Genomic DNA, 71,850 nt, shown 5'->3' on the forward strand with positions numbered 1-71,850 from the left:
GATCTGCCAGGCAGCCCACTGACTGAACTAATTTGGAACCCACCAGCTGATAGGAAATCAAGCTCCATGGAGACCATCAAGAGTGGCCACACTTGCCTGGGACTCCAGCCCCACCACTCCTTTGTGATAAAGCATTGGGAGCCACTTGACCATCACTTCAGAGAATATCAGAACTTGATGTAACTACATTGGGCATTGAGCCCTCTCCAAATGCACATTTAAATACTCCAATCCAATTATATGCATGCTGCTAGACAAATAAAGCCAGACCCTGCATTTCTTGGACAACTTGGTCTCCAAATGCCACTTCACCTGGGAAGAAACTGCTGGATCTGTGTTCCTGGAGATAAAAGTGTCTGAGTAAGACTTCAGAAGAGACTGTACCATATTTCCTAAATTGTGTGTTTTATATTTATAGAAGATTTAAAGGATTTTTAAGGGATTCATTGACAATGCAGGAGTTTCGTATGACACGCTCTTTTGATATAAAATGCTATTCTGCATATAGAACTTTTGTTTACAAATGTACTTACTCATTTATTATTTTATTTGATCCACACATCCACTCTATGGGCAAACACGGCAACTCTGGGTATCCCATTTTGTAATGGGGATGCTGAAACACAGAGCTAATGAGAGGGCCAGGACTAGGATAAGCAAATGAGGAGGGTCATTGTACATGCAAAGTGGGATTCTGTCTTCCTTTAAAATGATGATATTTTGTTCATCACAGAATTTTTGCATTAACTTTGATTTTTTAAATATATTGCACTAAAATATTATTTATCTTGATTATTGAATCTTTTGTACTCAAGGCTAGTGAATTATTTGCTTCATCCTAATCCCTGAGTCTCAGGCCCTGCAAGGTGAATGGATTAGCTTGAATCATATAAAGTATCCATTTATTGCATATGAAAAACAGATAAATATCTGTCATTCCATATGATTCAACCTAATGGATCCTCCTAGGATGGAGTCAGGAGGCCACACTGCACATGAGTGCCTCGATTATACCACTCGGTGGTCCTAAGCCTGGTGCACATTAGAGCTCCTTCTGAAATTTTTATTAAAACCATAGCCTCAGGTTTGGGATGGGAAACTGGCATTCCTCTACTGCAAACCTCTGGATTGGAACCCCTGGATTAAACCAGAATTAAATCAGTCTATAGATTGAGGCAGAGGGTCTGGATTCAAATTCTGGTGTAGCTCTTTATAACCACACAATTTAAGGCAAGTTGCAAGTTATGAGTGTTGAGCAATGTATGCAAATGTTTAGCACATTGTCTGGCATAACAGTAAATCCTGGATAAGAATTAATGCTTGCACAAGCCATTACTCTGTGTGGAAGTTCAGAGAAGTAAGTCAACCAAGGTCACAGAGCAAGTTAATGAAAGAGTTGAATTTGGGACCCAAGTCTCTCTGGTCTCTAGCCAGAGGTGAAGTGACTACACTTGACATCCACTAAGTGCTTCCTTTAAGAACAGGGATCCTCAATAATTAGCCCATGACATTTTCTAATAAGTCCCCTCCCCACACCCATGAGAATCAAAGATGAGCTGACCAGGCAGAGGCAGAGGGAGAGCAGGGAGCTCTGCCAGGCTAAGTGAGCAGGTTCCTTTGCCTAGGGGATTGCCCTCCAGTGGGCAAATCCCCTGTGTCCTCAATTATCTGGTCCTGTCTACCCCCCAGACTCTAGCTGGAGCCATCACTTCCTCATTTCCAATTTTCCTCTTTAAATTTTTCTGTCCTGGCTTCTGCTGCTTGTCCTCTGGCGGAACCAGTGACTTCCTGAATGTTGAAATTGTGGGCGCCACGGGGGACCTCTGCTTTTCAGGGCACTGCTAGGAGCTCACTTTCCTGAGTTTCATCCCCTTTCACTTTCTGACATACCACAGGCCAAAGAAAGTGACTTCGCCTGGCACAGCTTCACTTCCTGCCACCTGTCTTCCTCACCTCTTACATTTCAAATGGGCCAAAAGTCTACGGCTCCCCTGTTCCAGGCTGTCCCACCTCTGAGAGGCTGCACCTGCCCTCCTTCCTCCCTGGAGGGCCTTTGCCTCATCTTGATCTGGATCAATCCCCCATTATCCTTTTAAGCCCAGCTCTGGTATCTAGTATCTCTTGATTCAGATGATAAAGCTATTTGTCATATTTCTGCCCTGTCTCCCCTGCCTCCAGGCACTTCTGTCTTCTCAGGGACATCAACCTTTGCCGCACTTCACAGCAATTTTCTGGAATGTAGTTGTAGCCGCAACCATCTTGCATGGTAGACTGTGAATATCTTTCATGAAAAAAGGCCATTTCTTCATCTCCTCGGTGCCCAGCAGGCTCACAATGTCTCTAATGATAATAACAACAACAGGACCATAGTGTTTATTACCTAATACTTCCATCCTAGCCACCTTATATGATTTAATTCATTTAAGGCTCACGAAATTCATATCTTCCTTATTTATACAAACAGAAGAGTGAGATGCTCAAAGCTCAAGTGACTTGCCTACTGCCAGACAGCCCCTATGTGGAAGAGGTGGAATTTGAAGCCAGGCATTCTAGCTCTTAGTGTCTGTGTCTTAACCACCATGCTATACAGCATCCCTGGTAGAGATGCCTGACAGGAGGGAGAGAGGGGAGAAGCTACTTTCCTTAAGGAGCTCAGATCTCACTGAGGCCTGGACAAGGACACCTGTAACACATGTACACATGTGCACACATGTGTGCACACACACAGAGAGAACATGGGAAAACTACAAGAAGAAATACTAAGTGCTAAAATGTGTGGTTCAGAGCAGTGCTTCTCAAACTGTAATGTGTATATAAATCACCTGGGGATCTAGTTAAACTGTAGATTTGGATTTGATCTGATGGGGTGGGACCAGAGACTCATTGTTAGAACAAGTGAACTTGCATTTCTAACAAGTTCTCAGGTGATATTGATACTGCTGGTCCATGAACCACACTTTGAGCAGCAAGGAGGAACTCTAAAGGTTGAGGCAGGTCAGAGAAGGGAGATTTCACTGTGGGCTGGAGAGGTCCTGGGACAGTGAGCTGAGTCTGGGCCCATGGCAGGGCTTGGTTGGCCCTCTCTGGAGCCATCCAGCTTTTGGGTCTCAGGGACCTGGGAGTGAGGGGTGCTTTCAGAGGCCCGTAACTTGTGTCCCAAAACCTCCTCGATCCCCCTTAACAAGCAGCAGCACTGTGTGGGAGATCCACATGTGAATAGCCCGTGTTTGAGAAATGTCCAATCCTGATCATGTCAGGAAACATCCTGCAAATTCTGAAATCAGAGCCAAAGGGAAGTGCTGCGAGGTTTACAACCAGCTGCAGTGGTTTGATGGGAAGGATCTTTCTCCAAGTGGTTCCTCTTGAGGGGAGCATTTCTGCTGGCTCCAGGACTTTGGCCATCTATAAAGCTTGGCAATGAGAAATAAGAAAATTCTCAAGGAGGACGAGCTCTTGAGTGAGACCCAACAAGCAGCTTTTCACCAAATTGCAATGGAGCCTTTCGAAATCAATGGTAAAGTACGATTCCCCAATAATGGAACTGACCAGAAATGTAGTCTGTCTGCTAGCGAGATACGAAAATAGACAAGTCAATAGAAAGTCTAGGTTTGGCTTATTGCTGCATTTTGCACGTAACCATCACTAATACTGTCTGGAGTGCTTCAATTTGGAATTTCTGGAATGCTAATAATAGATGCTGTATTTTTAGCATATAGTCAGGTTTTTCTTAGCTTCACTATTGTTTTAATCATATTTAAATATTTTCCCTTGAAAAATTGCCAGTGCTTATTAAATGTCCCCTTTTTTTAATGAATGTCTTATTCTGACACACAGGTTGGGTGATACAATGAAAACACAAAACAGGGGCACTGAAAGGGGACCACAAAACTGAAGCCAAGCATGACAGTTTTCAAAACACAGCTTCTTTAAAATTCTTTAAGGGGATTTCTGTTATAACTGATGTGCTGGTCAGGAAACATATTCTGTATTTCATGTTGACTGAAATATGTTCATAGCTTCATAATTAGTTTGTCTTAGGTTAAGCTCAGGTCTGTAATATTCAGTCAACTCTGTTGTCTTTATTTTCTCACTCAGCATTCAACAGGTGATGCATTTTTAAAATCTTCTAGAATTTGTAGCATTTGAAGTCATGGATGGGCTTGCGTTCCACAAATGAGCTCTGATTTCCTAGTCTAGAACGTTCTCTTGGGATCATCTTCCAGGTTGATCAGTCATTTCCACTCCCAGGCTTTGCTGGAAGTTGTCTATGCAGGAAAATTGGTGGCTTTATCTCCTGGCCAGAGTGTCCTTCTCATCCCATACCTGTCTATCCAGGTCCCTGCCTGGAATTTTTAGCGTACAAAGAAGAAGCGTCTGGGGCTCTGCCTCTAGGAATTTACAGTGTAATAACAGAGAAAGGTGTGAGTGCTAATGGCTATAATAATCATTGGCTATTTAGAACTTCTCAGAATGCAACATTCTGGATACATAACTGTTTAAGAGACTGAAGATGTTCAAGCAAAGTCAGCTGATCAAGCATACTCAGCACCTATTTCCAGCAGGGCACTGCACTCAGCACTGAGGAAACAGGCTTGAATAAACATAGCCTCTGGCCTCTGGCTTCTGGCACGAGGGGACAGGGGACAGGGTGAGCTGCCCATGAACTGACAATTTCCATGTTGTGACTGAGACTTCCACAGGACATGATGGACAGATCTAACCAGGTGTAGAGCCCTGGAGGGCAGAGCTGACACCTCTTCCAAAGTTTAAAGGATAAAGGGAGTCCGTTAGAGAAAGAAGTTAGTGCCTGGGGCGGGGTAGGCGCCACATGTTTGTATTGTATTCACAAGAAATATTCAGAGAAATATAAATAATTCCATACTGTTTGGCCAAAATTGGGACGGAAAGACCAGTGGGGACTGAGGCTGGAACCAAAATATTTGACTTCATCCTGAGGTCAGTGGGGAAGCAGGAAGGGGCCGATGTGGGGCTGAAAGGCACTAATGTGCATGTGAGGTTGCTCTTTGTCCTACATAGGGATGGCTGGAGAGAGAAGCTGAGGACAGAGAGGAACTTGGCAGCAAGAGATGATGAGGGGCAGTGGATGGAAGGCAGGAAAATAAAGGAATGCTCTGGAGAAACACCGGAAATCAGATCAATTGGACTGCAATGGCAGGACAGGGCTGGGGAGGAAGACGCAGGAGTTAATAGTGAACCCTAGATTTCTGACCTGGGTAGTGTGTGTCACCAATTAAAAATATAACTAAGCCAGTGCAGGAGGATTCCTTGAGCCCAGGAATTTGAGACCAACCTGGGCAACATAGTGAGATCCTATCTCCACCAATAAATAAATAAATAAAAATTTTAAAGTATCTCACCAAAAAAACCAAAACTACTCCAATTTGGATGAAAGAAACATTTTCTTATATGCATTCACAACATCCTGCCTTCTAATACAAAGACTGTGGAACATATGAAACTTTCTAGAAGAGTGCCATTATGCAGGTAATCACTGTGAGGCTCTGGTAACACAGTGGCCCCTCAGGGCCGGCTCTGCACCTTACTTATTTTTTGTCTGCTGAAGATTTATTTATTTAGGCCATATATAGTTTTATTTTCTTTTGAAAATACATTATCTTAAAATTCCCACATATGGTTCATGAAAAACAGCACTGAAAAATATTTCTAATGTCATTTTCCTCATTTATTTTTCTCTATTGTTGGTACTGAAATATAAAATGCTGTTTTTCCCTGATTATAAGGTATTAAACTAGTTTTTTTTTTTTTTATTACCCAAGGATATTGGACTAGGAAAGTTTTCACCACATGCTGAAGAAAATTTTAGAAGTGAGTTTGGGAAACTTTTGGAATATAACCTTCATTTTTTCTAAAATTAATCTAAAAAAAAGGATGAGGAGTGTAAATTTCACAGTGTACTCTCTAGAAGCACAGTGCACCTTGCATCCCTCTTTCGTACCATCACCTCCAGCCTCCCTCATTAGAACAAGCCTCCTTCATTCCATTATCTGCACTAGAATTAAGGTACTCTTTCTTTTCTTTATTTTTTATTCTAGCTTTTTAGGAGTGTGATTAACAATACAAACTGTATACATTTATGATGTACACGTGATGATTTGATATATGTATCCGTGGATGATTAACCACCACAAAGACTACTTTAGTTTCCTGAGGGGACTTGACGTAGGGTTGGCTCCTGTGGCCCTCAGGGTCTCACAGAATCCCAGGTCTCTCCTCAGAGCCATAGAAACTGCTCTTTTGCCCCATCATCCACCTCAACAATGGAACATTTGGGCTTGAACGAGAGGATTTACCTGTTGGCAATATCTTTCTGGGATGTGTCTGTTTCTACCTTTTTGAAAATTAGCAATCTGTGTCTGGCTTTAGGTTTCCTGTCACACTCCTGGCCGTCTGGTTTCTCAAGGAAGACTACTGTTACCACAGCCTAACAAGACAAGCACTTGTTAGGCTGTGCAATGTGATCTGTCGGAACCTCTCGTTTCTTTTTTTTTTTTTCTTTTTTGAGATGGAGTCTCGCTCTGTCACCCATGCTGGAGTGCAGGGGAGCGATCTCGGCTCAGTGCAACCTCCATCTCCCGGGTTCAAGTGATTCTCTTGATTCAGTCTCCCTAGTAGCTGGGATTACAGGTGCCCACCACCATGCCCGGCTAACTTTTATATTTTTAGTAGAGACGGGGTTTCACCATGTTGGCCAAGCTGGTGTCCAACTCCTGACCTCAAGTGATCCGCCCCCCTTGGCCTCCCAAAGTGCTGGAATTACAGGCATGAGCCACCTACCTGGCCCTGTTGGGACCTCTTACTCCAATCTCTCAACTACTTCAGGCTTCCCACCAACTTCAGTCTGAAGAACATTCTTCTTGAGAGAGAAGTTTGAAACAAAATACAGGTAGAAAAGTTAAGGTTTTTATTGTTGTTTGTTTTAATTAACACTAACTATTGTCTCTCAGTAGTGAGCCTAACCATCCTTTCTTCCCACCCTTAACATACTCTAGAGAAACCTTCAACAAAACCCAAACCCTCAAGTCCGTTCAGGCTCAGTCTTGCAACACGACTGCTATTATTTCATGTCATTGTTCTGACTTTGCTCTTCATCATGCCAGTATTTCTCAACATCTTTTAAACATCTGGCTTTATTGCAGAGTTTAGTCTTAACTTTTTATGGTGAAGTAGTTATAGAGTCAGAGAAAATTGCAAAAAATGTACAGAGAAGCTTTTCTGACTCTTGTCTCATTCTCCCCCAGTGGTAACATCTTACACTGCATTAACACAAAATTACAACCAGGAAACTGATATTGGTGCAATCCATAGAGCTTATTCATTAGTTTTACATGCACTCGTCTCTGTGTATGTATATAGTTGTACCAATTCTATGCTTAAATAACCCCACATACCCCTCACTCCCCCACCAGCAGTCATCAACACCTGGCAACCACTAATCTGCTTCCCATCTCTATAATTTTGCCATTTTGGGAATGTTACATAAAGAAATTACACAGTATGTCACTTCTTTAAGATTGATTTTTTTTCACATAGTGTAATTCCTTTGAAACCCATCCAAGTTGTATCCATCCATAGTTGGCTCTTCTTATTGAGTAGCATTCCATGATATGAATATATCAAAGATTGTTTAACATTCACCCGCTGAAGGACATTTGGGTTGTTTTCAGTTTGGGGGCTATTACAAATAAAGTTGCCATGACCATTTCTGTAAGTGCTTTTGTGTGACTTTAAGTTCTCATTTCTCCAAGGTAAATGTCCAAAAGTGTAATTGCTGCATTCTAAGTGTGTTTGGTTTTACAAGAAGTAGTCAATATATTTTCCAGTGTGACTATACCATTTTACATTCCCAGCAGCAATGTACAACTGATCCAGTTTTCTGCAACCTCGTCAACATTTGACATTATCACTATTTTTAAATGTAGCCATTCTCGTAGATGTATGCTGATATTTCATTGTAGATTTAATTTACATTTTCCTAATGGCCAGTAATGTTGACTATCTTCTCATGTGCTTAAATACCATATGTATAGCCTCTTCAGTGAAATGTCTCTTTGTGTCTTTTGCCCATGTTTTAATTAGATCTTTTATTTTTTATGGTTTGGTTTTAAGAGTTCTTTATATATTCTATATATAAGTCCTTTGCTATATATGTGGTTTGCACATATTTTCTCCGAGTCTGTAACTTGTATTGTTATGTTCATATCACCATCTTTTACAATGCAAAAGTTTTTAATTCTGACAAGGTCCAACCTAACAATTTTTCCATGTATGTATTATGCTTTCGGTGTCAAATCTAAGAGTTCTTTAGCCCTTGGTGGTGAAGATTTTCTTCTCTATCTTATTCTAAAATTTTTGTAGTTTTACATTTTACAGTTAAGTACATGCTCTATTTTATTTTTATTTTTATATGTTAGAGACAAGTTCTCACTATGTTGCCCAAGTTGGAGTGTGCAGTGGCTATTCACAGGTGTGATCATAGTGCATTGCAGCCTCAAACTCATGGGCTCATGTGATCTTCCCACTTCAGCCTCCCAAGTAGCTGGGACTAGAGGCTCATACCACCATGCCTGCCCGTGATCCATTTTGAATTGATTTTCGTATAAGGTATAATGTGTAGGCCAAGGTTTTCATATGTTTCATTTTGTTGACCATGGATATATAGTCATTCCAGCACGATTTGTTGAAAGGCTATCCTTTCCCTGTTGAATTGCTTTTACACCTTTGTCAAAAACAACTTGGGTAAATTTGTGTGCATCTCATTCTGCATTCTTTATTCTATTCCAGTGATCTATGTGACTATCCCTCTACCAATATCACAGTGCTTTGATTACTATAGTTATATTGTAAGCGTTATTATCAGATAGAGTTATTCCTCGAATTTTAGTCTTCTTTTCAAAACTGCTTTAGCTATTCTAGGGTTTTTGCCTTTCCATATAAATTTAAGTGTCAGCTTGTCTACGGTTACAAAAAGATCTTGCTGAAATTTCGATAGGCATTGTGTTACACCTATAGATAAATGTAGAGAGAATTGATATCTTTATCATATGCAGACTTACAATCCATGCACATCTCTCCATTTACTTAGGTCTTTGGTTCTTTTAACTAAATTTTTAAAAAAATTTCAGCATACAGATCCTGTACATGTTTTATTAGATTTATATCTAAATATTCCATTTTCTTTGGTGTTAGAAATACCAAAATTGTTAGAAATAGATAATTGGTGCCAGGAAGAAAAGTTAGCACAGAGACAAAAGATCTCTCAGCAAGGCCATCTTTACTTTCTGCAGAAAGGGTGCTCAATTACAGATGGAACAATGGCGAGACCACACTTGAACAAAAGAAAAGCAGACATATTTATCCCTTACACATTTGGGTTATCCTTACTGCTGTGTCCTGCATCTATTGGCTGGAGCAGGACCTCACAATCTTAAACTGATACCCGATTTGCTAATTGCCTACAACTTTCCTAATAGTTAAGTACAGAGAAGAACAAAGAAATTGCTTACAAAAGATTTAAGGAAGCAATAACATTTCCAAATAAGGAAGGGGCATAGGGTGTGAGCTGGAACGTGCCTGTGAGCATGTTCAGCAGTTACATAGGCTAGGGCTTAACAAAGAGTTATTAACGCAAAGCAAGAGGCTTGAAGAAAGTTATTCCTCAAAAGAAACCATCATTTCCAACACTCACAATTTATTCTTCAACAAGAAGGAAAACTTTGAAGAGGAAATTTTTACTTTCTACAATCCCTCCTCTTTTACATTTTAATTTTCCTCTTCAAACTTGCTTAACATGTCTTGGCTTAGTTGTTTTGATTAACTCCTGGGTGTATGGTACAACATAATACCTAAGAAGAAGGAGTATACTTATTATAGTTGTTGAAGAGGTAAGAATTGAAGCTATGTTTGTTTGTTTGTTTGTTTCTGGTTGACGAAATACCAGAGTAAAAGGGATAGGCAATTGAACTAGAGTAAAAGTATTGCTCCAATTATTTGGCAGAGTGTCCAGTAATGGTCCTCCATAATACCACCGTACATCCGCTAAGGGCAGGTGTATGAATAAGGGTGGACTGATGGGTCAGCTCTTGGAAGTGCCTGACTTCACTGCATCCTGTTAAGTCTCCAAGGAATGTCAGATTTTTCCCCTTGTCATTGGATATATGAGGTAAAATTGGTTTTGGAAGATGGAGGCTGGATGGCCCTCGCGGGCTGATCCGCGGGGTGTTGAACTTCAGGAAATAGCAGAAAAAGAGCTTGGCACAATTCTTTATTCCAGGGGGTGGAATCTTGATCCTCAATAAATTTAAGAAAATTGAAATTATATCAAGCATTCTCTCAGACCACAGTGGAATAAAACTGGAAATCAATTCCAAAAGGAACCTTCAAAACCATGCAAATACATGGAAATTAAATAACCTGCTACTGAATGAGGATTGGGTCAAAAATGAAATCAAGATGGAAATTTAAAAATTATTTGAACTGAATGACAATAATGACACAACCTATCAAAACCTCTGGGATACAGCTAAGGTGTTGCTAAGAGGAAAGTTCATACTCCTAAAGACCTACATCAAAAAGTCTGAAAGAGCACAGACAATCTAAGGTCACACCTCAAGGAACTAGAGAAACAAGAACAAACCAAATGCAAACCCAGCAGAAGAAAGGAAGTAACCAAGATCAGAGCAGAACTAAATAAAATTGAAACAAAAAAATACAAAAGATAAATGAAACAAAAAGCTGGTTCTTTAAAATATAAACAAAATTGATAGACCATTAACAAGATAAACGAAGGAAAGAAGAGAGAAAAACCAAATAACCTCACTAAGAAACAAAACAGGATATATTACAACTGACACCATTGAAATACAAAAGATCATTCAAGACTACTATGAACACCTTTACTCACAAAAACTAGAAAACCTAGAACAGATGGATAAATTCCTGGAAAAATACAACATTCCTAGCTTAAATCAGGAAGAATTAGATACCCTGAACAGACCAATAGCAAGCAGCGAGATTGTTTGGTAATTTAAAAATTGCCCCCCAAAAACAAACAAACAAACAGTCCAGGACCAGACAGATTCACAGCAGAATTCTATCAGACATTAAAAGAAGAATACTAAGGTACCAATCCTTTTGACACTATTCCACAAGACAGAGAAAGAAGGAACCCTCCCTAATTCATTCTATGAAGCCTTCATTACCCTAACACCAAAACCAGGAAAAGACACAACCAAAAAAGAAAACTACAGACCAATATCCTTGATGAACATAGATGTGAAAATCCTTAACAAAATACTAGTTATGGTGGATATCATAAAGATAATCCACCATGGATCAAGTGGGTTTCATAGCAGGGGTGCAGGGATGGTTTAACATTCCCAGGTCAATAAATGTGATACACCACATAAACAGAATTAAAAACAAAAATCACATGATCATTTCAATAGATGCAGAAAAAGCATTCAATAAAATCCAGCATCCCTTTATGATTAAAACCCTCAGTAAAATCAGCATACAAGGGATATACCTTAATGTAATAAAGGCCATCTATGACAAACCCACAGACACCATAATACTGAATGGGGAAAAATTGAAAGCATTCCCTCTGAGAACGGGAACAAGATAAGGATGCTCACTCTCACCACTCCTCTTCAACATAGTGCTGAAAGTCCTAGCCAGAGCAATCAGATAAGATTTAAAAAAAAGGGCATCCAAATCAGTAAAGAGGAAATCAAACTGTCTCTTTTTGCTGATGATATGACTGCTTACTTTGAAAACCCTAAGGGCTCCTCCAGAAAGCTCCTAGAACTGATAAAAGAATTCAGCAAAGTTTCTGGATACAAGATTAATGTACACAAATCAATAGCTCTTCCTTACACCAACAGTGACCAATCAGAGAATCAAATCAAGAACTCAATCACTTTTGCAATAGCTGCAAAAAAAAATACAATACTTAGGAAGATACCTAACAAAGGAGTCAAAAAACCTCTTCAAAGAAAATTACAAAACACTGCTGAAAGAATCATAGATGACACAAACAAATGGAAACACATCCCATGCTCATGGATGGGTAGAAACAATAATGTGAAAATAATCATACTGCCAAAAGCAATCTACAAATTCAATGCAATCCCCATCAAAATACCACCATCATTCTTCACAGAGTTAGAAAAAACAATTCTAAAATTCATATGGAACCAAAAAAGAGCAGGCATAGCCAAAACAAGACTAGGCAAAAAGAACAAATCTGGAGGCATCACACAATCTGATTTCAAACTATACTATAAGGCCACAGTCACCAAAACAGTGTGGTACCAGTATAAAAAATAGGCATATAAACCAATGGAAAAGAACAGAGAACCCAGAAATAAACCCAAATACTTAAAGCAAACAAAAATATAAAGTGGGGAAAGGACACCCTTTTCAACAAATGGTGCTGGAATAATTGGCTAGCCACATATAGGAGAATGAAACTTGATCCTCCTCTCTCACCTTATACAAAAATCAACTCAAGATGGATTAAGGACTTAAACCAAAGACCTGAAACTGTAAACATTATAGAAGATAACATTGGGAAAACCCTTCTAGACATTGGCTTAAGCAAAGATTTCATGACCAAGAACCCAAAAGTAAATGCAATAAAACCAAAGATAAATAGCTGGGACCTAATTAAACTAAAGAGCTTTTGCACGGCAAAAGGAACAGTCAGCAGAGTAAACAGACAACCCACAGAGTGGGAGAAAATCTTCACAAATCTATACATCTGACAAAGGATTAATGTCCAGAATCTACAACAAACTCAAACAAATCAGTAAGAAAAAAAATTCCATCAAAAAGTGGGCTAAGGATATGAAAAAACAATTCTCAAAAGAAGATGTACAAATGGCCAAGTGACATGTGAAAAAATGCTCAACATCACTAATGATCAGGGAAATGCAAATCAAAACCACAGTGTGATACTACCTTACTCCCGCAAGAATGACCATAATAAAAAAATCAAAAAACCATAGATGTTGGCATGGATGTGGTGATCAGGGAACACTTCTACACTGCTGGTAGGAATGTAAACTAGGACAGCTGCTATGGAAAACAGTGTGGAGATTCCTTAAAGAAGTAAAAGTAGAAATACCATTTGATCCAGCAATCCTACTACTGGGTATCTACCCAGAGGAAAGGAAGTCACTATTTGAAAAAGATACTTGCACATGCATGTTTATAGCAGCACAATTCACAATTGCAAAATCATGGAACCCCAACAAGTGGATAAAGAAACTGTGGTGTATATATGATGGAATACTACTCAGCCATAAAAAGGAATGAATTAACAGCATTTTTAGTGACCTGGATGAGATTGGAGACTATTATTCTAAGTGAAGTAACTTAGGAATGGAAAACCAAACATTGTATGTTATCACTGATATGAGGGAGCTAAGCCATGAAGGCATAAGAATGATATAGTGGACTTTGGGGACTTGGAGGGAAGAGTGGGAGGGTGGTGAAGGATAAAAGACTACAAATACAGTGCAATGTATACTGCTTGGGTGATGGGTGCACCAAAATCTCACATATCACCACTAAAGAACTTCCTCATGTAACCAAATACAACCTATACCCCAATAACTTATGGAAAAATAAAATAAAATAATAATAATAACAACAAATAAAAATAAAACTTTTTTTGTAGATTTTGTGGAATGGTTTATGTAGATGGTCATGTACTCTACAAATAAGAACATTTTAATTTCTTTCTTTCCAAACTGTATGCCTTTTATCTCTTTTTCTTGCCTTACTGCTCTGGCTAGAACTTTCCAGTGCTATGTTGAATAAGAAGGCAAGAACATATATCCTTGCCTTGTTTCGAATCTTAAGGGAAAAGTGTCCTGTCTTTCACCATTAAGTATGATGTTAGCTTTAGATAGTTTGTAGATGCAATTTTTTAAGTTGAGGAAGTTCTCCTCTATTTCTAGTTTGCTGAGAATTTTTATTGTGAGTTTATTATTTGTTATGAGTCACAGTTATGAATTATAATGATGAGAGTTTTACTATGAATTGGATTTTGGCAGGTGCTTTTTCTGCACTAATTTTATGGTTTTTCTTCTTTAGCTTGCTGATCTGGTGGAATATACTGATTAATTTTAAAATATTGAACCATCCTTGCATATCTGGAATAAATCCCACTTTGTTGTGGCATATAATTTTTTAAATATATTGCTTGATATTATTTACTAACTTTTTTATGGAAGTTTTTTTTGAAATTTTTATTTCTATTTTAAGTTCCAGGGTACATGTGCAGAATGTGCAGGTTTGTTACACAGGTAAATGTATGCCATCGTGGTTTGCTGCACCCGTCAACCCATCACCTAGATATTAAGCACAGAATGCATGAACTATTATTCCTAATGCTCTCCCCATACCCCCACCCCCTGACTGGCCCCAGTGTGTGTTGTTCCCTGCCTTGTGTCCACGTGTTCTCATTGTTCAGCTCCCACTTATAAGTGAGAACATGCAGTGTTTGGTTTTCTGTTCCTACATTAGTTTTCTGAGGATAATGGCTTCCAGCTCCATCCATGTCCCTGCAAAGGACATGATCTCATTCCTTTTCATGGCTGCACAGTATTCCCTGGAGTAAATGTACCACATTTTCTTTATCCAGTCTATCACTGATGGACGTTTGGGTTGATTCCATGTCTTTGTTATTGTGAAGAGTGCTACAATGAACATACATGTGCCATATATCTTTATAATAGAATGGTTTGTAATGGGATTGCTGGGTCAAATGGTATTTCTGGTTCTAGATCTTTGAGGAAACACCACACTGTCTTCCACAATGGTTGAACTAATTTACATTCCCACCAACAGTGTAAAAGTGTTCCTATTTCTCTGGAACCTCACCAGCATCTGCTGTTTCTTGACTTTTTAATAATCCCCATTCTGACTGATGTGAGATGGTATCTCATTGTGGTTTTGATTTTCATTTCTCTAATGATGAGTGATGTTGAACTTTCTTTTCTTATGTATGTTGGCTACATGAATGTCTTCTTTTGAGAAGTGTCTGTTCATGTCCCTTATTCACTTTTTAATAAGGTTTTTTTTCTTGTAAATTTGTTCAAGTTCCTTGTAGATTCTCAATATTAGACCTTTGTCAGATGGACAGATTGCAAAAATTTTCTCTCACTCTGTAGGTTGCCTGTTCACTCTGATGATAGTGTCTTTTGCTGTGCAAAAGCTCTTTAGTTTAATTAGATCCCATTTGTCAATTTTTGCTTTTGTTGCAGTTGCTTTTGGCAATTTCCTCATGAAATCTTTGTCCATGCCTATGTCCTGAACGGTATTGCCTAGATTTTCTTCCAGGGTTTTTATAGTTTTGGGTTTTACATTTAAGTCTTTAATTCATCTTGAGTTAATTTTTGTATAAGATGTAAGAAAGGGATCCAGTTTCAGTTTTCTGCATATGGCTAGCCAGTTTTAACAGCACCATTTATTGAATAGGAGATCCTTTCCCCATTGCTTGTTTTTGTCAGGTTTGTTGAAGATCAGATGGTCATAGATGTGCGGTCTTATTTCTGAGTTGTCTATTCTGTTCCATTAGTCTATGTGTCTGTTTTTGTACCAGTACTATGCTGTTTTGGTTACTGTAGACTTGTAGAATAGTTTGAAGTCCAGTAGTGTGATGCCTCCAGCTCTGTTCTTTTTGCTTAGGATTTTCTTGGATATACAAGCTCTTTTTTGGTTCTGTATAATTTTGAGATAGTTTCTTCTAATTCTGTGAAGAATGTCAGTGGTAGTTTAATGGGAAATGTGTTGAATCTATAAATTACTTTGTGCAGTATGGTCATTTTCATGATATTGATTCTTCCTATTTATGAGTATGAAATGTTTTTCCATTTGTTCACGTCCTCTCTGATTTCCTTGAGCAGCAGTTTGTAGTTCTCCTTGAAGAGGTCCTTCACGTCCTCTATTAACTGTATTCCTAGGTATTTTATTCTCTTTGTAGCAATTGTGAATGGAAGTTCATTCACAATTTTGTTCTCTGCTTGCCTTTTACTGAAGATTTTTGTGTCAAAGTTCATGAAATAGTTTTGTTTGTTTCTTTCTTTCTTTTTACTGGACTATCTTTGATTTTCATATTAGGATCATTCTGACCTCATAAAATGAGTTAGAAAGTGTTTCTTCCTTTTCTGTAAGAGGTTGTGTAAAACTGATGCTAACTCTTCTTTAAATGTTTATTACAATATGCTGGTAAAACTATCTGGGCCTGAATATTTCTTTTCTGGGAGCTTTTAAACTAAAATTTAGATTTATTTAATGATTATAGTTATTCAGATTATCTATTTCACCTTGGCTGAGTTTTGGTAGTTTGTGGCTTTTCAGGAACTAGCCTATTTCCTTTAAATTGTGAGCATAAAGTTAGTGATAGTATTTTCTTATTTTCTTTTTAATGACTGTAGTATCTGTAGTGATAGCACCTGTTTCATTTCTGATATTGGCTATCCGTGTCTTCTTTCATTTTTATTTTTGTCAGTCTTGCTAGACATTTGCCAATTTTATTGACTTTGTTCAAAGAGCTAGCTTTTGTTTCATTGATTTTTCTCTATCTTCCTATTTTAAATTTTATTTATTTATATTCTTATCTTTATTATTTCCTTTTCTGGTGATTAGGAATTATTTTGTTCTTTTCTAATTTCTTGAGGAAAAAACTTAGTGTGTTGATTGGAGGCCTTTTTTATTTTTGGCGTAAGCAGTTCGTGCTATAAATTTTCTTTTCAGAGCTGCTTTTTTTTAATCCCATAAATTTTAATATATTGTATTTTCATTTCCTTTCATTTGTATTTTTAAAATTTTTTTGTTGCTTTCTTAATGACCCATGCATTATATAGAAGTCCTTTTTTAAATGTTCCAAATGTTTGGAGATTTTTCTGTTGCCTATCCATTGTTGATTTTTATTTTTATTGCATTATTGGCAAATAAGGTATTCTGTATGACCTTGGTTTTTTTTCATTTTGTTGAAATTTGTTTTATGACCTAGGATATGGTCTATTTTGGTGAATGTTCCACGTGTCCTTGAAAAGGATGTAAATTCTGCTGTTGCTACCTGGAGTATTCTGTGTGTTCATTAGATACTATCAGTCAGTCGTGCTAGTGTTCAGTTCTTCTGTAACTTTGCAGAGTTTCTATCAATTGCTGAAACTACGTGTTAAAGTCTCAACTATAATTGTGTATTGTCTATTCTTTTTTCAGTTAAATCAGTTTTTGCTTCATGTATTTTGAAGTTCTATTGTTTGATTTCTTATTTATAGCACATTGTTGGATTATGTTTTTTAATACAGTTTGGCAATATCTGTCCTCTGATTTAGACCATTTATACCGAAAGCAATTATTGATATGTCAGTGCTTAAATTGGCCATCTTATTGTGTGTTTTCTGTTTTTTCTTTGTTTCCCATTCATGTATTTCTCTTTTCTTGCCTTCCTGTGGATTATTTGAACAATTTTTAGAATTCCATTTTGATTTATTTATAGTGTTTTTTATTGAATAGTTTTCTTAATGGTTTCTCTACTTATTGCAATATACATACAGAACTTATCGCAGCCTGGCTATTGCAATATGTATACAGAACATATCAACATTTTACCATTTTGAGTCAAGTGTAGAAATCTTACTTTCATTTATGTTCTTTAGCCTTCTCCACTTTTTAAATATAATTGTCATTTTCTATTACATTCACTGAACACCACATCACGTGGTATAATTTTTGTGTTAAAAATCAAATGTGATTTTTAAAACTCATGAGGAGAAGGATGCTGTAGTATATATCCCTATTTTTACTTGTTCTATTATTCTCTTTCTTTTTTGAAATTCTAGTTTACTATATAATTTCCTTTCTGTTAGGGGAACCTCCTCTAGTCATTCTTTAAAGTTAGTTCTGCCAGCAAAATATTCTCTTCATTTCTCTTCCTCTGAGAGTGTCTTTATTTCTTGTCCATTCCCACAGTGTATTTTTATTGGCAATATAATTCCTGGTTGACAATTCTTCTTTTTCAGAACACAAAATAAGCTGTACCACTTACATCTGGTCTCCATAGTTTCTGATGAGAAATTTTCTGTCATTCAAATTGGTATTCCTGGCCAGGCACAGTGGCTCATGCCTGTAATCCCAGCATTTTGGGAGGCTGAGGTGGGCGGATCTCTGGAGGTCAGGAATTCGAGACCAGCCTGGACATCATAGTGAAACCCTGTCTCTAGTAAAAATATAAAAATTAGCCGGGCATGGTGGCGTGCACCTGTAATCACAACTACTTGGGAGGCTGAGGCACAAGAATCACTTGAACCCAGGAGATGGAGGTTGAAGCGAGCAGAGATCATGCCAGTACACTCCAGCCTGGGCGACAGAGTGAGATACCACCTCAAAAAAAAAAAAAAAAAGTATTCCTTTATAAGTAATGTGCCATTTGTCTCTGGCTGCTTTCTAGATTTTTCCTTTTTCTTTAGATGTTTAATTTTCTCTGCCTTTTTATGTTTTCAATTTTTTAGTTATGATGTGTCTTGATATGGATTTCTTTGAGTTTATCATGTTTGCGATTTTGACAGTTTCTTTAATCTGTAGGTTTAGATCTTCCACAAAATTCGGGAAATTTTTAGCCGTTATTTCTTTGAATATTTTTTAAGCCTCACACTTTTTCTAGGAATTAAATGATGTGAATTGTAGGTGTTTTGTTACTGGCCCACAGGTCTCTGAGGCTCTGTTCATGTGTGTTTGTTTGTTTTCCCAGCTGATTTTCTGTTTTTCAGATGTGTCATTTCTATTGTTCTATCATCGAGTTAACTGATTCTTTCCTCTGTCACATCTATTACACTATTCAGCTCATCTACCGAGTCTTTTTTCTTTAATTGGTATTTTTTTAGTTCAATAGTTTCCATTTGGTTCTTTTTTTATATGTTATACTATTTTGGTGAGCTTTTAAAAAATTTGTTTCAAGAATAGTTTTAGTGGCTCACTAAGGCATTTTGTTACAGCTGCTTTAAAATTCTTGTGGAATAGTTTTAACATCTGTGTCATCTCAGTGCTGGTATCTCTTGATTGTCTCCTCTCATCTGAGTTGTGATTTTCTCTATTCTTGGTATGATGAGTGATTTTCCATTATATAATGGATGTTTTGTATAGTATGTTAGGAGATTCTGGGTCCTATTTAAAACTTCTATTTTAGTAGACAGTCACAGAGTCACACAGTTTAGGTTTATTATGTAGGTTCTGGCCTACTTGTGTTGGCTATGGTACAATGACAATTTAGTTTTCAGAGCCCTGTCTGTGTTATTTTGATCCACTTTGTTTACCTGGTGCCATTAGTTCTTGCTGGTCCCCTGCTGGTCCTTCCTGCAGGGCAGAAGGCACGTTCCAGTACTGCCTGGTGCTATCAGGTAGGAAGTGAGATACATCAGGCCCAAAGGGAAGACATCACTTCTCTGGGTCTGCTCACCAGGCAGCCCAGTGCTAGGGTAGAGTGGGGACACCTGCTCAATGTCCACTAGTGTTATAGCATGGGAGGAGGACACCCTACCAGCACTACCTGCTACCCCAGGAGGTGGCAGACCTGGAAAGACTAGAATTTGTGTGCAGGCTTTTTTTCTTCACTGGGATCTTTTACAGACTTGAAACATTATTTTTATTTCCCTCTGGAGCTATGTTTTCATTGTGGGTCAGACAATAGAGCTGTCAAATTTCTGAAACCGGCTTGCCTAAAATCTTTGCCCATACTCATCAAGGTTTACTTCAGGGAAGCCCATTTTTATTTATGAGCAGCTGTTTTTATCCTCTCATGTCAAGCAGCTCTTCCTGTTTGGTCAAACCTGATCCAGAATAGGTGTTTTCTTTATAGTTTCTTCTACCCTCTAAGAGATGAAATGAACAGTGTAGAGGCTAAAGACTTCATCAGACCCTCCATTTTGTACAGAATGAGTTATATAGGTCTACAGGCTCAACATTCCCAGTTTCTAAAATACTTTGCCTCTGTGCCAGGTGGTAGCTCTGAATTTAAAAAGCATTCTGGGCCTGGATGGCTATCCTTGAACTACTGTCACAGTATTACCATACCTTATTTTTTCTCATTGTATCCTTACTCACATGCCTTCCACCACGCTCTGACCATATGATTTTAAAATATCTGTATTTTCCATGCTTGCTCCAGCCTCTGACCTCTGTAATACCTGTGTCTCTGAAGCACAATTTACCTTTCCATTCCCATGATGTTTGTTTCATAAAATTTAGTGCTGTCCAAAAACAGTGCTGTCCATGACACTGTATTTGCCAATTTGCCATCCACCACCTCGTGTTAAATGTGAGGCTCCCCTCGTGTGTTATTTGTCTTCATCATGACGGTTGCATGAATACCCGAGGCCCTGAGTTGCATTCCTGATGTTCTTTCAACACTTCTAACTCTGCACATGTTCAGCACCCAAACCTCTGTAGCCACTCATTCATTCATCTATTCAGTCATCATCTTCCCAGCATATTGTGTGCCAGATACCATGTTGGTGCTGGAATACAGCTCAAAGAGCTTCCAGGCCATTTGGGGAGACAGAGACAAAAACATACACAATCCAGGGTGATCAGTGCTACGGCAGAGAGAAACAGAGTGATGTGGGAGAGCCAAGGGGGGTTCCACCCAGCCCAGAGGAACCAGAGAAGGTGTCCTGAAGCAGGACGGGCTCTACTGAACTTCCAAAGGATGAGCAGAAATTAGTCTTGTGAAAGGGAAGGAGCAGAGCCAGTATTCAGGGGACACACATTGCCCCAAGTCAGAAGAATGCCACCAATTGTCATCTGGCCTGGCCATTGGTCAGGATCCATGTGGAGGTGTGACATGGAACTGCAGCCACAGGAGAGCTGGCCAGACGGGCTTCAGGTGCCAGGTCGGGAGCAGTGAGCCCCCACTGAAGGGCTGAGAGCAGGGAATGACTTGGGCAGGTTATGTGTTGTGGGGCTTACTCAGGCTGCTGTGTGAGCCTGGATTCTGGGGGGTAGGGTGCAGAGGAGATGGGGCACTCCATGCTAAACTGAGTATAATCAAGTACCACTAGCTAAACAACCAACCCACCAACAAAACCACTCCTCTCTGTGCTGCCAGAGCTACCCCTAGACCATTGTTCATCTGGGCATTTCTCAAGCAGGGGTTCCTGCTGTGCAGGGTTTGGAAGGAATATCAGCAGGGTAAACACAGGAGCTGCAGGTGATAGGAAAAGATCTGAGGTTTAAGTGCATCTGTCACAATAGTTAAAACCCACCTGCCCCTATCACAAAAGCAAACATGGTTGGGCACACATTCCCTTGGGCTCTTTCATTATTGTCTGTTTCCCTTTCAGATGTGCCCTTGGGGCCCATTTCAACTGGATCTTTCCTAGGGGCAGTGGTCAGTGCAGGCTAGTGAGGCAAGCTCAGGCCTTGAAGCTAGACCAACCTGGGGTCATATGCCTGCTGTGTCACCTGCCATCTTAACTTTTTAACCCCAGCTCTTTCCTCTGTAAAGGAGTGTAACCATGCCTACCTTGCAGGGTTGCTGCAATGGTTAGAGATGATGTTGGTAAATGCCTGGTGTGGAATAGGTGCTCATTTAATGTGAGCAGTAGGAACTGCAGGGACTTCTGCAGTCTGGGGCCCTCCCTTTAATACCCCTAAACAAGACAGAGTAACAGCTGACGAAAGACTAGAGTCAGGACTTCCAGGCAAGAAATATTACAGCCTCTTTTGTAATGTCGCAAACTGGAAACAGCTCATTAAAAGGGAAATGTCAGCATGAACTGTGGCTTTTGTCTCTAAGGAATATTAGGCAGCTAATCTCTCTCTACAAAGAAAACTAGGAAAATGTCCACGAAAATCTTTTACTGTGAAAAGCAATGCGTGGTATTTTATGTACTATGATATCATTTGTAAGATTAAAAGAAAAAAAGGCTTTCTCAGACTATATGGGTTTGTAGGATTTCTGGGCAGGAGGGATGGGAGGAAGACCACACCCCAGAGTGCTAATAGAGATTATCTCATCGGGTTAGGACCTTAGGGGGTTGAGGGATGATTATTAACCCTTGTCATGCCCTGTACATTATTTGATAAAATATATCAAGCATGGTTTACTTTTATAATTTACAAATCTTAAGGAAAAAAAAGACCTAGACATGAATTCCAGATCTGCTTCTTATAACCTAATAAGTTATTTAATTTCTCCAAGTCTCACTACTTGTTTGCCAAATGGGAACAACCCTCCTCCTCCCAGAGTTTTGAAATTTAAACACATTAATTCATAATTTATTCCACAAACAGAGATTGAGAACCCAACAGGGCCAGGCACCATGCTGGGGCTTCACCAGTGAACAAGGTTGATATGACACCTTTTCCAGCAAATGATATATGGCACAGATGTTTATTTGCCCAGCCACACAGATGAGTGACCAACAGTGGCAATTTTTGCTTTGTGGCAAGAAAGAGGATTGGGGGATGATTTGGGAGTCATGAGCTTTTGGTGTCTTTCCCAGCTGACCTCACAGGGTGCCCCCTGCTCACATGGAGTAGGGCCTGGAGCAGGCAGGGACTTCCTGTGCTGTGTTCTCTGCAGCAGCCTCCTTCCTCCTGGCTTGTGTTTCAGTTCCAAAGCCCAAGAGGAGAAATGGGGTGAACTTCTCCCTAGCTGTGGTGGTCATCTACCTGATCCTGCTCACCGCTGGCGCTGGGCTGCTGGTGGTCCAAGGTAAAGCAGGCTTGGTCCTGTGTAGTCCCTCCTCGGGGAGGGGGTGACCCAGCTGGGCCCCTCAGATGAAGGGCTCAGGTTGAGTGGAGAGCCTCGGGCCACTGCTCCCATCTGCTGGGAGACAGTCTCAGCCCCTGGCAGCCACAGTGATGAGAGGAGCAAAGAAGGAGTGTATGTTGTGTGTATGTGTGCCTGAGGGAGGGAGAGAGAGAGACATTGAGAATGCTCTTGTGAGCCTATGTGTCTAAGCAGTGAAAGACATAATAATTTCACACGGGGGATGACACACACATCTGACATCTAAGACTCCCAGCCTCTGAGTGGGAAGGGCTTTGCTGATCCAAGTGTCCATTTGAACCTGATTTTACTTTTGAAGTATTCCCAATCTAAAGGTTAAAGTCATGAAGTCGTTCCATGAGCAGACACTGAAGTCACTCAAGAACGCTGAATGAGCAGTTGTCATAAACACGTCATGTGTGTATTAAGATCACACACAAATGCTGCTTGCACATATTTAGGTCAGACCAGCATGTTAGCTGTCATGCATCTACACCCAGAGCATGCAGGAAGGTCTTAACTGCCTGAAGGTTGGAGATTGATTGTGGATGCAGTAGGCACAGCTTTAGGCCACGCAGAAATGTTTTGTGGACGTGCAACATCATGCCTGAGTGTGGAGCGCACATGGTCAAGATGTAGAAAAGGCTGTGTGCTCACGCTAGGTCCTGACAGCACATAGAATTTGTGTTTACAAATTCAGGGCCTGTAGAAGTTATGCACACGTGACACAAGAATGTCAGGGATATGCTCAAATGCCTCAGTCCCTAAAAGAATGCTGTGGGGTGGGGCCCAGTTCTGAATCTGCAGGCGCGGCTCCGGGTCCTGGAGATGTATTTCCTCAATGACACTCTGGCGGCTGAGGACAGCCCGTCCTTCTCCTTGCTGCAGTCAGCACACCCTGGAGAACACCTGGCTCAGGGTGCATGGAGGCTGCAAGTCCTGCAGGCCCAACTCACCTGGGTCCGCATCAGCCATGAGCACTTGCTGCAGCGGGTAGACAACTTCACTCAGAACCCAGGTTTGGCCTCCTCCCCTCTGGGTTGGGACTTCTCAACAGAGGTCTGGGAGACAGCGGGATCAGGAACCAGGAAATTAAGGACCCTGTCCAAGCAAAGTGTGACCTCCAACAGCCAGGGACTTAGAGCAACCAGCTCAATGCCAAGTCTGAACCCAGAGTCCCCACATGGATCCAGAATGTCTGGGAGGGAGGGTAAAACACAGAGCCTGGGGCAGTTCCCTGGACCACTCCCCCACAGCTGACTTTCACTGACAGGAGGTTGGGGAGAGAGCAACTGAAGGCACCAAACTAGTTCAGACAATGTGGGGACTTTGTGGGGAGGAGGACACCCGGACCTGCTGGGGGAAAGGTGGTGACTTGGGTGGTAGGGCTGCAGGCTGGGGAAAATTGAGCCAAGGGTGAAAACCCCAGGGGTGCCCCTTCCCTTGGTGCTCTCAGGGCCTTGCAGCTGCACCCTCTCCTCTCTCAGCCTGCCCCAAAATGGGAAGAGCCTCGCCCTCAGACAGTTTCAGCAAAACCAGCTGCTAGGTGTGGCTCAACTGTTGTAGGGTTTACCCTGTGACACAGAGCTCCAGCCCCAACAGGGTTCCTTGCTCTGGACCCTGTGTGAGCTGAGGCTTAGGAGGGTGATCCCATGGCTGGGTCCTGTGACCAAGGGGTATGCCCAGCACGGGACCCAGGAGGCCAATCCCTCCAGAGGCTGTGGTCTCCCCAGGGAGAAAAGACGAAGGCTGAGTGGGGGTGTGAGGAGGGGCGATAGCTGTGGGCAGATGGAAGGAGTCCAGGTTCAGACACAGACACCGTGGGAGTGTCTCTTCCTTCCTTGAAATGTGAAGGAGCTCATTTTGACCAATATGAAGGGGTTCTACCTCCTCAGGCTGGTTTGAAGCAACCTCCTTTCCCCACCTCCAAGGCTCCCAGGGATCTACAGGTCTCGGGGTGCAGTCCGCTAGTTGCAGCTAAGCATCTGGCTCTTTCCAAGGACTCTTTCCCAAAAAACAGCCAGGTGCTTGGCTCCTGTTGTCCAAACCCCCACAGTCTGATGGGAGCCCCACACAGGAGGGCTTACCCTCCCACTGCAGAACCTGGGTACTCTCAGTTGGGGCTTGGGCCAAGGGTACCCCACAGCTCAGCTGCAGCTCACTCTCCTTCCCTTGCAGGGATGTTCGGAATCAAAGGTGAACAAGGCGCCCCAGGTAGGTTCATTTCCACTCACACTCACCCTGCTCTTTCCCCAAAACCTCCCCAAAACGGCCCCTTGGCCTGTGCCATTCTGGGTCTGGACAGCTGACCCTAGCTTACCTTCCCCTGTCTCCACAGCCTCCTTTGTCTTCAGCTGGGTCTCCTCTCTGTTCCCAGACCTTAATTGGACTCCCAGACCCTGGGCTGTCATCCCCCTCCTTACTTAAAGAGGCTTCCTCTCTCCACTCCCCCATCCAAATCTAGCTACCTTCCCAGGCCAGACCAGGCATCATCTGGCTGCCAGGGCAGTCTCTCTCCTGGTTTCCTGTAAGCACTCCTTCCAGGTGACTCTTACCTACCACATACATAGCACTTCCCACCAGAGGTGCTGTGCTCATTTCCATGGTGTCTGACTCCTCTCTCCTACAGGGCAGTAATGATGGGAGGCAGGTGTCATGGAGGCGCAGGCTGTGCGGTCAGGCCGATCTGAGTTCTAATCCTGGGCCTGGGGCTTACTGGCGGTGTGACTCTGGGTCAGTTACTTAAGTTTTCTGGAGCCTCAGCCACTCACCTGTGTAGGAAGAAGTGGAGATAATCTGACTCGCCTCACAGAGTTGCTGTAGGACTCAAGGGAGTGCAAAAGCTGTCTGACAATGGCATGTGCTCTCTGAGGACAAGGCTATGGCTTGTTTGCCTTTTCTTCCATCCTCAACCCACATGTGTTGTGTTACACACACGCTTCACTCACAGCCCTGTTCCATTTCATCAGCTGAGTGGTTGAAATTTCCCCCTGAGGATAAATATACATGCCATTTTTGGGACAGAATCCTTTGGTCCCATAATATTTCAAGGATGGCCCAGATCACACCATTGGCCAGGGAGGGTTTTGAGGCAGCCTTGCAAAGTGATGGAAGCAGGGACTTGGGAGACTGGTGGGCCTACAGAAAATCCTGGATCTGCCCCTGTAAACTGGGTGGCCTTGAGCAAGTCACCTAACGTTTCTGAGCTCTATGTCCTCCCCCGTAAGATGGAGATATGGTAGGACCTCCTAGGATTGGTGTCAGGATAAAACAATAAATGTAAACCTCTTAGTCCAGTGTCCAGCAAAGAGCAAGTACTCAATGATGTTCTTGTCTTCGTTATTATTATGACTATTATTTGCTATTGTTATATATGGTTGTTATTCTGTTATTCTTGAGAAAACTAAATGCTGCTGCTAGGAGAGCCTCCAGCCTGATGAATGCTGGCTCCTCTCCTTTAAGGAGGGGCAGTTTCAACAATTTCAATTGCTTTTGCTGACAGAATCAATGCTTAAACTTCTTCTCAACCCAATGGGTTCAGTACAACCTTCAAAATCTGCCTGTTACCCGCCCTAGGCACAGTGCTGCCCACCTCACCCCAGAGCACAGAACATGGCTTCTATGGCTCTCTCTCTCTCTGTATGAATATAGATGTGCGTATATAGAGGAAAACTCCAACTCTCTCTCTCCATGTCTCTCTCTCTGTCTCTCTGAATATAGATGCATGTACATAGAGAAAAACTCCAACTCTCTCTCTCCATGTCTCTCTCTCTGTCTCTCTGAATATAGATGTATGTACATAGAGAAAAACTCCAACTCTCTCTCTCCATGTCTCCCTCTCTCTCTCTCTCTCTGAATATAGATGTATGTACATAAAGAAAATCTCCAACTCTCACTCTCCATGTCTTTCTCAGTCTCTCTCTGTCTCTGACTTCTGTCTCTCTCTCTCTCTCGCTCTCTCTCTTCCCACTCCTTCTTTTTGTGCCCAGAAACCAGAGACAGGAAACTTCTTCCAGCAGCTGGGGCTATAGAAGTGTCGGCTCCTCCTTGGACACCACCTGCCTCTCCAGATTCCCCGCCCATCACCCTTTCCCACCCAGGGAGGCTGTGTTCTCTCCCCTTCCCCATGGCTTGCCTTGCCTGGTCAGGACTTCCCAGAGGTTCCTTTGTTGAAAAGGCTCCAGAGACAAATAGGTGGGTGGGGGAGGAGGGCTGGGTGTGGAACCCAGAAATCATGGTCTCACTGGAGGCAGCCTGCCTGTGGAACTGCCTTCCCACGCAGGCTGCCTGGAACACAGTCAGGGGAACTGCTCCTCAGCCAAGCTTCAGGGAAGGGGATTGCGAAACCCACTTGCCTCTCTGTTTCTCTCCCCTATCCATCCTGGACTTCTTTCCTTCCTCCCAACAAATACCTATTGAAAGTTCCATGAGGATGAGAAGTCGCATAGGCACTGGGGATCCAGACATGAAGAAGACAGACAAGGCCCTGCCCTTGTGAGCCTTCCTGTGAGCTTGCCTTGTGTGTTTTCCATGATGGTCCCACGTGGTAATCTCAGGACATCCCTGTGTAATTAGTACACTAATTCCATCTTACTGATGAGGGAGCTGAGGCTCAAAATGATGATGTAACTTGCACAAGGTCACCCAGCTAAAGGGGCAGTGCTAACACCTGCTCCTAGGACTGTGACTCAGTGTCTCTCTTTTGCTTTCTAGGCCATGGGTTTCTTGCATGAGGAGCTCTGTCTTCTTTCCTTCTTTCCACACAGTTGGCTCATCCCCATGCTCAGTGAACGTTTGTTGAATGAATCACCATGTAAGTGATTGCATGGCGTTGTTGCCCCATCCTGTTGGCTGACTCATTAGTGTCTCTGCTCCTCTTCCTCAGGTCTTCAAGGTCACAAGGGGGCCATGGGCATGCCTGGTGCCCCTGGCCCGCCGGGACCACCTGCTGAGAAGGGAGCCAAGGGGGCTGCGGGACAAGATGGAGCAACAGGTACGGGTCTTTTTCTTCTGACCCTTAATCATTTTCCTCCTCCTTCTCTGGCTTCACTCTGAATTCCCTTTCCCTTCCAGGTCCCCCGGGACCCCAAGGCCCACCGGGAGTCAAGGGAGAGGCGGGTGAGTAGGTGCTGGGTATGTACCCAGAAATACACAGCAAGTTTCTCAGAGTGACTGCTACGGGCTGCAGACGCAGCCTCCCTCCAGAGTCTGGACCTCTGAGGGGTCTGTAGGTGAACAGAGGCCTGGTGGGAGACCCCAGAGGGGCTGAGAGGCTGGGAAGCACCCTTTCTGGTGGCCAGAGTAGGGCTGGGCAGTAGCCCTCAGGGGCAGGTATGGCTAGATGGCCTTCATCCTGGATGGGGCTGGGGGGTGTGACTCCTACCCCCTCCTCTGTGTGAGAATGTAAGTCTGCCAGTGCCACTTCGGAGAGTTGGCCTCCTTGGTCCAACAAGGACTCTGGTGTCAGGCACATGCACCTCCACCTTGGACTAGCTCTGTGCCCTTGGGAATGTTTCCTGATGTTCCCAAAGAAACTGAGCCTCAGTTTCTTTTTCTGTGATTGGGGATGAGAGGGCTGCAGAGGGCTGCCAGGGGGATTAGAGACAATGACACAAAGCTCATGATCATTGCTTGGAAAGTATTAGTTTCCATTTTTTTAGACTGTTGCCTAATTCTGCCCAGCCATCTTATTAATATAAATGGGTTCACAGGGCCCGGTCAGAGAATGGGGGGCCCAGAGCTGTCCCTCCCCAGGGACAAACCCAAACATCAGTTTTCCATTCCACTCTGCTCCCATCCACCCTTAATTTAGAAACTCCAACTTGCAAATTCCGCAAGGGGTTGAGGCTGCTGGGATGTGAAGATGCAAAGACATTAAGACCTTTACTAGACAAAGGGCAGATGAGAGGATTTACAAGCGAGTGGGGAGTAAACAAAGCAGGTCTCTAAGCCGCCAGGCTGCTGAGGCAGAAAGAAAACACCACCAGTTACAAGAAAGGAAACTTGTTAGGAGGGAGAATCCTCCAGAAATTGATTTTGGGAAGGAATTTAATAGAAGGGACCCCAAAGAGCCTATTGATCTGTGTCCAGCAGGGGGTTTTTTGAGGAGGGTTTAAGTGGGGAGGATAGGCAGACCATAAGAAGGAAGGTTTATGGTGCAGTCAGAGGTGTGCACACGCATTCACACCACACACACTCACACTCATGTCTGAGGGCACATCTGTGCACATACTTGCATTCTTACACTCACTCACGCACCAGTGTAATCACACTCATGCACACACATGCACTCACATACACACATATACTCATGCACATATATGCACTCACATACATGCATATACTCGTGCACACCCGTGTCTGAGCACACATCTATGGACATATTTGCATTCTTACACTTGCACAAGTACAATCACACTTGTGCACATATGCATATGCTCACACACATTTGCAGACATTCGCACCTCCCATGCACACACACTCACACTCAGCCTGTGGGGGCTTGAGCAGAGCAGGCTCACTCAGAGGGGAGTGGGTCTCCCTCCATCCTCTTTCCTCCGAGAGAGAGGGACTCAGGCTAGGTGCCTGAAACTCACCAGAGTGGAGCCACTGAGGCTGGCTTGAAGGGAAAAGCCAGAAGCCTGAGGAGCAGAGTCATTTCCTTCAAGAAGGAATAGAGCTGGAGCCTCCCCTTCTCTTTAGGACTCTGACAGGTAGGCACATCACACAGCCCTGACAGAGGGCTCAGAGCAGGACTGTGCAATCACTAGCACTAAAACCAGGCAACCCCTTTATCAGCCCAAAGCCTCTGGAACCCACATACATGAAACAGATCCACAAAGTAGGCTGTTGTGGTTCCATAGAGAGTGTGGAGTCCAGAGCCCATCTGCACTTTCTGCTTGGGCCCCACTGGCATCCTCAGGAAAAGCTTGTGTAATTCAGCAACTCGCTTAGAGCCTCTCTATATACACCCACCTCCTCTCACTCATCTCCTTCCCATCCTTTTCCACTTTGCCTCCTGGATCCCTCAATTTCCCCTCATAGTCTCACCATTTCTCTCCCCAACAGATCCCTCCCTGCCCCTGCCCCTGCCCCAGGAACACCCAGCACCTCCAGTCTGTACTCCGTATGCTAGCCTTGGATACCTGGGCCATGTGGGTGGGAATCACCGTTTCTCAATTTCAATTTTGTCTTAGAACACTAATTATGCATCTGCTGAGGACAGGTAGTCATTAGCAGCCCCATTTTACAGATGAGAAAATTCAGATGCAGAATACTTAAGTGACTTTTCCAAAGTTATCAGCCTGGGGAGTGACAGAGCTACAATTCAAACACACTTGCCTGACTCTAAAGCCTTTCCTGCACTGCCATGCAGGACATATTCCTAGGTGCTGTTATGGACCTTTGGGAAGAGAGCTGTCTTAGCCTGTTTTGTGTCACTACTACAGAATACCTGAGACTGGGTAATTTACACAGAATAGAGGTTTACTTAGCTCATGATTCTGCAGGCTGGGAAGTTCAAGATTGGGCAGCTATCTCCAGCAGCTTCTGGTGAGGGCCTTGTGTTGAGTCAAAATGTGGTGGAGAAATGGAACTAGCTCTCTTGGTAACTAATCTAGTCTCACAAGAGCAGGAACTCACTCCATCTTGCCAGATGGGATTAATCTCTTCATAAGGGATCTGTCTTTGTGACCCAAACACCTCCCCACTAGGACCTGCTGCATTAAGGACCAGGCTTCCAATGCGTGAACTTTTGAGGGACACTTTCACGCCATAGCAAGAGCAAACACTGCCTGGAACTGCCAGGGACTCTGCTGGTTGTGTTTGTGCAATCATATGTGTGTGATTGTGTGTGTGCATGTGTGTGAAAAAGAGAGAGAGTGAGAGTGAGAGAGAGAGAAAGATCTCCTTCTGGGAACCTTGCTCAACTAAGGGAATCTAGAATGTCAGCTGATTAAAGACATTTTAGACATTCTCAGGCCACAGCAACTGAGCTCTTTTTTCCTTCCTCACAGGCCTCCAAGGACCCCAGGGTGCTCCAGGGAAGCAAGGAGCCACTGGTAACTTGTACTTGCTCTGCTAGGGACAAATGATGCATAGCCTGAGGCACTGAGGCAGTTCCCCCCTCACCCCCCATCCTCTTTCCACAGCCTCACCCCAGCCCCTGACAGTTACTGCCCACCCTACAGTCCTCTTCTCTTGAGTCCTGTCACACGTCTTCAAGACCACCCAAGAAATGAGCTACCACATCCCCCAGAGGAAATCTGGGGGTCCCATTCCCTTCTCTCCCAAATGCTTCCTGCCCCTTTGCCTCTGGTAGCCTGTCCCCAAAAGGATAGTGGGAGCCCATCTCACCAGCCATTCTCTTTGCAGGCACCCCAGGACCCCAAGGAGAGAAGGGCAGCAAAGGCGATGGGGGTCTCATTGGCCCAAAAGGGGAAACTGGAACTAAGGGAGAGAAAGGAGACCTGGGTCTCCCAGGTGAGGGCCGTATTGGGGGTGTCGGTGCTTGCCAGGAGGCCTGAGGGAACTAGGGCCTGACCTCTGTGCCATTGGGTCTATTCAGTGCCCACTGAGGGCAGGGCAGTGCTCTGTCTATGGGAATCTCTGGAGCACCACACATAGTCTCTTCTTTCCAGATGAGCAAAGAGATGCAATATGAGAGGGAGAACAATGTCATTCCAGGCATGACTATGGCAAGCTGGGGAACAGGCAGTGCTAGGAGCTCAGAGAGGAAGCCAAGGGGATGAGGAGGGTTGGCCTGCACTGGGCCTTGGGAAGCAGGGCAGACTGACTGGTGGCAAGGGCAAGGGGATTGATTCGAGGAGGGAGACCCCAGGCAGCCAGAATCCCCATTGACTGAGGGTGCTATCTCTAGAACAGTGTTCCTCAAGCCAAGGGCCAATATCATAAGAGCTGTTTGGGTGCTTGGTTAAAACGCAGGGAGGGCTCGAGGGTCTGTTTCAAATGCCCTGGATGGTTCTGACCTTGAAGGTCTGTGCACCACACTCGGAGAAACACTGGCTTATGGGCTCTGGACTTGACTGAGCATGCCACACTCTCCGCCTCTCAGCCTCCTGCAATCATTGGGGAGGCTCTGCAGCGAATGGCAGAGAGTGAGGATTGCGGGGCCAGGCGGGCTTGGTTCCCATCCCTGCTCTGCACCTGCTCCCCTGTGTGACTAATGCAATACTTCACCCTTCTGAGCTTTAATGTTCTCATTTTAGAAAAGAATGGTAATTAAGTTAAAAAATAATTAAATTAGATATATTTTACAAGACAGTAATAAGGGTTAGAGACCATGTTTTCAAGCCGTCTGCAACATGATAGGCATTAAATACATGATAACTAGTAATAGGCATTAAATATGTGATAGCTAGTAATAGTAATAGTATTAGTAATAATAATAGTAGTAGTAGTTATCCTGTAACGTAGAAAGGGAAGGACTTCAGTTTCAAGATCAGACAGACCTGGGTTCTGATATGGCTCACTAACTGTGTGACCTTGGGCAAATGAATTAACCTCTCTTAGCCTCAATTTACTCTCCTAGAAAAGGGAGCTAATAATAATACAAACCTTTAATGAGGATGAATTACTGCAGGAATATAAGACATATGAGATGTGTACCACTGTACCTGGCACATGGGAATTCCTTACAAAAAAACTGGGAGGCCTTACCCTCAAGAAGACAGCCCTTAGTAGGGATGTGTCAGCCATCCTCAAATATTCAAAGGGCATTTGTGGGAAAGAAAATGGTCTTGCCCAGGGTGGTACCCAGCAGAAGAACAAGGACCAATGGACTAAGGTTTCAGGAGGACCAATTGTGCTAAGGCAAGGGAGGAAGAATGATTCAGAAGCTGGGGCTGACCCATGATGAAGTGCGTGGGCATGGGTTTTAGCGGGAAGCTGACTGCTGGGAGGGGAGGAGGGGCTGCAGAATTCTCCTAGGCTGGTCTGATGAGGGATACTGGCACCAGGAAGATGGTTGGGTGGTTGACCTCTGAGGATCCTTCCAAAGCTGGAACAACACAGTTCTCTTTATAGATGGGAAAGGGAGACCCAGACTTTCTCAAGGTGGTCCTGCCAGCCCCAGAGAAGGGGCCTCAACCAGGTCTTTGCCCACTGAGTCTGAGTTATGCAGCTTCCCAACCACACTGTCACAAAGGCACACATAGAATCCACACCCAGACTCAGGGCTCTCCCTTCTTCCTCACCTCTTCAGAGCTCTCTCTCCCCTTTTCTAATTCACTGGAGAGAAGGCTGGTGTCATGCCTGAGTCCTCCCCAGCTTCAGAATTATCAAAATCATAGAATGGAGCAATAAATGCCTTTTAGCAAAATTGCCTCCCAATAAGCCTTTTTGAAAGCCTAAAAGGTGTTGAGGTGAGATATTCCTCTTTAGAACTTTGCCCCACTCTACCCACCCCCAGGGGAGTGGAGTTGAGCACGGACACCCAGCTGATGGTGGGACCCTGGCAGCCTACCAGTAGTACCCTGCATTGCATGGCTGGCAAGGTCCAGGCAGTCCACCCCTAAACCAAAGAAGTCACAGAGCCCTACCCCAGTGAGGAGCCTCTGTCAATTGATATGCACCAGGCACCAGCAAGAGAGGAGGGAGCGACGGAGGACTCAGAAGGGGAGAGCCTAGGATGAGCTCTGAATTCTGATGATAAGTGGAAAATTTGAAATCTTGGGTAGCAGGAAAGCCCATGTCTGAAGTGCTGGCAAGAATATGAGCTGCTGCAGTGTTTTTCTCTCTATTGATGCCTCAGAGTTGCTATTCTCAGCATTTGGGATCTGCTTTTCGGAATACTCAGGTTTCAATTTTTGAAGTGAATTCAAATAATTGCCAAAATGCAGACACTAAAACAAGCCAGACAGTGCTGGTTGAGCCTTGGCTATTGTCCCTCCCAAGGGGACCAGGGCTTTCTGTTGACTGTCAGCCATACCAGGTCACCTCACCAAATTTTCGTGAGTTTCTTTCTTGTCTCTGGGGCAAAGCGGTGCACTCCTTGAGGGCAGCGGTCATATCTTCCACTCGCGGGCACCAAGTAGGAGCTCAAGGAGTTTAGGGTTTGGGATTTCAGTGGAATGGGAAGTGTCAGAGGAGGACATGGTGGCCTGATTGGAGTTCCTCCCACAACTGACCAAGACTTTTTGGTTTTTCAGGAAGCAAAGGGGACAGGGGCATGAAAGGAGACTCAGGGGTCATGGGGCCTCCTGGAGCCCAGGGGAGTAAAGGTGACTCCGGGAGGCCAGGCCCACCAGGTAAGAGGGCACGTGGTCACATCCACTGACCTCTAGGTATTTCCTTTTTTTTTTTTTTCTGGCTGGCTGAGCCAAAGGAAAAAAAAATTCCTAAAAGTTCTTTTTCATCTTAGGTTTGGCTGGTTTTCCTGGAGCTAAAGGAGATCAAGGTAAGAACTACAGGAATCTGGGCATCATCCCAGCTACCACTGTCCCTGGCAGAGTGAAGCTGGGGACCTGACACCACCGTCTTTTGCTTCATTGTAGTATTCACCCAGAGCACCTGGGGTTTTTTAGACATCTGGCCCTGGCTAAGAGGAACAGAGCAGCCAGTGGGGGGTGGGGGCGGGCCTCACTGATGTTTCTCTCTAGACTTTACCCCACTTTGCCACCCAGGGGGTGGAGTTGGACAGTCACACCCAGAGCTCCTAGTAAGTCCATAAGTCCCAGGCCCTGCAGATGGAAAAGATTAGTAAGTTGCTGAGAATAATTTTCCTCCTACTAAGAGGGCTAGCTCATGGCTTCTAAAGAGAGGTGTTAAAGCTGCCAAGAGGACTGTAAGGTGTTAAGAGGTACATGTCTCACTGCTGAGAACAGAAGCACCGGGGGTTGGGGTACCGGGCCCTCTGCCAACCACCACAGCCTGGCAGTCACTACTTTCCTTTCAGGACAACCTGGACTGCAGGGTGTTCCGGGACCTCCTGGTGCAGTGGGACGCCCAGGTGCCAAGGGTGAGCCTGGCAGTGCTGGCTCCCCTGGGCAAGCAGGTGAGGTCCTGGGTCCTATGGTGGGCACAGGGAGTGATGTGTGAAAACCTGCTTAGTCCAGCCCTTATGCTCTCTGTGGTGTCTGTTGTCCAGGACTTCCAGGGAGCCCCGGGAGTCCAGGAGCCACAGGCCTGAAAGGAAGCAAAGGGGACACAGGTAACAGAGGGTGCAGTGGGTGAGTAGGTGGGCTTGCTGGGTGGCAGGATGGATGGGAGAAAAACTGCTTCTTGTTAGGCCCACGGAGGAGGCAGAGGGTCTTCTGTGCCTTGGCCTCTGAGGTTCCTGGTTATGGAGGGCAGTAGCCCCTGCCAGGACCCCTTAAGCCCAAGGGCCTAGGGCTGTTCTTTCTCTTCTCAGAGCTCATGAAAGGCCTTGAATGCCATGACCAAACCTCCAGCATCACGGAGGAGAGCAAAGCACCTTGCCCATACCATCTCCCTGGTCTGCCTCCCAGCTGTACGTTTCTGCTGTCTCCTGCTAACCCTTCATTGGGGCCCCTAAGAGGGGGTCCAGGAGTCTGGATTCAGGCCGGAGGGTCCAGAAAACTCTTATTCCACATTTTCCTAGGGGGCAGCCTGGGAGCACTGACCCACACTAACCAAAGACTAGTTTATACCATAATGCCAACAGAGTCTAGGTTATATACCATCATGTCTATTTAGTCTAGGTTGTAAACCATTGTACCAATATAGTCTACTTTATAAGCCGTTTTGGTCCAGTCGCAGTGTGCTTGCTTGGTCTAGAAAGTCCAGACCACTCACAATGCATAAGATCAATTCCTGCCTTTCTGCCCTGACATTCAGGGTATTGCAGTGAACAGAGACTGTTGCCAGATGATGTGGGCACACTCTGATTGGGCATTTCTGTGGAGAACTGTTGCACATTGGAAAGCCAGGAGCGGGCAGGAGGGGCAATGGGGAAGGCAGGGTTGTGATGTAAAGCTGCATGTCTGCCAAGGACATCTGTAGACAATCTGCCTCCACCCCTGTCCTCTGCCTGAGAAGGTCACGCTTGTGTCAGACAACCTGGATGCCCTTACCCCCGTGCTGTGCTAGAGACCTACACTGGGACCTGGTCCTCCACAGCTCTAATCAATTGATTGATTCATTCATCACCACCTCCTGGCAAACCCTGGACTCTGGGCTTGAGATTTTGGGTTTTTTTGAAAGCTGTCGGGAGCCATGGCAAGGGCAGCTTTTACACCCTCTCTGTCCTTGTAATCTTTCCAGCCCCAGAACAATTGTGTTTTTTATGGACGGTGTGTTTGGGAGGATCCCTGCTACCTGATCTCACGTGGATGCCACCTGAAGGCCACCAGCTGGGTCTCACCATAGGAAAGATTCCATCTGGGTATAGTCGTCAGATGTTCCTGACTTGTTCACTGTCCATTCTGATCTTATAATTCCATCTTCTCTGGTCTCCAGTCTCAGAGTCCATCTGACTATGAGACCTGATGCTCTCTTGCCCCTGAGCCTTCTGTGTGGTTTCATGGAGATGATTGCTTTCATCTCTCGGTTGTAAATAGTAGTCACCCTCTGCCCCCACCCCCACTGCCAGACTAACGGTTCTCGACTAACCAAGAGTATTGGAGGTAAAACATGATTTTACCCACAGGAGCATTGTGCTTACTCCTCAAGCCCCAAGCTTGTGTCTTCCACAGTCTGAGGGTAGGGAATCCTGCCCTGCCCTTTGCATCCTGGGAGGATTTGCAGAACAAAAGCAGCTCCTGCTAATGAGCATCTTCTTGACACCCAGTGGGACAGGCACTCTTTGTAGCACAACTTTACAGTCAAACAGCCATTAAGAGATGCAGCCAGGTTCAAATCTAGGCCAGTACAAGACAAAGCTTGGGATCTTATTAGTACAGTCTATCATGAGTTCTCCCTCCCCAGCCCCACCATCAGGTGTGCTGATGAGTGACACCTCCTCCCTTCATCCCAGTTCAGAAAAGATCAGAGCAGAAGGTAGCAGCTTGTTCCATTCCTGGGAAGAAACATGAAGCTTTCAGGCCCTATCATGGTTCTTAGTTATTTAACCAGGACCCCCACCCATTTTAGCAAAAGACTTTTGGCCCATAGCTTGGGGATCATTTTAATTTCATCCTCATCGAGACCTTGTGTATCTGCTGAATACCCTTATGGAGTTCTCCAATAATTAGGCCTAGTGGTGAGTACCAGCCAGCAAATTCTAGGGGTTACCCTTAATTCTGGCTGACCAAGTAAACATGAGGAATTGCATTTCAATTTGGGGCTTGTGATAATTCCCGTTTATCTAAAACTGTGCAGGTTGCCCACCCGAGTCCAAATGTTTGCCTTGATTTAGTAGCTGACAGTCCACATGGACATCTCAGAGGGGAATTCCAATAGGACCATAATTTGGCTAATCTAGCTGGGTCTGTAGATCATCCTGGAGTCATAGGCTAATAAACTTCCGGAGAGATTAGATTTGACAACTTCTGAAGTGGCAGAAGGAGGGGCAGGCAGAGGGTGGGAGCCCAATCTCCCCATCATGGAGCACAGTGTATACTTGTCAATGTCAGGATGTCGGTATTCCCCAAACTAAAGCCACTGCAGTGCTTGGCCAGTGTTGATATATCAAGCCAGGTTTCCAAACTGATGTATTTCCCATTTTGTAAATAAAATCGTTAATCTCTCAAGAGAATATCTAGCCACTTTAGATGAAAACAGAAAAATTACAGTGCATTGGCTTGACCTAGGTGACAGCTAGGTTTCGTTACTGCGCATTAATTATTTTAAAAAGATGAGCGGTCTGTTCATTATTATCAGTGCCTCTGGGCCAGGCACTGTGCCTGGGTCTTGACTCCCATGATCACACTGAACTTATCATTCCTATTTTACAAACAAAGAAGCAAAGGCTCAGAGAGAGTAAACCCTTTGCTCACAGTGTCACAGGGAGCATGAACTGAATTCAGAAGTGAATCCCAAAGTCTGATTCCAGAGTTGTGCTTTTCCAGAATCGGTTTTATGGAAGAACGTAGAGTGTATGATTGGAGAGAAATCAGTTACCTTCACCCTGTCCCCACCCCAGCCACACCTCCCACTCCTCCATAAATGGGTACATCCTGGCTTGGTCACCAAGCCTTTCTACCTCCTCCACAGCCACTGACCACACTCTACCCCATTCAGGTGAAATGCTTCCTCTTGTTTGCATCTCTTGAGAGAGGAGCCAGCTCATATTAAAGAAGACAAAGAGGAAATTCCTCCCATTCTGGTGGGAAGATAACCTCCACGTTTTATTAAGCAAGGCCCCATACCCGGCAGAACCTTCTCTCAGGGTCACTTTTTTACCTGCTAGAAACAGATCCTGTCCAGCCTCCATCACATAGTATTTCTAACATTTTCACTTTCAAAGATTGCAGAAGAATAATCCAATTTTAGCTCTACATGTCTTAGCTATTTTGAAATAATATTTATTTAGAAATAAGGAAGGACTCCACTTCAGCTTGTAATCATGACATTTCTCTTTTTACCATTTACACCTCATGAAATAACGTTAGAAGCAGCCAAAACATTTAAACTCCAAAACACCAATCTGATTGGAAATTCTTTATCTCAATGGCCTTTATGTCTAAACTATAGCAATGTGAATTTTCCATGCCCTTTTATTTTCCTCTTGGGGCAAAATCGAAGTGCAAATAACTCAAAATCCATTTTCTCATCTGTATTTCAAGATGTTTTACTTTAAAGATAAGCCAAAAAGATCATCCATAATAGCAACTGAGCCTTATGTCATGAATATAATTTCTTAGTTAATTCCATTCCTCATATCTAAGTTCTGAGATAGTCCAATAATTTATTAAATTCTACTAAGTCAAATCACTAAATTGTCATTTATAAAACTCTTCCTCATTTTCCTCTAAGTTTCTGAGAGAGCTCTGCAGAAGTCTACACATACCCCAATTTTGAGTCCCTTATCCTTCATCTCACTTCTTACCACAAGGTCGATTTGTCAGTTATTAGCTCAATCCTAAATTTGCCAGGTTGCACCTAGCCTCGAAGTTGGCATGGTATTTAGGATAGTTTCCCCAGACGGGGCAAGACAGCAATATCCCCCTCTCTACAAAACATAAAAAAAAATTAGCTGGGCATAGTGGCATGTACCTGTAGTCTCAGCTACTCAGGTGGCTGAAGGAGGAGGAGAAGGATCACTTGAGCCAAAGAATTTGAGCCTGCAGTGAGCTATGATTGCACCACTGCACTCCAGCCTGAGCAACAGAGTGAGACCCTGTCAAAAAGAAGAAAGAAAGAAAGAGAGAGAGAGAGAGGAAGGAAGGGAGGGAGGGAGGGAAAGAAAGGAAGGAAGGAAGGAAGGAAGGAAGGAAGGAAGGAAGGAAGGAAGGAAGGAAGGAAAGAAAGGAAAGGAAGAAAAAGAAAGAAAGAAAAAGAGAGAGAAAGAAAGAAAGAAGAAAGAGAGAGAGAGAAAAGAAAAGAAAGGGAAAGAAAGAAAGTTTTCTTAATGTATTGGAGATTTCTCCATTTCACTCAGAATCAGGAGATCTGAGCCTCAACTTGAACTTACCCCTGACTAGCTGGGTGACCACAGGCTCAGCTACTTGACGTTGCTGAGCCTGTTTCCTTTTCTGTGGCATGCAAGCACTATAGAAGAACACCAGGTCCCTGACAGTTTCACAGCACTCTGGGTTTGAAATAGGCAGCTTCCCTGGGAGCAGGAACAATTGAAGACTTTAGTCAGAACACCAGCTCAACACTAAACAACTGGAAGGCATATGTTTTCTAACTTAACACACATTTCTTGGGAGAATATTATTTCTGTAAAAACACTTTGCAAGTAAATATTTGGAACCCTTTCAGCTTGAGAAGCTTGTGATACTCGGGGAAAGCCAGCTTGCTTATGGTTAAGAAGAAAAATCCAGCATTTATTTGCTCTCCAGCGTAGTTTTACAACATGCAGCTCTAGAACCTATTTTTTAGCCATTTCTCCCTCTACTCTGCAGGAGCTGATCCTATCAGGATGCTGCCTTGATTTATAGTGAAGTAATTACTAGTTCCTCCATCGATTAGTCCATGGACAACCACTCAGCCAGTGTTCTCTTAGCGTCCAGTGAGGCTTGGAGAGAAATGATACAAACCTCAATTCTAATTTCCAATACCCATTAAATACATATCAGAAGGCATTTCATCAAGGTCCAACCTCTGCTATAGGAACTGTGGGTCTGGGAGGGTTCAGACGCGAGAGGGGCTGTGAGCTCCTAAAGAGACAAGGAAGGCTGCTCGTAGGAGGTGGGCTGTAAGCTGGTCGCTCAAGAATGAGTGAGAGTTGTTTAGGGCAGTGTTACTCAAAATGTGGTCCTGAGACTTGCAGCATTAGCATCACCTGGGAACTTGTTAGTACTGTGGATTCTTGGATTCCCACTCCAGTCCCACTAAATCAGTGACTCTGGTGGGACCTAGCAAGTTGTTTACTAACAAGATGCACCCAGATGATTCTGATGTATTCTCTAGTTTGACTACTCCTCTTTTAGGGGGAAAAAATGGCCTCAGGGAGGCTGGAGGTGTCTTGGGAACCAAGTGTGTAGACCAAGTGAAACTCCAGATAGGAGTGAGCCTAGTACTAGTGGAACAAAGGTGCCTTCAGGGAACATTGGGAGGCTGGGCCTGGGTGACAGCCCCAACTTCCCCCATTCACTCTTATGTGACCTTGAATTACTCACCTAGCATCTCTGAGTGTGTACTTTCTCCTCTGTAAAGGAGGGAAATCACACTGCCTTGGAGGGTGGCTGAAAGATCAAACAAGGTAATGGATGTAAAGCCCCTGGCACAGTGCCTGGCGTGATGCAGGCAGCAGAAAATGCTGAGTCCCCTGGAGGTGAGGAGCTAGGAAGGGAGAGTGTGGGAAATGAAGAAGGAGAGTCAGGCTTGGGGCTATGGACCTGGTGAACAGGGGCTTCCCTATGATTCCTGTCTTTACAGGGTGTTTGCTGCTCGGTGCTTTAGGGGACAGTTGGAGGGGTGCATCTCTTTAGGTGGTCACAATAAAGGGTGGTCACAGTGTTTTGAGGCCCCTTCTACTTACCTGCATGTGAACAGCGTATGTCAAGATTGGTCGGGAGAAAGACCACAATCTATGTCTATGATGGTGATGAAGCAGGAAACAGTCCACATCCAGACTCTTGGCCCCTTCTATCTGCATCCCAGAGGGTGCCATGTTGCAGAAATCTCTACCTTAAGAGCGTGTCCCTAGAGGTAGGGTTCAGGGACCCCAAGACACTGTGACCTCCCTGGATGTGGACTGTTTTCTACTTCATCACCATCACAGACATACAGAATGTGATCTTTCGCCCGACCCATCTTGGCGTATGCTGTTCAGATGCAGGTAAGCAGAAGGGAAACATCTGTCGCTTCTCCTGGGCAATCTCAGCTAAGCCCTTCAGGTCGATAGCAGACATTTGCTGGGTGCTAGCTGTGCAGCAATCCTGGTGTTCATGTGTGGACTCAACCTCAGTGCCTGAGGTGCTCCCCACCTGGAGGGGACACAGGACACTGTGGGTCCTGTGACATCATTTATTCAGCACTGGCTGGGCACCGGGCTCAGCGCTTGATACACACGATTTCATTTCAGCCTTACAACTGCCTCAGGAGGCAAACAAGGAGACTCAGAGAAGGAAACTGAGGCTCAGAGCAGGGACACCTGGCTCAAGGTCACAAAGTTAGTATAAGACAGAAGTGGACTCAAGTCCGGGCTGTCAGACTTTGGAACCACTTTGCTTTACTGCCTTGGGAGAAAGGATATCTTGTCTTGGGCGAGGGAGGGAAGGCTTCACAGGTGGTGACATCTGACATCTTTGCAGAGTTTACAAGCTAAATGTGAGTTCTCCAGGTGAACCAAAGCGGTGAGGCATTCTATTCAGAGGGACAGGTGTGTGCACAAATGGCCCTGTGTAAGCTGGGGCCTGTCTGCCAGGGGCTGACCTCTAAGGCACCTCCAGCTCTTACAAAAACCTATCCCATCCTCAGTTCTGTCCCTTTCCCTAACACGAGGAACAGAAGTAGCTGCCCTCTCAGAATCTTCTGGTGCTTCCTGCTTCTCTTGTTGCCTGGGTCTGCAGCGGCAGCTCCCAGCCCCTTAGCTCTCCAGCCCTCCTCCCCAGGCAGCACCAGGCCTGGAGGTGGGATCTGAAATGCCCCCAGAGTCACAACTTCTCTTGCTCATTATTCCAAGAAGGGGCCCTGAAGAGGTCTGCCAGCCCCTTGCCTCTCCCTCCACTGACCAGCACACTGCAGGTGCTTGGGAAATCCAGGGATTGAAGTGAGAGGTGGGGCAGGGCAGGCAGAAACTTCCCCGAGGCAACTGCAAGGAGGTTGACTGAGCTCCATGCTTGGCTGGGGACACAGATACTTATGACTCACTGTTGGTGTTCCCCTCATTACCCTCTAGTAACTGTTATTGATAGTCAATAATGAGCTTGCATTTTCCCAAGTTTGTGTAACTGCCTTGAGGAGTCCTATTTCTCTGAAATAAAATAAATATTGGCACTTAAAATCAAGAGGACATGATCTTGCTAAATGAACAAATTATTATCTCAGTGACCCAGCAGGATGCTGGGGACAGTGGGCCTTCCATGAAAGTTTACTGAAAAAAAGGATGAATGGATGGAAAGAAGGAAGAAAGGGGGACCTTTAACATTAACTACAATAGGATCATCATCAATGACTGTGGTTATTATTTTTCCATTTTCTGGACATTAGACCCTTCAGCCACATGAATCTTTAGCCACTGGGGGCCACAGTGAAAAAAACCAACAAATAATTGAAGAGCATCTACTGTGCATGAGGACCTCCAAAGCTCCTGGTGGCCACTGAGCCCCCTCCACAGTCTTTTGGCAATAAAGATAACTTTATTTACCAAATATCTCCCAATTCTCTTCCAAGATAAATGCAACAGCAGGGAATGGGATTGGATTTAGATGCCAGGTCAGGTTACCGGGGGGCAGGGAAGGCCAGTGGTGCATCTGGGGTCTGTCTAATCCAGGCTTTCATCCAGTACTTCGCTGTTTCACCCCCAACACACCTGTTCTCATTCATCTGCAGACTGTCTCTTTTCATGATCTGCTGAAGAGGCTTTAAACAATCTTGGAGAACCAACGTATCTTTCCATCTGCATTAATCAGACAAAAGGTAGAGGTTGTCTAAGATTAAAAATGTCTAATACCTAAGTTTTATTATCTCCTCCCCGCCTTTTTTGTTTTGATCTTAGGACTTCAAGGACAGCAAGGAAGAAAAGGAGAATCAGGAGTTCCAGGTAAAGGGCAGGCTGCATCTTCATCTCTCGGAGTGATGACGGGGAAGGCCTGCCTTCTCAGAGGGCAGGTCTTGTTGACATTGAATGCACAGCTGTGACCTTCTCCCAAAGTGGAGGTTAAGACTCCAGGGCTCTGTCACTCAAGCCTCAGATTTCTCCGCTGCAAAACCTGGGAACCACAGGAACTCAACATCCTGAGGGGTGTAGCGTATGGGGCAGGGGCTGAGGATGGCAAAGGGGCTGAGGATGGCAAAGGGGAAAAATGTCAGGAGAGCTGGGGGTGCAGGCAGAGGCTCCAGGCTGTACAGCCGCCATGGAGCTGTGCCCCTTCTGCTCCATCCACGGCTGCTGCTTCCCCACCTCAGCTGTGGCCCACTTGTCTCTTCTTGTCCCCCAAGCTTCTCCTCTCTGCCTCCTGCTGCCTGTCGCTGGGCTTTCTTATTCTTATCCTCACCTCCAGAGCCTGTGCTTCAGTAGGGTACTGAGCTGGCACCAGCTGGACGGTGTTTCTAGGCCTCTCAAGAGCCCTGCCCCTGTGAGTGCAAAAGTGAGATTTTTTCAGACACATTTCTTGAGCAAGTTTTCTTCCTCATAAGCTAGATATTCTATTATGTTTTATGGTTTTTTTTTTTTTTCAATTTTTTTAGAGACAAAGTCTCTGTGTCACCCAGGCCCTAATGCAGTGGTGCCAGGATAGCTCACTGGAGCCTTGGCCTCCCGGGATCAAGTGATCCTCCCACCTTCGTCTCCCAAAGCCTGGGATTACAGGAGTAAGCCACTGTACTCGGCCTCTGTTACTATTTCAATTCACTAAAGGAGACATCGAGGCTTAGAAACATTCTAGCAAATTCTCCCAGCGTGGCTAGAACTTCCACATAACTATGTAATTCCAGAAGGACCAACAGTCTGTGGAATACCACCAGCTATTTTAGCCTGCCTGTTCTCGACAGCATTTACCTAAGAGTTGAGAGATCAGTGCAGCCCCCAGATGGACCAAAGACAGGCTGAACATTCAGATAGCCCAGCCATGGGGGAGGTCTGGCAGTTAAGGATAACTCATTTATTAAACAGTAATGCCCTTGGGTCTCTCTTGGGAAGGCAAAGCAGGGCACCTGATCAGGGCAGTGTCTCTCCTTCCAGGCCCTGCAGGTGTGAAGGGAGAACAGGGGAGCCCGGGGCTGGCAGGTCCCAAGGGAGCCCCTGGACAAGCTGGCCAGAAGGGAGACCAGGGAGTGAAAGGTAAGGCCTCTGCATCTGATTCCTTGGTTCTTAGGACTATGCTTTACAGCCAGTTCTGTACCTTAAAATAGGAAAGGCACTGTTTTAAGAGTTCTGGGGATTTTCAGAACCCAGGAGGGTAGAGGTTTATTTCCTTGATTGACAAGTCTTGTGCTGGGGCTTGCCCTAGGCATGGAGCACACAGCAGTGGGTTAGGCGCAGCTCTAGCATCCAAGGCAGGGGCGTGAACATGCACTTGAGCCATGCCCCATGACCCAACACCCCTAGGCAGTTTCCACGAAGGAGATGAGCCCATCCCACTCCATATCTCTGACCAGACCAAGCATCCCTCACCAATCTAACTTCAACCCCTCTTGCTGTAGCTCAGGCCTGTTTCTTCCTGCTCGGTCATTGACACCCGCAGGACGTCCCATCCCCATAATGCCAGGCCACAGGCGAGACCCACGGAGCATCTGACCACCCCCAACCCTCCACCCGCTCCCCACTCATGCAAATGCAGGCAAAGGCATCCTGCCTGGGTTTCTTTCAAACCGTGTGGGTTTTCTCCTCATGACAGGATCATCTGGGGAGCAAGGAGTAAAGGGAGAAAAAGGTGAAAGAGGTAATCACTGTTTATATTATCTTTAATGTGTGCTTTAAAGGCAATTCTGCACCTGAAAATTGTGTGTGTTGGGGGAAGAGACCTTGGTTCTCAAATAAATTTCTCATTTTGGGGAGGAGTTGAGGGTCTAGTCCCTTGAATGAGCCTGCCCACGGCACAGAGCAGCAGTTTCTCTCCCCAGCCACTCTCTCCCTTCCTTCCTTCTCTCTCTTCCTTCCCCCTTTCTCCTTCTTCCTTTCCTTTTCTCTCTCCCTCCCTCCCTTCCTCCCCTTTCCCTTCTTTCTTTCCTCTCCATCCCTCCTTCCTTTCCCTCTCTCCCTCCATTCTTTCCTTCCTTCCTTCTCTTTTCTCAGCTTTCCTTTTTTTCTCTCCACAACACATGACAAGACGTGGTGTATGCGATTTGCAAACCAGCCACAGGGGCACCTGCCCCCGTGGCCTTGTGCCTGCAGGCCCCAGGTGCACGGAGGCTGCGTGCCAGGTTGGGTTGGCACTGTAAAGTGGGATCTTCCAAGCTCTGGTGACAGTCAAGCAGGGGCATTTCTTTTCCTTAACTGTAGAACTCCAAAATGAAAAGAAAGAGCCCGCACTTACCCAAAGCCCCAAGGGGCCTTCCTTGCCTCTCCCATGTGTGTTTCTTCACCCAGGTGAAAACTCAGTGTCCGTCAGGATTGTCGGCAGTAGTAACCGAGGCCGGGCTGAAGTTTACTACAGTGGTATCTGGGGGACCATTTGCGATGACGAGTGGCACAATTCTGATGCCACTGTCTTCTGCCGCATGCTGGGTTACTCCAAAGGAAGGGCCCTGTACAAAGTGGGAGCTGGTAAGTGAGTCATCAGCCGGGGGCCTCTTCCCCAGAGGTGTGGATGTGGCTTTCGCTGGTGGGGTGTTGGCAAGTGACTCAGTGTGGTTTTCTTTAAAAGAAAAATATTGGTCCAAGCAACCAAAAAGCTCTGCAGCGCAGGGCTCCAGGTAAGCATCCTTCCAGCTTGGCAACCCCAGCAGAAAGATGGCCTGCCTTCTCCAGCGCTGACAGTGAAGGCTGGCCTGGCTTCGGTCAAGGTCCATCCAGCCCTGGAGTCAGAATGCCACATGGCTGAGGGTGTTTGCCGCGGATGACTCTCCAAAGGACAGCTGAGTTGATGCAATTGGAAGAACAGAGAGAAGATTCAGGGCAGGCAAACGCAGACGTTCACTCCAGCTGTCTGCGAACCAGCAGCCTGGATTGACCAGCAAGCAGTCTTGGCTGTGATCATCTTTAAAGAGAAGATGGGAAGGGAAGAGAAAGCAAATCAGAGCAGGGACTTACTAAAATGTGTGGAAAATGTCTTCGGATGCTGGAGACTCAGCCTATATCTTTCAGCCAAAAGTTCAAGCCTTGAGCAAAGGAGTTAAGTCCCCAGGCAGAACCCTTTTCTCTGGCCATAGGAGCTGGCCCAGCAGGACATGACGCCAGTTTCCCTTGCTCCCAACCCCAAGTGCTCCCTGTCCTTACCCCAAACCAAAGCAAATGCCCGCTTTAGAGCAGGGCGATGGCTTGATTACAGAGGCATGTGAGGAAGGTGGACGCAGCAGGAGTGAATTAGCAGGAAGGAAACTAAACGCTAGGACACCCACCTAGGAAGATATTTCAAATAGTGTGGGGTTTAAGTATTAAATATTTGCATGAGACTTTTGTCAAAGGGTAGAGAATAGAACGGAGGCAAAGTCATCATAAAAACAACAACAACAACAACAACAACAACAAAAACAGGCTAAGCCAGCCATCAGCACATTGGGCCGGAATGGGCCAGAATGAGTGAGAAGTCGGCAGTCTACCTCAGATGGAAGCTCCCAGGCGCACACGTGGCTGCTTTGCTTTGACTCTAATCCTACCCTTCTTGCTCTCTCTCTTGCTTCTCTCTATCAAGGCACTGGGCAGATCTGGCTGGATAATGTTCAGTGTCGGGGCACGGAGAGCACCCTGTGGAGCTGCACCAAGAATAGCTGGGGCTATCATGACTGCAGCCATGAGGAGGATGCAGGCGTGGAGTGCAGTGTCTGACCCGGAAACCCTTTCACTTCTCTGCTCCCGAGGTGTCCTCGGGCTCATACGTGGGAAGGCAGGGGATCTCCAAGGAGTTCCCTGGGGACAACTGAGCAGCCTCTGGAGAGGGGCCATTAATAAAGCTCAACATCATTGGCTGTGGCTGAGTGTCACTGTGTTCATACCTCCCGTCCCCATTGATGTGCCCACTCCATGCACCACAACATTTCATTGAATTCTCTCATGTCCGTAGCCAGGGGAAGGAGAGGTTGGAGGTGGTGAGGCAGAAGGTGAAGGTCGCCTATGGTCAACCTTAGCCTTGACTATCTCTTCAGTCATTCAGACATAACATCTCTCATGGTGAGCTCTCTCTCCCCCTTTTTGTCCTCCCCTGACAGTGACCTGGTAACATTCCAGCACACACACGAACTCTCTTCATGCCCTATTCTGTGTGCTCCACCCTGAATCCACCTGCCCCACGGGTCCTTGCTCTCTCTCAGCGCCCTGCCTGCTGGGCTAAGCCCACTCTCCATGTTGGAAACCACATAGTAAGCCTGAAATCAGTCTTAGAGTCTCATTGATCTTTCCTTCCATACATGGAATTTACAGAATGGAAATTTCCATTTACAGAATGGAAATATTTATCTGGAGTGAGAGTAAGCAAAAAAGTTTTCTGAAGAAAGCACAATTTGAACTGGACCTTAAAGGGTGGGGAGGATGTGACCCCTTCTTGGCATGCAGTGACTCTGTCACTCTAGGACCTGTAGGTATAAAAGACTTTGTTTTCCTGAGCCTCTCCTGTGTCCCTTCTTGTGGCAACAACTGACTAACCATCTACCGAAAGAACAAAGAACACTAGGTGTCAGGCTTTTTTTTTTATATACTTTAAGTTTTAGGGTACATGTGCACAAACTGCAGGTTTGTTACATATGTATACATGTGCCATGTTGGTGTGCTGCACCCATTAACTCATCATTTAACATTAGGTATATCTCCTAATGCTATCCCTCCCCCCTCCCCCCACCCCACAACAGCCCCTGGTGTGTGATGTTCCCCTTCCTGTGTCCATGTGTTCTCATTGTTCAATTCCCACCTATGAGTGAGGACATGCAGTGTTTGGTTTTTTGTCCTTGCAATAGTTTGCTGAGAATGATGATTTCCAGCTTCATCCATGTCCCTACAAAGGACATGAACTCATCCTTTTTTATGGATGCATAGTATACCATGGTGTATATGTGCCACATTTTCTTAATCCAGTCTATCATTGTTGGACACTTGGATTGGTTCCCAGTCTTTGCTGTTGTGAATAATGCCACAATAAACATACATGTGCATGTGTCTTTATAGCAGCATGATTTATAATCCTTTGTGTATGTACCCAGTAATGGGATGGCTGGGTCAAATGGTATTTCTAGTTCTAGATCCCTGAGGAATCGCCACACTGACTTCCACAATGGTTGAACTAGTTTACAGTCCCACCAACAGTGTAAAAGTGTTCCTATTTCTCCACATCCTCTCCAGCATCTGTTTTTTCCTGACTTTTTAATGATCGCCATTCTAACTGGTGTGAGATGGTATCTCATTGTGGTTTTGATTTGCATTCCTCTGATGGCCAGTGATGATGAGCATTTTTTCATGTGTCTGTTGGCTGCATAAATGTCTTCTTTTGAGAAGTGTCTGTTCATATCCTTTACCCACTTTTTGATGGGGTTGTTTGTTTTTTTCTGGTAAATTTGTTTGAGTTCATTGTAGATTCTGGATATTAGCCCTTTGTCAGATGGGAAGATTGCAGAAATTTTCTCCCATTCTGTAGGTTGCCAGTTCACTCTGATGGTAGTTTCTTTTGCTGTGCAGAAGCTCTTTAGTTTAATTAGATCCCATTTGTCAATTTTGGCTAATGTTGTCACTGATTTTGGTGTTTTAGACATAAAGTCCTTGCCCATGCCTATGTCCTGAATGGTACTGCCTAGGTTTTCCTCTAGGGTTTTTATGGTTTTAGGTCTAACATTTAAGTCTTTAATCCATCTTGAATTAATTTTTGTATAAGGTTTAAGGAAGGGATCCAGTTTCAGCTTTCTACATATGGCTAGCCAGTTTTCCCAGCGAAATTTATTAATAGAGAATCCTTTCCCCATTTCTTGCTTTTGTCAGGTTTGTCAAAGATCAGATAGCTGTAGATATGTGGCATTATTTCTGAGGCTCTGTTCTGTTCCATTGGTCTATATCTCTGTTTTGGTACCTGTACCATGCTGTTTTGGTTACTGTAGCCTTGTAGTATAGTTTGAAGTCAGGTAGGGTGATGCCTCCAGCTTTGTTCTTTTGGCTTAGGATTGACTTGACAATGCGGGCTCTTTTTTGGTTCCATATGAACTTTAAAGTAGTTTTTTCCAATTCTGTGGAGAAAGTCATTGGTAGCTTGATGGGGATGGCATTGAATCTATAAATTACCTTGGGCAGTATGGCCATTTTCATGATATTGATTCTTCCTACCCATGAGCATGGAATGTTCTTCCGTTTGTTTGTATCCTCTTTTATTTCATTGAGCAGTGGTTTGTAGTTCTCCTTGAAGAGGTCCTTCACATCCCTTGTAAGTTGGATTCCTAGGTATTTTATTCTCTTTGAAGCAATTGTGAATGGGAGTTCACTCATGATTTGGCTCTCTGTTTGTCTGTGATTGGTGTATAAGAATGCTTGTGATTTTTGCACATTGATTTTGTATCCTGAGACTTTGCTGAAGTTGCTTATCAGCTTAAGGAGATTTTGGGCTGAGACGATGGGGTTTTCTAGATATACAATCATGTCATCTGCAGACAGGGACAATTTGACTTCCTCTTTTCCTAATTGAATACCCTTTATTTCCTTCTCCTGCCTGATTGACCTGGCCAGAACTTCCAACACTCTGTTGAATAGGAGTGGTGACAGAGGGCATCCCTGTCTTGTGCCAGTTTTCAAAGGGAATGCTTCCAGTTTTTGCCCATTCAGTATGATATTGGCTGTGGGTTTGTCATAGATAGCTCTTATTATTTTGAGATACGTCCCATCTATACCTAATTTATCGAGAGTTTTTAGCATGAAGGGTTGTTGAATTTTGTCGAAGGCCTTTTCTGCATCTATTGAGATAATCATGTGGTTTTTGTCATTGGTTCTGTTTATATGCTGGATTACGTTAATTGATTTTCGTATGTTGAACCAGCCTTGCATCCCAGGGATGAAGCCCATTTGATCATGGTGGATAAGCTTTTTGATGTGCTGCTGGATTCGGTTTGCCAGTATTTTACTGAGGATTTTTGCATCGATGTTCATCAGGGATATTGGTCTAAAATTCTCTTTTTTTGTTGTGTCTCTGCCAGGCTTTGGTATCAGGATGATGCTGGCCTCATAAAATGAGTTAGGGAGGATTCCCTCTTTTTCTGTTGATTGGAATAGTTTCAGAAGGAATGGTACCAGCTCCTCCTTATATCTCTGGTAGAATTTGGCTGTGAATCCATCTGGTCCTGGACTTTTTTTGGTTGGTAAGCTATTAATTATTGCCTCAATTTCAGAGCCTGTTATTGGACTATTCAGAGATTCAACTTCTTCCTGGTTTAGTCTTGGGAGGGTGTATGTGTCCAGGAATTTATCCATTTCTTCTAGATTTTCTAGTTTATTTGCATAGAGGAGTTTATAGTATTCTCTGATGGTAGTTTGTATTTCTGTGGGATCGGTGGTGATACCCCCTTTATCATTTTTTATTGCATCTATTTGATTCTTCTCTCTTTTCTTCTTTGGTAGACTAGCAGTCTATCAATTTTGTTAATCTTTTCAAAAAACCAGCTCCTGGATTCATTGATTTTTTGAAGGGCTTTTTGTGTCTCTATTTCCTTCAGTTCTGCTCTGATCTTAGTTATTTCTTGCCTTCTGCTAGCTTTTAAATGTGTTTTTTCTTGCTTCTTTAGTTCTTTTAATTATGATGTTAGGGTGTCAGTTTTAGATCTTTCCTGCTTTCTCTTGTTGGCATTTAGTGCTATAAATTTCCCTCTACACACTGCTTTGAAAGTGTCCCAGAGATTCTGGTATGTTGTGTCTTTGTTCTTATTGGTTTCAAAGAACATCTTTATTTCTGCCTTCATTTCGTTATGTTCCCAGTAGTCATTCAGGAGCAGGTTGTTCAGTTTCCATGTAGTTGAGGGGTTTTGAGTGAGTTTCTTAATCCTGAGTTCTAGTTTGATTGCACTGTGGTCTGAGAGACAGTTTGTTATAATTTCTGTTCTTTTACATTTGCTGAGGAGTGCTTTACTCCCAACTATGTGGTCAATTTTGGAATAGGTGTGATGTGGTGCTGAAAAGAATGTATATTCTGTTGATTTGGGGTGGAGAGTTCTATAGATGTCTATTAGGTCTGCTTGGTGCAGAGCTGAGTTCAATTCCTGGATATCCTTGTTGACTTTCTGTCTCATTGATCTGTCTAATATTGACAGTGGTGTGTTAAAGTCTCCCATTATTATTGTGTGGGAGTCGAAGTCTCTTTGTAGGTCTCTAAGGGCTTGCTTTATGAATCTGGGTGCTCCTGTATTGGGTGCATGCATATTTAGGATAGTTAGCTCTTCTTGTTGAATTGATCCCTTTACCATTATGTAATTGCCTTCTTTGTCTCTTTTGATCTTTGTTGGTTTAAAGTCTGTTTTATCAGAGACTAGGACTGCAACCCCTACTATTTTGTTTTCCATTTGCTTTGTAGATCTTCCTCCATCCCTTTATTTTGAGCCTATGTGTGTCTCTGCAAGTGAGATGGGTTTCCTGAATACAGCACACTGATGGGTCTTGACTCTTTATCCAATTTGCCAGTCTGTGTCTTTTAATTGGAGCATTTAGCCCATTTACATTTAAGGTTAATATTGTTATGTGTGAATTTGATCCTGTCATTATGATGTTAGCTGGTTATTTTGCTCGTTAGTCGATGCAGTTTCTTCCTAGTCTTGATGGTCTTTATAATTTGGCATGTTTTTGCAGTGGCTGGTACTGGTTGTTCCTCTACATGTTTAGTGCTTCCTTCAGGAGCTCTTTTAGGGCAGGCCTGGTGGTGACAAAATCTCTCAGCATTTGCTTGTCTGTAAAGGATTCTTTTTCTCCTTCACTTATGAAGCTTAGTTTGGCTGGATATGAAATTCTGGGTTGAAAATTCTTTTCTTTAATAATGTTGAATATTGGCCCCCCACTCTCTTCTGGCTTGTAGAGTTTCTGCCCAGAGATCAGCTGTTAGTCTGATGGGCTTCCCTTTGTGGGTAACCCAACCTTTCTCTCTGGCTGCCCTTAACATTTTTTCCTTCATTTCAAGTTTGGTGAATCTGACAATTGTGTGTCTTGGAGTTGCTCTTCTTGAGGAGTATCTTTGTGGCGTTCTTTGTATTTCCTGAATTTGAATGTTGGCCTGCCTTGCTAGATTGGGGAAGTTCTCCTGGATAATATCCTCAGAGTGTTTTCCAACTTGGTTCCATTCTCCGCATCACTTTCAGGTACACCAATCAGATGTAGATTTGGTCTTTTCACATAGTCCCATATTTCTTGGAGGCCTTGTTCATTTCTTTTTATTCTTTTTTCTCTAAACTTCTCTTCTCACTTCATTTCATTCATTTGATCTTCCATCACTGATACCCTTTCTTCCAGTTAATTGAATCGGCTACTGAGGCTTGTGCATTCATCATGTAGTTCTCGTGCCATGGTTTTCAGCTCCATCAGGTCCTTTAAGGACTTCTCTCATTGATTATTCTAGTTAGCCATTCGTCTAATCTTTTCTCAAGGTTTTTAACTTCTTTGCCATGGGTTCGAACTTCCTCCTTTAGCTCGGAGTAGTTTGATTGTCTGAAGCCTTCTTCTCTCAACTCATCAAAGTCATTCTCAGTCCAGCTTTGTTCCATTGCTGGTGAGAAGCTGCGTTCCTTTGGAGAAGGAGAGGTGCTCTGATTTTTAGAGTTTCCAGTTTTTCTGCTCTGTTTTTTTCCCATCTTTGTGGTTTTATCAACCTTTGGTCTTTGATGATGGTGACGTACAGATGGGGTTTTGGTGTAGATGTCCTTTCTGTTTGTTAGTTTTCCTTCTAACAGTCAGGATCCTCAGCTGCAGGTCTGTTGGAATTTACCAGATGTCCACTCCAGACCCTGTTTGCCTGGGTATCAGCAGCAGAGACTGCAGAACAGCATATATTGGTGAACAGCAAATGTTGCCGCCTGATCTTTCCTCTGGAAGTTTTGTCTCAGAGGAGTACCCGGCTGTGTGAGGTGTCAGTCTGCCCCTAATGGGGGGTGCCTCCCAGTTAGGCTAGTCAGGGGTCAGGGACCAACTTGAGGAGGCAGTATGTCTGTTCTCAGATCTCAAGCTGCATGCTGGGAGAACCACTACTCTCTTCAAAGCTGTCAGACAGGGACATTTAAGTCTGCAGAGGTTTCCGCTGCCTTTTGTTTGGCTATGCCCTGCCCCCAGAGGTGGAGTCTACAGAGGCAGGCAGGCCTCCTTGAGCTGGGGTGGGCTCCACCCAGTTCGAGCTTCCCAGCCGCTTTGTTTACCTACTCAAGCCTTGGGAATGGCAGGTGCCCCTCCCCCAGCCTCACTGCCGCCTTGCAGTTTGATCTCAGCTAGACTGCTGTGCTAGCAATGAGCGAGGCTCCGTGGGCATAGGATCCTCTGAGCCATGCGCAGGATATAATCTCCTGGTGTGCCATTTGCTAAGACCATTGGAAAAGCACAGTGTTAGGGTGGGAGTGACCCGATTTTCCAGGTGCCATCTGTCACCCCTTTCCTTGGCTAGGAAAGGGAACTCCCTGACCCCTTGTGCTTCCTGGGTGAGGCGATGCCTTGCCCTGCTTCAGCTCATGCTCGGTGTGCTGCTGCACCCACGGTCCTGCACCCACTGTCTGACAATCCCCAGTGAGATGAACCCTGTACCTCAGTTGGAAATGCAGAAATCATTCGTCTTCTGCATCACTCATGCTGGGAGCTGTAGACTGGAGCTGTTCCTATTTGGCCATTTTGGCTCCATGCCCCAGGTGTCAGGTTTTGACTGAGGTCCGAGGGAAGTCAGTGGGCAAGTGGCAGGTAGCTGGAAGAACACTCGAGGAATCGTAGGCAATTTCAACATGGCTTTATTCTCTCTCTGGACACAAGCCAGCTGTGGGCACGAGTGAGCCATGGGCACAAGGAAGCCGTGAGTGCAAGCTGTATGTACAGTGTCAGCAAGGTAGTTATACCTTTTACAGACAACAGTGGCTCCAAGCCTCACATGAGCACGTGTGAGTGGTTACATAATGTGCCTCACATGGCATGGTTACATAATGTTTGGAGTTGTGCGCCTGCACTCCAAACCCATTGAGTCATGCTGCGCCGGCAGGCTGCCTTGACCTATTCCTGACTAAAGTGCAGGCATTTCCCTTACACTAGGGCATCACATAATATAAATAATATTATTCCCATTTTATAAATGAGCAAACCCAGCCTCAGAGTGGGGAAACAATGTAGTATGCTGGCTGCGCTTTGCCCAGCTTATATTCATGGCACTAACAATGTGACTGCAGCTCCTTTCCCCAGAAGCAAGGTCTGCTTCCCACACCTTGACTCTGGGCTTGTCTCAAGACTTGCTTTGGCTAACAGAAAGTGGCAGAAGTGCTGGGAAGCAGTTCCAAGCCTGGGCCTCAAGTGACCTTGCACTCGCTTGCTGTCTCTTGGAATCCAAGCTATGTTGTGAAAACAAGACTGGCTGGCCCATTAGCAGGGGAGTGAGTAGGTGGAGGGGGCCCAGTTGCCCCAGCTGAGGTCATTGTCATCAGCCAGCTTACAGCTAACCATGGCTGCATTAGTAAGCACAGCCGAGCTGGTCAAGCCCAGCCCACAGCAGAAGAACTACCTGCCAAACCAACCCACAGACTCTTGGGAAATCACAAATGGCTGTGGCTTACCACCACTAGGTTTGGTGGTGGCTTGTTATGCAGCAACTGATAAAAATTAGTTTACAGAGGACACACAGCTAGGAAGGGCAGAGCTGGGATTCAAACCCAGGTCTGTCTGGCACCAATAAGATTGAGAGAAAGGAGGGTTGCTGCTGCCGGCATCTCTACCAGGTGACTCCTCCCATAAGCTCTCAGGCTGTGCTAAGCTGAAGAGATTTCTCTTTCAGATCCACAGGGGCTGCCGCATGCACATGACTGCTGTGTGTCAGGACACTGGTTTTGTGGCTGATGAGGAACTGGGTAAAATCAGCACTACAGCATCATCTAGGGCCACTGAATGTGAGGCATGGCCTCCACATGACTCCGTGGCAGGAGATGTGGCCGCACTGTCCAATTGAAATGTGTCTTCCTTCCTATGCTCCGTTCCTGGCTGCAGCCTGCAGCTCTGGGCAGACTGGCTGGGCAGGACAGAGATGGTGGGCCTCTCAAAAAAAACCCTGTGCACAAGCCCTCCTGCCACTCCCCTGCCTAGCAGGGCACCCCACAGGGCACTTCCCAGCAGCAGATCATAGTGGTGTGGCTGAGAACAAAAGTTCTGGACTCCAGTGGCCCAGGTCAGGGTCCCGGTGCTGCTGTGCAATGACTCTGTCACCTGCACAAGAAAGGCATCAAGCCTCTCCAGGCCCAGTTTCTGTCCCTGTAAAATAAATAGTAACAGTTTCTTCCTCGTAGAGTTCTTGTGAGGATTCATTGAAATAATAAGCAAAAAGACAGCATTTAAAATGGTGTCTGGCACACGGTCGGCACTCAGCCTTTGTTGTAGTCATCCTTTAAGGCCCTTCCCAGCTCACCCCACCCAACATTGGCCCCACTGAGCCCTCTGCACATGGCGAATGGGTCTTCTCAGGCCCTCCCATCAGCACCAGGCTTGGGAGGTCTAGGATAGTGAGCCTGTGGCTCCTCCAGAAGCCGATAGTGATGCACTGAGGAGTGCAAGAGAAATATTGGGGGTAGCATCTGTGAAAGGGAAAACGTGGAGGGAGCAGGATGAGCAGGAGAACCTCAGACCGTAATGCAGACATGCCCCCGACTTGGCCACATTGACAAGGAGACCCAGAGCAAGGATGGCCTCTCAGAAGGGTCCTGGGTGGGCAGGAGTTGCAGATCCTAGTGCCCTGCCCTGCCCTGCTTTGTCCCTGGCCGGGTGCTGCCCCAAATGCACAGCCTTGACTAGGGAGTGGAAGGGAGTCCTGAAGGTGCCACCGAAAGGCTGGAGGCTCCCATGCTGTCTGTGGCCCGATGGCAGGTTCTCTCTAGAGGCCAGAGATTCAGAAGCACTAGAGAGATTCAGAGAATCCCTGGCTGCTAGGTGGTTTGCTGAAAAGAGAGTGGGAGTTGAGATCAGATTCAGATCCCAGCACTAATGACCAGCTGTGTGGCTTTGAGGATGCCACACAGCCTCTCTGAATGTCTGTTTCTCATCTGTAAGGTGGGAATAATGATAATGAAAATACTGCCATCTGGAGTGACTGCTGTGCTCTTGGCACATACTGGGGACTGAATAACCGTAGCTTGATTATAATAGCTTCTGATACCAAGCCTCATTCTTACCACATCTCCACCCAACGTATCTTCCCTTCTTCCTTCCACTACTCCAGAATTCTCCCCACTCTTTAAGTCCCAGTTCAAATTGTGCCTCCTTTAGAAAATCTTTTTGATTGCTCTCACTTCAGATAAGTATTTCATTTCTCTTTATCCATATAGCCCACCCATGTAAAGAAGGAAAGTTCAGTGAGAATCTAAGACTTACTTACTCTGTGGTTTGTAGCATGCTAGATGCTAGATGCATTGTATTTTTGCACTGAATACCCATGATCGTTTATATTCCTCTCAGCAACATTGAGTGAAAAATTCCATTATTATCTCCATTTCACAAATGTAAAAACTGAGGCTGAGAGAAATAAAATGATTTTCCTTTGGTCTTTAAAACTCATCTTCTGGTCTTTCAGTTTTAAATACATTTTTGCTTGCACCACGCTAGATTCAAGAGGCATTCAGAAAACATGCATTGTTGCAAAAGGAATCAGACAGTATATAGGAATCTTTATTATTAAAATTGTACACAAATAGCACTCACCTGATGGGGTTGTTGTAAGTCTGTGGGATTAGCCAGGTGATAAAGGCGACTTCAAGGAATTTGTTTAAACACTCTTCAGTTCCCCTTTGTGGCAGGGTAATCAGAAGTGAATAAGGCCAAGTCCTAGGAATATAAACCAAAAACACAAAAAGAGAGACTATAGGCTAGTAAACATGTTTTTAAATGTTTATCCTCACTTATAATAAAAGAAATGCAAAAAAAAAAGACAACACTTATTTGCATGTTAAATTGGCAATTAAAAAAAAAATCCTTGATGTTGATGAGACAGGAAGAAAACAGGCCCCAGTATCCACTGGAAATAGAAATAGAGATGGATTTTCAGTGAGGGAAAGGGGCAATATGGCAAGATGGAACCCAAGCTTTTTGAAACAAACAAAAAAAACTAATTGAAATGCCCACTGTATTGGTCAGCTATTGCTGTGTAACGAATCAAACTCAGATGGTAGGTTACAACAATTATTTATGCTCACCCACACATCTTTGGATCAGCTGGGGATTGGCTATCTAAGCTGGACTCGACTAAGCAGCTCTGCCTCAAGCCACAGGACCAGCTGGACTTGGCTCCTTGCTGCGGCTCAGGCTCAGGTCTGCTCCATCTGTCTTCTCTCTGGAGCTCTTCTGGTGAAAGTAGTGGATACAAAGGCAAGCAGGAAGACATTGATTTCTCCTAAGGCCTGGGCTCAGAAGTGGCACATTTCCCTGGTCAAAGCAAGTCACATGGTCAAGCCCAAAGTCAGAGCAGGGAAGTTCACTCCACCTAGAGTTGAAGGATGGTAAAACCACACGGAAAAGGGAGTGGACAGGAGGGGTGCAGAACAAGGCTAATGAGACAATCTGCCAACCACAGAAGTACATGTGAGCTCCTCGGAGTATTGTGAAGAGCACTGTGGAGTCACACAAATGTGCCTTTAACTTATGTAAATTCTACTACCTGTGTTCAGAAACATGTAAAGAAAGCAGCCATTTAAGCAGTAGTCTAAAGTGCTATTTCATATGTATCTTCTTTATTATAGGCTGCACATTATACCTTTACACATATACTTTAGTATACATGGTGTGGATATGAAACAAAGAACACTGTACTTTATGGATGACTTAAGAGGTTTTCCAAGGAATTTCACTTTATTTGACTATATGCGTGAGCTGATATTTGCTTCTATTCTAGAGAAGAATTAGAAATAGCCAATGACCAACAGTAGAGGTTTGGTTAACTAAATGATAGTACATTAAATGTAATTACAGACTCATAACTATTATAAACCATATTACAGAGGATGCTTAGGAATATGGGGAAGTATTCATGTATATTTAAGGAAAAAAGTTGTAAAACAATATGTACAGAAGGACTACAATGAAATAAGAACAGTTTCCTCCTTCTCCTTCACCGTCTCCACTCCAGATTCAATCCAGCACCAAAGACCTGTGAGTCTCCCTCAATGTTTCTTGGGTCTGTCCTCTTATCTCCCACCCCCAGCCACTCCACACCTACCCCTTCCATGCCCAAGCCACACCATTCGTGACCTAGAAGACTGCAATAGCCTCTGAACTGGTCTCTCTCCCTTCAATCATGCTCCCTTCTATCCATTAGACCAAAACAGCCAGAAGGACCTCAGATCTAGTCACTTCCCTTGTTTAAAACACTTCCAAGACCACCTGCTGCCATTACAAGGAAGTCCCCACTCCCAGCCACAGTGTAAGAGGTCCTTGGTCATCTGGCCCTGATGACCTCTCAGCTTTCAGATCACCACTTTCCACCTACCCAGAATTTACTCTCCAGCCTGAGGTCAACCTTAGTGTAAGTACCCAGAGTGCCTGTGGTCATTCATCTCTCCCTCCACCCTTTTTGTCCTGAGGCTCAAACACCTGGATTCTGCTAACGTGATGGTACTCAGCGAGGTCTGGAACTGCTGTTTCTCTCTGCTCTGAGGCAGGGGCCATATCTACCTTGCTACAACCCCATTGTTGGTGCGGTGCATGGCACACAGCGTGTGTATATATATTTAATAAATGAACTGTTTAAAAAATGTACACGCTGAGGGGAAAATTACAAAGAAATGGAAGAAAACACACCAAAATGTTTCTTTGGTAAAAGGATTATGATTGATTTTAATTTTATTTTTTATGCTTTTCCATAGCTTGAGGGTTGTCTACCATGAGTGTAAGTTTATAAACAGAGAAAAATTGCCAGTTGAAGCAAACAATAAAAGTGCAATACGCATCATCAAAGAACCCAGAAACCTCCTCCTCCTGAGTTCAGGCTTTCGGTCTTGGTCGTCGTGGGTCTGCTGTGTGTCACTGGTGGGCGGGCCCATTCTAGGACAGGAGGTACAGTGTCCAGAGAACATGGATGCTGGGCGGGCTGAGAAGAGAAATGGGACTGAAGATTGGGGGAGAGAGAGATGGGGTGCAGGAGAGAACTTGATGTTTTAGAGCAAAATATAACACATCCTGTTTGTATGCTGATGGGAATGACCCAGTAGAGAGGGAGAAATCAATAATTCAAGAGAGAGGGCATAATTTCAGGAGCAGAGTTGTTATGAGGATGAGGGGGCAAAGGATCCTGAGCAATCGGTGGAAACAGGAATAGTTTTTCCAGTACAGCAGTAAGGAAGGCAAAGCTATGAATAAAGATGCAGTCACCAGTGGATCTGGTGGTGGAAAGATGAGGGATGAAGGAATTCTCATCTGAAAATTGCTTCTATTTTCTTAGAGGGCATGAGCCAAGGTCAGCAGCTGAGTGGATGGGGAGGAACAGGTGCTGGCAGGTTGTCAAGGGAAAAGGATCCAACTCTAGAGTGGGGAGGGTGTGCTGCCACCTTTCCTGGAAGTGTTGGGGATCGTCAGGAGGCTATCGTTTGAGGGCTCACCCTGTGCCAGGCACATGCTTTCTCATGTAATCTGTAGAGCAACCTGCAAGGTAGATACTACAAGGACCATCTACAGATGAGGAGCTGTGTGTTCACAGTTACACAGCTGGTAGGAGGCCGAGGCAGGATTTGAACCCAGGTGTGTGTAGAGATGAGTGGTCCTCCACTCATCCTGCTGAAGACACCTGCGCGGCACCTTCACGTGCTTCCTCTCCTTCCTACCCAGCTGGGCACCAAGTCTTGCCATGGCTAGCCTCCTGGTTAAGTCCCATTTCCTGAGAATGGCAAATTTGGGAGCTCTAAGACATTGATGGCTACTGATAGTTTAATGTCCTAACCCAAGGGTTCTTCACTGCTTCATCCTGTGCCGCACCTCTGTTTTCCTTTGTACCGGTCACAACCGTGTCCCCAACCTCACTATCTCACGCTTGCATCTTCCCCACTGCAACTTAGCAGATATTGACATATGCCTACTATCCATGAGGCACTGTGCTGAACACTGCTGATAGGAAGATCAGAGACCCAGTTCCTGCATCAAGGCTAGGATCCACAGAAAACCACGAGGAAATGTGATTTCAAAACAGTGATGAGCTAGGGTGGCCCAGGACGGTGAGGGCCAGCAGGGCCTCTGATGTGAACTCCTACCAGGCCCAGGGCCAGATTGGGATTCCTTCCTGCACCCCGCTCCCTAACTCCATATAGTACAACCTTAATGAACACGGACAAAATTGCTTTGTCTCCTCAAAATAGCATTAAAGATAAAACACGAAATTTGCAGGTCTGTTCAAATGCATGTTAAAACAGTATTTTCCTGGATTTTCTGATTGCAGTGCTTGGATCAGCTGATGAGAGCTTTTCTCCACATCTCCACACCTTTTGGCGGGGCTTGGGAAGAACGTAGCAGGTGCTCCATGGCACACAGAAGGTGCTTGGTACACACGGATGCTCGGCCCCCGAGGAACCTGGCAAACCCCGGGCGGATGACTGGCTGTTGCAGGTAGTGGCAGGGCTGGAAACTGAGGAACAGCCTGGGGAAGGGTGAGTTTCACGTCGCTGGGCTCCACAAACATGACCTGGGACTGCTCCACCCCTCTGTCCCTTCTGAGTAGAAGGGGGGCTTAGCCCAGTGGCGGCCGGCCGCGCCGCAGGAGGTTGCTTTCTCTCTCCCGGCACGCGGGGTCGCTGCAGGCCGTGCTCAGCCCTCCAGGAGCCGGTCGGTCTCCGCGCTCGCGGGCGGCTCTGGGACCAGGAGAGGCTGCGGCTCCCGGCTAAGGCTCCTGCGGCCGGCGCCTCCTGGACCCAGCCCACCCACCTCGGAAGACATCCGCCTCTCTTCAGCTGTACCGGCCCCAGGCTCCGCCAAACTCCCTCCTCGCCCTCTCCTTCCGACCCCCCAGTAATAACAAATCCACTGTTGACCCTGGACAGATGGTGTTCAAAAAGCTACGTGCAGGGGGCCAGTACGCTTAGGTCGCAGGGAAACTCCCACGTATTAAGCACCGACTGTGAACTGGTACACTGTGGGGTTCTTTATAGACATTAATTCCCCAGAACAATCCCACGACACGCTATACTGCCCATTTTAGTAAGAAGAAAACAAGCTCAGAGAGGTTAGGTTATTTGCCCAGGGCCACACAGCGAGAAGGTAAGCGACAGAACTGGTGGTCCAAACCCAAGGTTGACCCAGAAGGCCATGTCTTCCCCTATACCTGCCACCATCTTCCCATGCCAACCCCCACAGGGTAAAGAGTTTGGGCAGGAGGAGGTGGCTACTCCAGCAGGTTTGCTGGAGGGACTTCTGAAGAGCCTGGGGAGACTAGGAGTTCTGTAGTGGGAAAGCATCAAAGTAGTCAAGGGGCCTGAGTTCTAGTCCCTAGTCTGCCAAATAGTGGGTTATGACGTCAAGCCAAGTCTTTCTCCTCCAGGTCCTGTTTCCTCATTTGGACTAGGAAGAGCGGGACTGGGTCACTTAAACACCAGCACCATCTTCTACAGTTTGTGCATGGAAGACTCCTGGATCAGGGCTGGTTAGTGAGAAGAGAAGAGAGCCAGGAGGAGGCCTTCACGCAACTCATGTTGGGGCTGTGCCATCTGTGAAGTGAGGTTGCTGGATACCAGAGGCCCAGAGCCCCTGAAGAGTGGCCCCGGCCACAGGCCCACCTGGGTGGCAGGGCAGCACAGGCCCACACCAGTGGGCACTCACCCATGGACTCGGTGAGTGCCACCTACTGTCTCATGCCCTCTGGCGTTTGATAGTCCCCCTTCCCTCTGCTGGAAGCTGCCTCTCTCCTCCAGCTCTTTTCCTGGGGAGTGTTTCTGGCTTAATTATGTTTCAACAAACTTACCTGGGCGGCTCATTCTAAGTGCCAGGCCTGCAGCAGGTGCTGGGCATGTGACCTGGGCCAGCCGGACCCTCAAGGTGCTCAGCCCGGTGGGGGGACAGAACCATCAACAGACAACTAGATGATCTAATATGAGATGCAGGGACACAGAAGAGGATGGGAACCCGCCTGGGCTGGTGAAGGGCAGAGAGCCTTCCCCTGGGAGCCCCACCTGAATTGGAAAATCAGTACAAGGCAACAAGGGGAGAAGCAGACACTGCAGGAGGAGGGAGCTGCACGAGCCAGGGTGGGGCTGGACATTCAGGGAACACGACCAGTGAGGAGGCCAGCCCAGCAGCCGAGCCACGACAGCATGGGGCAGGGACAGGCCAAGGGGCATGGGATGGGAGGGCCTGCAATGCACAGAACGGAGGGCAGGGTCCTAGCTGATTCCAGGTTCCCAGCTGGGGTGCTCAGGAGTGTTACCAAAACAGAGAATGCAGGAGACAGGCAGGTCAGGGAGAGATAGGCTTGGGTTTCCCTGTGGAACCTGAGAAGAGCTGTCCAATTGGCATGGGCAGCAGGGACCCTTTGGAGCTACCTGGGCCTGCTGAGGTGGCCCTCTCATGGCACCCCAAGCGTGGAAAGTTCTCAGAGACAATAAAGGCGACTCTGTGATGCTGATTGTGGCTCCTGCTGTCATTGATAAAAGAGGCTGCAATTAAAAATCAGCCTCCTCCCCAGGTGGGCTGCATTTACAAATGCTCCTAGCCCTGCACCCGGTGGCACTTTATCTCCTGGATGAATGGACTTGACTCTTGGAGAAGCTGACAGTCCAAGTCCAAATCCCCATGAGGCAAGGAGACCAAGGTGTCACTGCTTATATCAGTATGCCCAGAGAGCCCTCTTCACTCCCATCCATAGAGGGTTAGCTTACAGAGCTGAGGCATATGGCAGACCAGAGGGAAAATTACCCTATAAAGCCTGCGGGCCTCTCAGGCCTACCTGTAGCAGGAAACCACAGTGATGCACTTACTTAACAAAAGTGTATTGAGCAGCTTCTTTGGGCCAGGCACTGTGCCAGGTACTGGGGATCCAGGGATGAAAGTCCAGATCGAGGCCCCTCAGGACTTCACAGTCTAGTGGACATCAGGCAATTTCAGCAGGGCATGACACACACAGTCACAGGATGGTGACATAAATGCCTAGAGGAAAGGCATTTGAGAAGACTTGAAGAAGAAGAGGAAGCAGGGCACGCTGTGCTCCCCTATCATACTTTCTGGTGCGATCATATGAATTTTTTAATTGAGCATCTACTATCTACCAAGTCCCTGAGATGAAGCATCTCTAATCTGTGCCACCACTTAGAAGGCAATTTATAGTGGGAGAAACCACTCTCAGAAAGGATAACTGGCTTGTTCTAGCCCACACTGCTGGTGAGGAGAGGAAAAGAGGTTCAAATCCAGGGGTATCTGACTCCCAAGGCCCAAACTCTCCATCCTACAGTGCCGTGCACTCCAGCCCTCTGTAGGCTCCGCTCTATGGGAGCCGCTATAGTAAAGTAGAGAAATGGAAGAATACATAACCAATGCTTGAGCCAAGGCCTAGGACAAAATGTAGAAAAATCAGAATGCCAGTGTGGGAGGATTATTAAACGGCATGACGGCCAGGCACGGTGGCTCACGCCTATAATCCCAGCACTTTGGGAGGCCAAGGCGGGTGGATCACCTGAGGTCAGGGGTTCGAGGCCAGTCTGGCCAACATGGTGAAAGCCCGTCTCTACTAAAAATACAAAAATTAGCCGGACATGGTGGCACACGCCTGTAATCCCAGCTACTTGGGAGGCTGAGGCAGCAGAATCGCTTGAACCCAGGAGGAGGAGGTTGCAGTGAGCTGAGATCACACCACTGCACTCCAGCCTGGGCAGCAGATGAGACTTAGTCTCCAAATAAATACATAAATACATAAATAACGTCATGACTTTAGTTGAAGTCCTTCATTTAGAGACAATGGAGGCCTACGGTGGCAATAAGATTGGCCCCAGGACACAGCTGGTTGACTGCTGATCTGGATTAGAACTCAGGTCTCCTGGCTCCCAATTCAGGGCTTCATTCACTCAAGAAGCTGTGCCACTCTTGGAACACACACACACACACACACACACACACACAGAGTTGCTCAAATCAGTGAATGATTCTGTCTTTGGGCAGCACAAATCTTTAATGTTTTGAGATCACAATGAAATGGAAATTACTCAGAACAAACTTGTGCTATGGGGGTGTCTTGGGCCAGATGAAGGGGGCTGGTGGTAGGGAACATCTCAGACACTGTGTAGGAGATCTTCCCGAGGGCATCAGTGAACAAGACGCAGTGACAAAATGACTTCACAAAATGGAGAAACAGTGTGGTCAGAGGGATTGTCAGAGAGACTGCCTGTCCTGGCCCCTGTTCGCTGAGCAATTCAATGACATTTCTCCTGTGTGGGCCAGCTACTCAATTGTTGTCTTAGTGTGTAATTTTATTTAAAATGTTTGATAAAATAGCAACATATTTAGCTGATTAAAAAGTTCAAACAGTTTTTAAATTTTTTTGTTTTGTTTTTTATTTTTTAAATTAATTTTTAATTTTATTTTAAGTTCCAGGGTACATGTGCAGGATGTACAGATAAGTTACACAGGTAAACGTGTGCCATGGTGGTTTGCTGCAGCTGTCAACCCATCACTTAGGTATTAAGACCAGCAGGCATTAGCTATTTCTCCCAGTGCTCTCCCTCCCCACACCCCGCCTCCCGCCATGCCCCAGTGTGTGTTGTTCCCCTCCCAAAACAGTTCTTGAAAACATAAAATACACAAAACCAGCCTTAGCCTTCCTTTCTACACCGACCCCCACTCAGTTCTCCTCCCAGATGTACTTTAAACTCCACAGTCAAAAGTCAGACTCATGGTTTACACCAAAGGGGCATGTCTTTTTTTTTTTTTTTACACTTTTTTTCTTAGGAATCTGCTCCTACATTTCTTATCTCACTTGATGAAGCAACTATTCACACAGTGTGTCAAGCCAGAAGTGGTTATTAGTTCACATGTATTCTCCCCTCAAAATAATTTACTGTAATCCGTATACAGTATATAGGGTTTTTATTAACACGAATGGCATGATACTGAACACACTGTTCTCTGCCGAGCCGATTTTTATCCTTCCTTATGGCTACGGCATATTCCACAGTACAGACGCTGCATAACTCACTCGCCTGGTCCTCAGTGGGTGGTGTTAGTTGTTTGCAGTCAGCGCTATCGCAAACAGTGCTGCCGGGAGACCCTGCCCAGTGCCTCTTGGTGAATCTCTGCAGAGGCAGCTGCAGCGGAATTGCTGGATTAAGTAGTATATGCACTTGAAATGCTGACATATTCCTAAATTGTCTTCCAATAAGGTTGCGCTCATTGACTCCCACCAGCAATAAGAGGGTGGCTATTTCCCCACACCTTTCGTAATAATTTTCATTTTAATATTTGCCAATCTGAGATGCGACTAACGAAGTGAAGGTTCATTGTTGTTTTGAATTACATTTCTTTAATTATGAGTTGAGATGAGAATTTTTCCTCCAAGCTTTCATGTTTAAGAACTTCCTGTTCACATCTGCTCATCTACGGTCTTTTTTTCAATGATTCTCTCAATGTAAATTAAGGAAATTAGTCTTTTGTCTGTCATATGCATTTCAAATACCTTTACAGTTTATCCTGAAGCTTTTTTTTCCCCTCTCTGTACTAAAGCTTTTAAATTTTCGTGTAGTCAAATTTATCAGTCTTTTCCTTTGTGGCTTCGGGGTTAAGCTGTTATTTAAATATTTTATAGTTCATTTCACTTTTCACCCAAATAAAGTGTAAGCTGCTTATAATGTTGCCTGCAGATTCTAACACAATGCCTTGTGTTTAGCAGGTATGCCTTAAAGTATTTACTGATAAGATAGATAGATGATAGAATAGATAGATAGATGATAGACTAGATAGATAGATAGATAGATAGATAGATAGATAGATAGATAGATAGACAGACAGATAGACAGATAGATATGAATAGATAGACGGATACAGGAAATATTTTACAGTGTTAACCCTTGCTTTGCCCGATTTAAAAAACTGGTTTTAAAATACCAAATGCATTGTGTATTTTTGAAACATCTTCTGCTCTTGATTTTCTCAACCTTTCTGGAGTCTCAAGCTGCTTGTCTCCCAACCTCTCCCTGAGCCTTCCTCCCTGGCTCCTTTCTCACAGCTTGCCCCCTAAAAGTTGACACTGCCCTTGTCTTTCTTCTCTGTCTACATGTTCCCTAGCAGGGATGACACCAAGGGGTGGCTGGGGGTGGTTACCACCCAACTTCATCTGCTTCCTCCCAAAGAGCACCCCCAAAGCAGACAAGGAAGAAAGAGAGGGGAGAAGAGGAGAAAAAAAAGCAGCAAAGTGTGTGTTTTCTCATTCTTAAGTAAAGCTTGAATGAACACGTATTTCAAAGACTTTGCTATTTCTATTAGGGTCATCTGAGCAAGAGCAGGGTGCTCTATGTGTACATGCAGCCTTGAGCCAAGTGCCCCTCCAGCATTACTACTGCTGCTCTGTCCCTCCTGGGTGTCACCTTGCTGCCTGGGCCACCTTGCCCACTGCCACAGCACTGCCACAGCTCTGCCACCCTCCAGATGCCCCATAAATGCCTTCCACCCACACAATGGGATATATTGTGAAAAGTAAGTCTCACCCTGACTGAAACCCCTCGTTCTCATTCCTCGTCTCTGTTAACAGTTTCTTGTGTATCATTCCAAATATATTCTATACATACAAAAGCATGTGTGCTTATCTTTCCACAAATGTCACCTTAGTACTCATCCTGCTCTGCGTGGCACTTTTCACTTAGCAAAGTATCTGGGAGATGGATCCCTGTGACCACAACCTCAATATCACGTTCACATCCTCAGCAGCCTGGTATTCCACTGAATGGCTGTATTGGAACCAATTTAACTAGCTGGCTATTAAAGAGTAGTTAGGCTTCTCAAGTTCTTTGAGGCTACAAATAATGCTTCCATTAATATCTTTGTGTATCACTATCCCTAGAATATTGACTCCATAAGGCAGTGTGGCAGGCAGAATAATTGATCCCCAAAGATGTCCACATCCTAGTCCCCAGACCTGTGAATGTGTTACCCTACGTGGCAAAGGGGAGTTTGGAAATGTGATTCAATTAAAGATTTTGAGGAGGGAAGATGATCTGGGGTTATCTGGGTGGGCCCAATAGCAAATCCCAGGGTCCGAGGAAGAGGAATGCAGGAGGGTCAAAGTCAGAGCAAGAGTGAGGGGGCCATGAACCCAGGAGCGCTGGCAGCCTCTAAAGCTGGAAACAGAAGGAAACATTCTTCCCAAGAGCCTCCAGAAGGAACACAGCCCTGCTGACACCTCCACAGTAGACCGCTGACCTTTAGAACTGTAAATAATACATCTGTGTTAAGTTACTCTGTTTGTAGCGATTTCTTACCACTGCAACAAGGAACTAATATAAAGGTGGTTTTGCTGCCTGCACATTGCATTCCCAATGTCACGACCAGTGCCTGGCATGTAGTAGGAGCTTACTACAGATTTGTTGAGTGACTAGAGGTGCATGTGTATTACACGTGTAAAATAACTCCTGCTAGTGGCACTGCCCTCTGAAAGGGGAGACACATTTAAATATTGGTAAATATTTTAAAAATATTGGTAAATATTGCCGGATTCTCATCCAAAGAGGCTGCGCTGATTTACATTCCCATTAGCAGTACATGACTGCACCTTCCTCCCCATGCCCTGGCCCGCACTGTATATCATCATCATTATTTTGCCAATATAATTGTGAAAAATGGCATCTCATTGTGTTGATGTGCGTTTTTTAATGACGAGTGAGTCTGAGCTTCTTTTCATGTGCTTAGTGATCATTTGTACTTCCCCATTTGTAAACTGCCTAAACGCGTTCATTCCCTCTTTTTAAAAAATTGAGTTATTGTTCTTTTTCACTAATTTGTAAGAATCCTTCATGTTGCGTGGATATGAATATGTAAATATATTCCCTTGGTTTGTCCTTTTGCTTCGTTCATGGTATTTTTTCACCATGGAGAAAATTTTAATTTGACAAAGGCGTGAATGAGGTGCGCATCCTAGTTTGGCAGAGAGGAGAGGGGAGATCATTCAGTCGCACCTGACAGGAGCAAAGACTCCGAGATGAGAAAGAACAAGGAAGATTAATATGACTGGAGCAGTTAGGGGAGAGAAGGATTGACGAGGTGTGTGTTGTCAGGCCGGGGGAGCCGGAGAGCGACAGTGGAGATAGCTAAGAGCTGGATGGGGGATTTGGATCCTCTGCTCCGTACAGGCAAGTGAACAGTCTTTATTTTTAAACATGATAAAAATTCCTATAAAGTGTAGGTACTGCGTTAGGTATTTAAAATACTTTATCCTGGCTAGGCGTGGTGGCTCACGCCTGTAATCCCAGCACTTTGGGAGGCCAAGGCGGGCAGATGGCTTGAGGTCAGGAGTTTAAGACCATCCTGGCCAACATGGTGAAACACCATCTCTACTAAAAATACAAAAATTAGCTGGGTGTGGTGGCATGCTCCTGTAATCCCAGCCACTCGGGAGGCTGAGGCAGGAGAATTGCTTGAACCCGGGGAGGCAGAGGTTGCAGTGAGCCGAGATCGCGCTACTGCACTCCCCAGCCAGAGTGACAGAGCAAGACTCCGTCTCAAAAAAAATAAAAATAAAATAAAAATTAAATAAATAAATAATAAAATAAAATAAAACAAAACACTTTATCCTATTCTGTCTTCACAGTCCTGGGAGGTAATACTATTATACCCATTTAAAAACTGAAGAGATGAAGGTTTAGAGAGGTTAGGTACCTTGCCTAAGGTCATCCAGCCAGTAAAAAACAGAAGCATCTCTGCTTGACCTACAAGTCAAGCTTTCATCACTGTACTCATGACAGTCCTATGAGGCTTAAGCATGCCATTCACACAGGAGGAAACTGGGTCTCAGAGCAGTTAGTTAATTTGTTCAAGGTCACACAGCTTATAAGGGGAGAAATTAGATTTGGACTCAGACCTGCTGACCCCAAAGCCCTTGCTGTTCTCATTCCCTCTTTTTATCCATTCTCTGAGCACAGAAGTCACCAAAGAACCTGATTAAACTGATCTGGTGTAACTTTGGGAACATCCCCAATTAATGCCAATGTCCCACCAGGTTGGGAACCCCTGCCCTAGCACAGGAAGGCAAGGCCCAGGGAGAAATGCCAGCCTGTTGAGTTATTCTCTGCAAGTAATGGCCTCCCTGGGAGAGCTGGGCCATCACCACCCAAGCTGAGCCCATTTGCCCAGCTTCAGCCCAGCAGGCCCGCAGCAGTGAGGCTGAATGCTGGACAGGCCAGAGAAATTCCTAAGCAATTCAGTTTTTTGTTAACCTTAGATTAAAAATCTCATTCAGCACTTTCTTTAGAAGTATTCCCTAAGGCCCAGGCAAGGAGGCCTGCCCTGGCCCTTTGCCTCAGGAGTCCCCACTTTGGGGTACTTTCCTTGAAATTCTCTGAGTTCCCCTTGGGTACCTGGGCCCAGTCAGGGCTAGGAGTTCTGTTCAGGAAGGGCATCCCAGGTCCAGGCCAGGTCCTGTGTACATCTGGGATTCTAGAAGCACCCCCAGTGACATTTCCTTAAGGTCCCTCTAGTACCTGAAAATCTCCAGGGCTGGCAGAGCCATCTATGCTGGACATCTCTAGCCACCCAGACCCAAACCAGCAAGGCCTCTGTCCATATTTCTCCCCTTCCAGGTGCTCGCAGGCCCTCTTCTCTGCACGTAAGATCTGTAAGACAACTGATGGAGCTCCAGGACACATGCCTGGAGAGTTGTCCCAGCCTAGCCCATGGTTCCAGAAGGGTGCTCTGCTGAGCGGATTATGACTGCTGACCAGGATAGTATTTATTTCACTGGATGGCAAGAACATGGGCCTCCAGAATGGGGCTGACTTGCTGACTCGGGGTAAGCCTCACTCAAGATGGGCAGAGGAGGAATTTAGGGCTCTGAGCTACCCACTATCTCCTTCGGACCCTTGAGTGCAAGCAACATTTGTGTGCCCATGTATTGGTCTCACCGTGCATGTTTCCACCACAATGCTCTCTCAAGTCTATGGCACCTAAGAATGGTGAGGATGGTGGCAGGCATCCTTTACCCCATGCACTTTCCATCACTGGACCCAGGATGGTGCCCCCCCCATCCTCCACAGATTCCAAGACTGGCAGCCTCCAGGGGTGGCCACGCCCATCTCTGAGGGCTTTGGAGAGAATGCCAATGGACCCGTCCAATGGATGCATGCTCTTGTAGTGATGGGTGTAGTGACATCATATTCCCTCCGCTCATCTTAAGACACACTAAAGTGGGGATGGACCAGTCTTCTTGCTCCCCTCATCTCCTTGCCTATCCTCCACCCTTGTGATGGTGTGTGGAAGGCAGGGGCATGAGCCACGATGACAGCGATCACATTCTAGAGATGCAGCGATCACAGCCTAACAAGTTCAAGAGAAGATGTGGGTGGAGGATGTGCTGTTTTATGTTTATGCTACAAAGCATTCCAAGTGGTACATTTAACACGACTGGAAGATGAATTATTGTTCTTGCATTATTAGGGCAAGTTCTTGCACATTAGGGCAAGGCTTGTGGTCATCAGCAACAAAGCACAATAACAACTCAGAGAGAGTCACTGAAGTCAGCACTGGTGGGTAGCACATGGGTGAGGAAGGATGTAACCAGCATTAAGTAAACAACATGAAGGAACCGCAGAGGTAAAAAGACTAATATGGTTTCAATCCATACAGGTTACAAAAAGCTGTGGCATTGGGAGCTACAATGATGCTGCCACCTCTTTCTCACAGTAGGAAATATGAAATAAGCCAGGTATGTGCATTTGACAGGAAGATGGCTCCTGGACCTGACCAGGAAGACACAGTGCCTATTCATTCCAAATGATCTTCACTGCCACTGATTGGACAATAAGTACACGCTTAATTTCCTTTTCTCTGGTCATTATTCTAAATCTTCATCAGTAAATCATTATACTCCACGTGGATTTCATAATACAGTTTTAATCAAATGTTTTCCTGGGGCTCCAGGCACCCTAAGGACCATTCTGTTCTTCGGGCTTGTTGAAGCTGTAAAAATGCACATATTTACTAATGTATATAATTCATTCAATGCTTCTTATGTTCCGTGAACCATGTTAAGCATGGTGTTAGCATTGTTTCATTTCATCTTCACATCACCCTCTGTGAGGCCTGTTCCAGCACCATCTTCATTTTCTACCTGGGGGATCTGAGGCTCAGAGAGCTAAACCAGCTTGCCTGAAGTCACACAGCAGAGTAGGTGACCAGAGCAGGATCTGACCAGTGGCTGTGTAGTTGCTGTCACATTCCCCTGCCCTTGGTCCCTGTTACATTTCAACAGGGCTAGGGTGTCTGCAACTGGGCAGACCCACTTCCTCCAGTCACAACAAACACACCCTTAGAGCAGCAGAAGGTAAGGTGTTTGATGAGCTTCTATTTTCGT

The 71,850-nt window shown here is 45.1% G+C and overlaps 1 protein-coding gene across 1 annotated transcript; it reads left to right on the forward strand.

Moving 5' to 3' along the window:
• The first annotated feature begins 3,310 nt into the window (after positions 1 to 3,310).
• Positions 3,311 to 47,150, forward strand: MARCO (macrophage receptor with collagenous structure). Its single transcript, XM_515756.5, has 17 exons — positions 3,311 to 3,514; positions 22,670 to 22,771; positions 23,622 to 23,846; positions 25,007 to 25,042; positions 27,714 to 27,821; positions 27,902 to 27,946; positions 30,844 to 30,888; positions 31,202 to 31,309; positions 33,997 to 34,095; positions 34,209 to 34,244; positions 34,743 to 34,841; positions 34,935 to 34,997; positions 43,077 to 43,121; positions 44,262 to 44,360; positions 44,917 to 44,961; positions 45,609 to 45,785; positions 46,873 to 47,150. The coding sequence occupies exons 1-17, from the start codon at positions 3,418 to 3,420 to the stop codon at positions 47,004 to 47,006; spliced, it is 1,563 nt and encodes a 520-aa protein (XP_515756.2). The 5' UTR covers positions 3,311 to 3,417; the 3' UTR covers positions 47,007 to 47,150.
• The last annotated feature ends 24,700 nt before the right edge of the window (positions 47,151 to 71,850 follow it).

This window comes from Pan troglodytes, chromosome 13, assembly GCF_028858775.2.
Source record: "Pan troglodytes isolate AG18354 chromosome 13, NHGRI_mPanTro3-v2.0_pri, whole genome shotgun sequence".
Taxonomy (NCBI): domain Eukaryota; kingdom Metazoa; phylum Chordata; class Mammalia; order Primates; family Hominidae; genus Pan; species Pan troglodytes.

Bases quoted from the DNA above. Each gene is read 5' to 3' on its own strand.
- MARCO (XM_515756.5), top strand. From the start codon at position 3,418: ATGAGAAATAAGAAAATTCTCAAGGAGGACGAGCTCTTGAGTGAGACC. The intron at 31,310-33,996 runs GTGAGGGCCGTA...TTGGTTTTTCAG, and splicing joins AGGAGACCTGGGTCTCCCAG to GAAGCAAAGGGGACAGGGGC. The intron at 44,361-44,916 runs GTAAGGCCTCTG...TCCTCATGACAG, and splicing joins GGGAGACCAGGGAGTGAAAG to GATCATCTGGGGAGCAAGGA.